Source organism: Anabas testudineus, chromosome 23, assembly GCF_900324465.2.
Source record: "Anabas testudineus chromosome 23, fAnaTes1.2, whole genome shotgun sequence".
Classification (NCBI taxonomy): domain Eukaryota; kingdom Metazoa; phylum Chordata; class Actinopteri; order Anabantiformes; family Anabantidae; genus Anabas; species Anabas testudineus.
In genome coordinates, this window is record NC_046631.1 from 9,860,126 (window position 1) to 9,929,278 (window position 69,153).

The 69,153-nt window shown below is 39.8% G+C and overlaps 3 protein-coding genes and 1 long non-coding RNA gene across 5 annotated transcripts; all 4 read left to right on the top strand.

Moving 5' to 3' along the window:
• Positions 1–15,199: 15,199 nt before the first annotated feature.
• On the top strand, positions 15,200–15,821 carry LOC113164861. Its single transcript, XR_003299041.1, has 3 exons — positions 15,200–15,292; positions 15,499–15,570; positions 15,733–15,821. It is a non-coding gene; the product is annotated as an uncharacterized LOC113164861 (long non-coding RNA).
• A 48-nt stretch (positions 15,822–15,869) lies between these two features.
• On the top strand, positions 15,870–18,887 carry LOC113162855 (extracellular matrix protein 2). The gene is made up of 2 exons (XM_026361091.1): positions 15,870–17,254; positions 17,353–18,887. The coding sequence occupies exons 1-2, from the start codon at positions 15,870–15,872 to the stop codon at positions 18,449–18,451; spliced, it is 2,484 nt and encodes an 827-aa protein (XP_026216876.1). The 3' UTR covers positions 18,452–18,887.
• An 18,695-nt stretch (positions 18,888–37,582) lies between these two features.
• dcn (decorin) lies at positions 37,583–54,597 on the top strand. 2 transcript variants are annotated; one of them, XM_026363991.1, is made up of 8 exons: positions 37,583–37,912; positions 44,509–44,705; positions 48,562–48,674; positions 49,698–49,911; positions 50,552–50,665; positions 51,033–51,126; positions 51,773–51,911; positions 53,093–53,293. In XM_026363991.1, the coding sequence occupies exons 2-8, from the start codon at positions 44,528–44,530 to the stop codon at positions 53,291–53,293; spliced, it is 1,053 nt and encodes a 350-aa protein (XP_026219776.1). In that variant the 5' UTR covers positions 37,583–37,912; positions 44,509–44,527. The 2 variants fall into 2 exon arrangements, with proteins under 2 accessions (XP_026219776.1, XP_026219777.1); XM_026363992.1 differs by lacking the exon at positions 37,583–37,912 and having other exon boundaries at positions 44,528–44,705; positions 53,093–54,597.
• Positions 54,598–61,983: 7,386 nt separating this feature from the next.
• lum (lumican) lies at positions 61,984–66,003 on the top strand. The gene is made up of 3 exons (XM_026361192.1): positions 61,984–62,084; positions 63,174–64,051; positions 64,456–66,003. Exons 2-3 carry the CDS (start codon positions 63,178–63,180, stop codon positions 64,608–64,610), a joined length of 1,029 nt encoding a protein of 342 aa, XP_026216977.1. The 5' UTR covers positions 61,984–62,084; positions 63,174–63,177; the 3' UTR covers positions 64,611–66,003.
• The last annotated feature ends 3,150 nt before the right edge of the window (positions 66,004–69,153 follow it).

Below are 69,153 nucleotides of genomic sequence, written 5' to 3' on the forward strand. Positions count from 1 at the left end.
CACACACTCATCTATGCATTATTTAAAGTGTTAAAAGCTCCCACTTGTTAAACAACAACAGCAATCAGTTCACAACGCTGCTCAGTTCATCACCTGAAGTGTTCACTGTCCTACGAAGGTACCAGCTTGTCATAGCTTTGAAATGAAATATGTGAATACTTCACCGATAATATATCAAACAACCTGCTGCAGCAGTAAGACTTCATGTCAAAGCCTCAGGCTCAGACAGACAGATAAGATAGACAGCTGCTGAGATTTGTGAGGCGTCCTCAAGCGTAGCTCTCCACATTGGGGGCTGTGTCTCTGGCTGAATTCACAGAAGATTGCCAGGTCCCTGTGGACAGCCACATCCATGTTCACATGTTGATGAGCCCACAGTTGCAAAGGTCACATTTCAAAATCAAAATGTCACTTGTCAGCATGCAAGAAGAAAAAAAACTTTGTCTGGATGCAATCCAGTTTTAAAGCTGTTTGGATTGGAAAACATACACACACACACACACACACACACACACACTGACATGGACATCTGGTGCTAAACTGTGCCTGTGGAACATAACCTACTGCAGGGCTGGTTGTATAATCTATGATTTTGGCACAGGTCCAGGAAGGCCGAGAGCTTCTTTGTGCCTGTGGTATGTATGTGAGAAAAGTTCGTCAGGTCAGTTATGAAATTTGGTTATTTAGGTTTTATTTTTGGATGTATTCAACTTTTAAATATAATTTAAGAAGTCTCTTCAAACAAAATTTCACTTGGATTTTATATTTCTAAACACTGAAAACATAGCTGGTGTTTTGTGTGCAATAAGGTGGCACTGATTACACAAACTAACACTAACTTGTCTATTGTGGTCTTATTTCTCGTAGATGTTCCACCATGCAGAAAACTCCCACAACTTTAGATGACCAATCAATTCTTGTACAATCTTTAAAAATATTTGATTAGTAATACTTCCTGTTTTTATAAATCTTTGTCTCTGCAAGAATAGGTTGAGCAAACTCTACACTGCATTTAAGAAACCTTTTAATAATGGAACTCACAGCTCCAGACAGTATTATCTATTATCTAGATTGCAGTTACGTTTGCTGTTTATACAGCCAACAAACATTAATGTCCCAGCATTTAGTCAGTGAAGCTTGCCAGTGTTCATCTATCACTTCAGCTCTTTGTTTGCTGCTCATCACAAGTTTTGTGATCACATGCAAGCACACGCACATACACACGCATGCAAACTGCCTGCATGTCTGTTTTTTATGTGTTCTATAGTTTTCTGTTATTGCAGTTCTGACACACATACACAGGTTTCATTTATGGGAACAGGATGTGTGTTTATTACATGTTTAATGTAGTGTCTATGAGGCCGTGCACACAGTGAAAGCCACAGTCACAGCACAAACTTGTTTTTCTCTTTGTTATCTCCCTGAAGTAGTGCAAGCATGCATGTCTGTGAACTCATAAGATCGACAACAAACATACCTGCAACTAGTGACAAAGTTTACTAAAGGAGGGTAAAGTATAACATGTGATAATTTGTGACCTTCCCATAAACCAGGCGTTAATAGAGAACTTTCCATTAGATACGACAAAGGTTACCAAAGTTTTTAGTAAAGTTAAAATTAAAAACAGTTATTTTTTACTAGAGCCTTAGAGATAGCTCATCATCTTAATCGCCTAATTTGCTGCATGATAGATAGAAATGCAATTTGTCACATCATCTTTAATGTTCACATGGGAATAGTGGAACAAGGAGGAAGTAGGAAAAGTCATCTATGTATATAAGATAATCAGACTGCAGTCACAATAGTACTGCCTGGTTTTCTTCACTAAGACAACAGGACTTTGTTTGACTGCTCTATAAACAGACATGGGTTTCTTTGCTGTTGTATTAGTCACAGTAAGACTATTATTAAACTGCACTTACTAGTAGCCACAAGTGCTGTCAAATCAACCAGGACTGAAATGTAACTTCAGATGACAAAAGTTTTTTGAATACAGCTACTGAATCATTCTTAATGTCTCTGATTACTTCCTACAAACTTTTCTTTCATTTACTCTTTTAAGTAAAACGTAAGTTGAGTTCCACCAAATTTGCATCCTTTACACTCCCACACACACACCCACCCTATCTCCCCTGAGACAGCAGTGAGTTGACTGTGGAAGGAGGCCTTGGTGATGTACTTTGCTCCTCCATGTTCTGTGATCCATGTCAGTCCTGTTCACACAACCACATACGCTGCTCACACCCCTCGTAACACCCACAGATTGTTTATTCCCCATTTCTGTATTTTGCATATGCAAATAGCACCTAAAAGTTCTTTTTGTATGAGAAATTACTAAGAAACCAGAGATAAAAGCTATTTTTTTTAGTCTGTATGAATAAAACAAGTAAAATATATATGGTAGTGTAGCATTCATCCCTTCTCCACGTTTGTAAGTTTGTGCTGGTTCGGCAGCACCTCAAACTTCAAAAGCCTACATATTATATTTAAATCAAGAGAAATTATTGGAAGACCAACAGACTTTAAGCAGTCATAGCAAAATATAAATGTTTGAACTGAAAAGTGAAAGAAAACAGTATATAGATGTGAAGACCTGTGTAGACACCTGCACCTCTTGCTAGCTGTACACTGTTGGTATGACATAACTGGTACTGTGAAAAATTACAGGGAGCTTAATGGTAAACACTAACTGGTTGTTTTCTCATAGTTCCTGGAAGCAGATAAATGAACTGGAACCAAGTTAGCTGATCTCTGTGAACACACCAGTAACTGTGTCCTGCTCTATTTGTCACAGGTCATACTGCTGATTATACCTCCGATCAACATTTTGGCAGGTTTAGCTGGGGTCTAACTGCCCCACTGGGTCTTTTCTAATTTGATCGGTATGCTCCTCAAATTATAGTAAATAAAAAAAAATAAAAACATTAGTGCTAATTTAAAATGTTATATACAATATGTTCGAGAGTATATTTTGTAAGAGGTCGGTTCCAAAAATGTCTTGTTTGTAAGCAGAGGAGAGAGGTAAACAGAAACATTCACCCTAATATCAAAGCACAGACCAATCCTCCACAGTGCTAATCCAAGGAGCAACTCTGAGTATTCACAAATTAAGGAAAACGAAACTGAAAGCAGTGTGCACGTTCCCAACAGTGCTTGTTAACTCTGCTTCAAAAGTCCAATACACAACCTTTAGATGAGCCTTGATCACAGACAGACACAAATCACACCAGCATTTTAACTCTGACAGTAATTGGATGAGATTTGCTGTAATACTATCTGGTAAACAAGAACCTCTCTGAGGGTAAGTAGGTTGGCACTAAACACTGAAAATAGTACGTACATAAATATGCAACCTCTCTCAAGAAACCATGAATGTTATATTTATTTTCATTAGGGTCAGCATTACCTCCCATCAGAGTGACCACTTATTCTACTGAAACTCAGATGTACAAGAGAGCATTAAAAGAATAAATCAATCAAATTTACTATATATCCTTGTTTCCACATACTCCTCCACTTTCCACGTGCCATTCCCCTGTCTAATTATAGAAAAATACAATGCTCCCTAACATCTAATGCTTGCAGAGGTCTGCATCCAGGCAACTGAGTCTTTTACCATATCACTATTTATTATACTTAATCACCATTTAAGTCAGATTCCTTTGCACTACACCATTCATCATTCGCTTCTACAGAAGGCTGCACTGCTGCAGATAATGGCAGGAAGGACATGAACTGTTGGAAAATGCAAGTAGGAAAAACAGCATTAAGAAAATTGCAAAAGAAAAGGATTGTTTTTGCATTTGCATTGTTAGGCACACTTTTGTTTATAGCTGAATGGTTGCACAACTTTACACTTGAGGTTTTTAGACACCTCATATACTAGAGCCTAACTACCTTTTCCATATGGCTAAAGTTATGGATTCCTGTGAGGACTCGCCAGGGTTGGCATTTTTTGTATGATTCAACAGTGGAGGTTTTCATAGTTGTGGCCAAGTCATTGGGTGGCACACAAAATCGTTCACCCACCATATATTTCTGCCATTTGTAACAAGCCCAACTCCTGCACAATCTACTGTAAAATCTATGAGTTATTGCATATTTAATTGTGGATAAACCTCTGCCTCCATACCCATTTTTGCATCAGGAGGTGCGGATTCCCTAACCCAACATGGAGACTGAGGTGACATTTGGCACATTATTGTTGTTCCTCATAGTTGCATAAATGTCTAGATTGGAGATTACTGTATGGTTTGTATGAAATTATGATTTATTAAAGCGAGCAAAGCTTCTCTGGGTGCGGGCGGTGTGCTTCACTCAGCAATGCTTTGTATTTCCTTCTTGACAAGTTAAATCTGCAGGAGAGCTCAGTCAGAAACCCCCTCTGCATCAAAAAGGTTTTTATCAGTCTTGTTGGTGCTCTGAAGTGTATCAACTTTGCAGCTTATATCCATGAATCTGAACCAGCTCAGATTTTCATTAATGCAGCTGCTATTTGTATTTTTTAAACAGCATTTTGTTCAAACAATGGCCAACACAAATGCATATAATAAAAATAAAAATAAAATAAACTATGAGTACTATGGTGCACAGCTCAGTATGAATGTTAGAGGTTTTGCTTGAAAACTGTAGTTGGATTCTCGACCATCAAAGCTAAGGGGAGAACAGCAATTTATTACTTGCATCCCCACTCATTAAAAAAAAAAAAAAAAAAACGTCCATCTACTTTTATTCTGTGCAGCAGCTCTTCTAAAAGCTGTCCGATGAGCAATGGAAAGGGGAATAAAACTGGTGGAAAATGAGAGCCTCATGTGATGAAAGACCACATGACTGTTCCAGCACATCTTTGCTGGACTGGGAGAAGGAATCAGACCAACGCAGAGATCACATGGCTTCGAAACTGATGCTGAACCATCTGCTAATAACATGGCTTTCATCTACGAGATCAGCCCATTGAGAGACTATTACCACGTAAACTGGAACTACAACTACTACACACCCACTGAAAACATTCACACACATACAATCTTGTTTTCAGGTGCATGAAACACTCACAAATTTCTTTTTCATCTTCATTTACTCACACCAGAACACACACACACACACACACACACACACACACACCTCCTGTGACACTGAATCAAAACCATCTGCTAGAGCTTTGAATCACAAGTCTGTTCAACACATCTGAAAAGAAATAGGTATCACGGTCACTATGGCAACAGGTTCCCATGCACCAAACAAAACAGATCTGCATTTAAGAGTTGTCACGTTGTTTCCACTTCTGCCAGATACGAAGAAATCAGCCTAAACGCTTTGTTTGTGTGGTGTGAAGCTGATCTTCTAAAACCCGCTCCACGCCAACTAATCTGAGGAAATGACGGGCGTAATCACAATTTTCAGGAAAACAGAAAAATGTCCAGTGAGGTTTAACTGTATGCTGGGAGTGTATTTCATTTAATATAGTCTAATTTCCATAATGCCGAGATGGTAGATGGAGCAGACATGATAATCCAGTACTGGACTCCTAACTATGGATTAGGCTGGGATTGTCTGGACAGCACAGTGGGAGCAGATTGAAGCTGTTCTCTTACATCACATAGTCTTAGAAAGAGCTAGGGCCATTATTTATTTGAGCTGTGATTGGTCAGTTTGGGTAGACTCCCTCTGGTGCAGCATTCCACAGTCAGGGTTATTTTGTGTTGACGCCCTGCAGATGAACCCCATGGATGATTTAAGACCAACAACTGAGTAACAATTAACATCCTATATCCGGGGTATTCAACTAACATTTAAAGAGGTCCGGTTACACAAATTCTTTGGAAGTAAAGGTCCAGAAGATTATAATGTCTATTTACTGCGATATATTATTAAGTCACCTGCACGTAATCAATACTTGATTACTGTCAAATCTAATTAATTCAGTACAATTCAAAAACCTTTTGACTAATTTATTGTTATGTAACATCAAAGATTCTGGTGGACTGGTCCTATTGGGTTCTGAGACTAGAAACTAGTCTGTCCATTCTGGATTAAAAACTATTTTCACTCTCCACTTTTCTATTTTTGGACATTTTTATATTTATCTCTTGCTTTTTTTAGTCTTACCGTCACTTTATCAACTTTCTCCTCTCTGTCGTCTGTATCTCTCCTCTCTGTCGTCTGTATCTCTCCTCTCTGTCGTCTGTATCTCTCCTCTCTGTCGTCTGTATCTCTCCCTCTCTGTCGTCTGTCTCTCTCTCCTCTCTGTCGTCTGTATCTCTCTCCTCTCTGTCGTCTGTATCTCTCTCCTCTCTGTCGTCTGTCTCTCTCCTCTCTGTCGTCTGTCTCTCTCCTCTCTGTCGTCTGTATCTCTCCTCTCTGTCGTCTGTCTCTCTCCTCTCTCTCGTCTGTATCTCTCCTCTCTGTCGTCTGTATCTCTCCTCTCTGTCGTCTGTATCTCTCCTCTCTGTCGTCTGTATCTCTCCTCTCTGTCGTCTGTATCTCTCCTCTCTGTCGTCTGTATCTCTCCTCTCTGTCGTCTGTATCTCTCCTCTCTGTCGTCTGTATCTCTCCTCTCTGTCGTCTGTATCCTCTCCTGTCGTCTGTATCTCTCCTCTCTGTCGTCTGTATCTCTCCTCTCTGTCGTCTGTATCTCTCCTCTCTTTCTCTCTGTATCTCTCCTCTCTGTCGTCTGTATCTCTCCCTCTCTGTCGTCTGTATCTCTCCTCTCTGTCGTCTGTATCTCTCCTCTCTCTCGTCTGTATCTCTCCTCTCTGTCGTCTGTCTCTCTCTCCTCTCTGTCGTCTGTCTCTCTCCCTCTCTCCTCTCTGTCGTCTGTATCTCTCTCCTCTCTGTCCTCTGTATCTCTCCTCTCTGTCGTCTGTATCTCTCCCTCTCTGTCGTCTGTCTCTCTCCTCTCTGTCGTCTGTATCTCTCCTCTCTGTCGTCTGTATCTCTCCTCTCTTTCTCTCTGTATCTCTCCTCTCTGTCGTCTGTATCTCTCCCTCTCTGTCGTCTGTATCTCTCTCCTCTTTCTCTCTGTATCTCTCCTCTCTGTCGTCTGTATCTCTCCTCTCTGTCGTCTGTATCTCTCCTCTCTGTCGTCTGTATCTCTCCTCTCTGTCGTCTGTATCTCTCTCCTCTCTGTCGTCTGTATCTCTCTCCTCTCTGTCGTCTGTATCTCTCTCCTCTCTGTCGTCTGTATCTCTCTCCTCTCTGTCGTCTGTATCTCTCTCCTCTCTCTCCTCTCTGTCGTCTGTATCTCTCCTCTCTGTCGTCTGTATCTCTCCTCTCTGTCGTCTGTATCTCTCTGTCGTCTGTATCTCTCTCCTCTCTGTCGTCTGTATCTCTCCTCTCTGTCGTCTGTCTCTCTCCTCTCTGTCGTCTGTATCTCTCCTCTCTTTCTCTCTGTATCTCTCCTCTCTGTCGTCTGTATCTCTCTCCTCTCTGTCGTCTGTATCTCTCTGTCGTCTGTATCTCTCTCCTCTCTGTCGTCTGTATCTCTCCTCTCTGTCGTCTGTATCTCTCCTCTCTGTCGTCTGTATCTCTCCTCTCTCTCCTCTCTATCTCTCCTCTCTCTCCTCTGTATCTCTCCTCTCTGTCGTCTGTATCTCTCCTCTCTGTCGTCTGTCTCTCTCCTCTCTGTCGTCTGTATCTCTCCTCTCTTTCTCTCTGTATCTCTCCTCTCTGTCGTCTGTATCTCTCTCCTCTCTGTCGTCTGTATCTCTCTGTCGTCTGTATCTCTCTCCTCTCTGTCGTCTGTATCTCTCCTCTCTGTCGTCTGTATCTCTCCTCTCTGTCCTCTGTCTCTCTCCTCTCTGTCGTCTGTCTCTCTCTCCTCTCTGTCCTCTGTCTCTCTCCTCTCTGTCCTCTGTCTCTCTCCTCTCTGTCGTCTGTCTCTCTCCTCTCTGTCGTCTGTATCTCTCCTCTCTGTCGTCTGTATCTCTCCTCTCTGTCGTCTGTATCTCTCCTCTCTGTCGTCTGTATCTCTCTGTCGTCTGTATCTCTCCTCTCTGTCGTCTGTATCTCTCCTCTCTTTCTCTGTTATCGCCGTCTTTGTTTATTAATTCTTTCTCTCATTTACTATCGAGTCGCTAATTTTACCACCTGTGGTTCACAGAATCGATTGGCTAAGTGAAGTCACGTGGGATGGCTTAACTCGCATTTAATTGGTCAATGCGTTCTCGCGTCCACTAATTAACTACCGTAAAGATCGAAATAGCCGGGCTGATTAAAATTAAGGTGTCCCGCTAGATTTGGAGTCAAAACGCTCGGTAGGGTCTGTACGGGACAGCTTCTGGGTCCGGATTTGGGTATTTGCCATTTCTCGGACAATAAGGCTGTTTGTGATTTATAGAATTCATTGTGAGCGCCTGACTGAAGCCACAGCAGAGCCAGAAACCACGTGATGGAAGAACATCATCAAAACAATAACACAGCAGAATCAAGACAGCAGTACTACTGTCCACTGTGAGCACAAGCAGCACTATTTGTTATAGCTCTTCAACAAGAGTGCTGATTATACAGTTACAGCAACAGGCTACAAAGCTGCCATTTCAAATTAAGATGGTATGAAGATGGATGAGGAATGAGTGTGTCCTCAGCCCCTTTAAGACAGGTGCTCCTTTCAATTAATCTGACAGCAACTGAGTGTGTCAGCCTCACGTCTGAAGGAGCACCCTGGTCACTTTTCCAAAAGAGGCGCAACAGCAATCTTTCTAGGTCAGACGTATGAAACACTTATGATTCATAAGTACTTTCAATCTACTTAATATAGTGTAAGCAGGAAAGGAATTTTCCTCTGTAGCCCTGCAGGCCTGAGGTTTCATTAGTTTGCAATCATAAGCTGACAAGTGGGTTAAATTTTCCTAATAAAGCTGCCATTCCTGTGTGCAAAACAGGGTAATATAACTCAGGAACTGTTTTCCATGTCGTGGCATGTCTGCCGTGCACAGATCAGATGACAGTAGCAGTAATCACTGCTAGAACTTGTAAATTATCTAAATTAATTTCCCAAAATGTTGATGCATAATTTAAAACAAGCGAACTTTGCAAAACAATTTATAATCTGAAATGCCGTTAGAAGTTAGTCTGTTGTTCATCATCTGTGGGAACTGTGTCAGCTGTACCTTCATGCTGTGGTGCTGCTGATGGTTATCACATCACTGACTCAGAATCCCCACCACTTTGTCATCTATATAATAATATATCGTTGTATATCTTACACTGTGACAAATGTGTTGACCCTGCTGATGTCAGTGAGCATGTGTGTTTCTTTTTTTTTTTTTTTTTTTTTGGGCAAGCAGCAAGCCTATGCAGCTTACAGCTTTTCTTCTTCACCACATCACACGGGCCACCTCGTTCCATCTTCGCGTCTGTCTCTTCGCAGGTCTTGTTTTCTGGAGAAACTGCGATTGAGATTTCGTAGGAAGTGTGACCTCCGGGGGAGAGAAGAGCCGTGTGTTGTGTCGAATGTGCTCAGAAAGATCTGCACGCTCTTTTGATTGTGTAATTACAGGATGCATCCGAGCATGGCGCCCACCCACTTGTCTGCAATACACACACATGCAGGCACCATAAACACTGTACACCCACAGAATATGCATAAAGGTGAGATACTGAAGTAAAACTTAGAAAACTTAGGCTGAAAGTTATGTTCGCACTCAAACACACTTGTTTGTTTATTACCCACAAACGTCTCCCCCAATTATTTTTCCCTCATCTGTCGACCTCACATCTAGCAACCATATGCGTCACAGCTACAGTAAAACAAACACCTATTATCCCTAAGAGATGCGACTCAAATCCTCTAGTAAGCCCACTCAAAGCCCTGGAAACGCAGGTTTTACAGTGGCATGTCTCAGCCTGCCAAACATAAAGCCGACAACATCAGTAGAAAAAAAAATAGCCACCACCATCACGTCACTCATATCAGGCTCGTTCCGAGTCGATGGTGGCTCTGAGAATACCAAGAAATGTTAATGTTGATACACATCTACAGTTCTGCATCTCTCATTTATTTCATTTTGTTTATTGTTAAACTATGAGAAAACTGCCATATAAAAGATGTTATCAGCAATACTGTGGATTACAATATAAAAAGCCTGGGAAGTTTCTATGCAGATTTGTTCCCTGTCTTAATTGTTCCATTGTTTTAAAAGAGGTCCACACTAATAGGACCAAACACTGGAATTTATCAAAAGCAGGATTTGAGAAACATTAAAATCTGCCTGGAAAGAGGTTAAAGCTTTTAAAAGTGCTTCCTCCTAAGTATGATTAGTCTCTGCGCTCGCATCGGAAACATGAGCTGAAATCTCTCTTCAACTCCTCGCATGTTTTTCACAGCAAACTTTCTCACAATGCTTTCTGTCCTCTCGCTCTCTGTTGTGTTTTGCTCCCCCATTCACTTCCTCATGGTGTGGCGTGTGCGATTGGTCGGAAGGAGGCGGAAAGTTGGCCAATTGGAGGGCAGTTGCCAGGCAGTCTGCGTCTTGTTTGGAGGCAGCTGGAGCCTTGCACAGCTGTTCCATTGAAAAGCAGCGGGACACAAAAACAAGGGCCCCTCGCCTTGTGCACACACACAGACACGCGCTCACACAAGGACACAATGTGGACTGATTTGGATTTATGGTTATGAAGAGTTATCTGGCCCAAGTTGCATCTACAATTGTATGTCATCTTAAAATTTGCATTAATTGTATGTTATTTATCTGTGACAGGAAGTATTGTTATCTCTCATGTTCAAACATATGCAGAAGATGCCTGATCGAAGTCTTTTGTTGGTCTTTACACCAACTGCTAATGGAAAAACTGGCCCAGGCTGTGTAGAGTCAGTATTTTTAGAGACTTTTTACAGAAAATAAAGCTCATGAGGGCAGTGAGGGTGAACCTAAACAGGCAAACTGTGGGGCAGAAAACCAAAATAATAAAGCTGAGGGTAACTGCAGAGTCAAGTTATGACTCACTTTACCTTGTATGTAGGTTTTTGGAAAGCAGTTGCCATAGTACATTAATGATCGGCATTGAACGACTTGTCATGAGCGATAAAAAGGAAAGAAACTCGGACCAGATCCAATGACCCACAACAACTAGCAAAACACTGTTGGACCATTTACTGCTGCGTCCTGCTGAAGCAATACACCCAAATATACATCCTGTACATTTTTCCCCTCCAACAAACATTACACTTGTTGCTTCTGCAGATGTTGCATATTCTTCTCAAGGCACATACATACATGTGTAGAGAGAAGAGACAGAGTTTAGCAGCACGGACCACTTGACTGGAATACATTGTGGAGACACACGCGTCATGTACCATATGGCAGCTTTTCATGACAGATATCAATAATCGGCTAAGCATAGCCTGTCATCCTTATGCCCCAAAAGGCGATTTCAGGAACATATGAGTCACTCTGGAGGAACAATGGAGTAATTTCCAGGACAAAAGGAGCCACTCCGATGCAACGCTGCAGTATTGCTCCTGCTTAATGTCAGAGCTGTCTGAAATTGTTGCTTTTTGTCCTCTTCTGAGGAAAAAACTAGCGGATCCACTGTCTTGTCCATGGGAAACATCAATTGTCAGGTTGTTTGCAAAAGCTTGTGCATATGAGACTGAGTGTGAGAGAGATCAATAAGCCTCCTGAGGTGCATTCTTCAAAAGGCTGGATCTATTGTAGAGATGAGACTTTTTGGACATGAGAAACAAAATAACACATTTTTCTAATGGAAAAATAAAAACTCATCTCATATCTTCGTCTGTTTTCCTGCTTTACTGACTCAGTCGGATTATAAACCATGTTTTAATGTGCTGTTTTCTTACAGTAAGAAGGGTCCTTGTTCAGCTGTCCCGACCTGACCTTGTTTTGATCAGCCTGTCCTGACCGTGGCTGTGATGTTTATGCTGACTGACCCAGTAGGTTAGATAAGCTTCATCAACACCAAAGAAACAAGTTGTATTCCAGCTTGTATCTTTGACTGTAAGAGAAGCTCACTCAGGCTTCAAAGCTGAGCCCAATGACGGGTTGAAACTGTTTTTCTGGTTGAAATTTCCATTTAAAAAAAAAAAAAAACACTTTCTTTCTAATCCCGCTTTAGCCATGTTGAACTTACTGACACAAGAAGTTCATGCTAAAACAAAAACACAAGTTTAATTTGGTGGAGCTATTCTAGGCAGGGTTAAGACAACAGTGTTAGACGGTTGTAGAGCCTCCCACTTCTGACTTGCATGCTCTGAAGGAAAAGCAAGAAAAATATTTGTATGGTTCTTTAAAAATGGACCAATGAAAAAATAAAGCACAGTCTATTTCTCATTATTTCATGCAAAACAAATAACTTAAAACTTGATTTACACTGTTTAGCTCATGTGGACCAGTGAACACAGTCTGGCATTTTCTAATAAACACTCTGGATGTTCATTAACCTGCAGAAATTCAATGACTGGACCAGTACAAGGACTCTCTTCTGCTGCCGAATACCTTTGGTAGTGGTACGGTCAATGTTTGTTAATTTTTACTTTATTCTCACGGAATTATTTACTTATCAAGCAAAAATAATGAAATGACATAAGAAAAAGAAAATGTGTGGCACAAAGTAAAATCTATGTGTTGTTCAATCAATTACATCTTCACCAGGCATAAAGCAGCAAACATTATATTTCTATGTCTCAGAACACAAAGATGAAGACCTGAAGGTTTGGCCGATACATCTAGCTCAGAAACCCGTGTGAATATATTTTGTGAAACAGGGTCTTTTACCATTGTGCGCTGTCGTTCAGTGAGTCACGCACACAAACATGGGTCTGAAGCTCTTAGTCAACAAATTGATCACAGTCTGTGACCTTTGCCCTTTGCTCTTGTTAACCCCGCTCTCCCGCCGCTGCTGCTGCTGCTACTGCCAGCAGAGAGGCTCCAAACAGATGGGAGAGTTTGGGGGAGGGTATGCTCTGCACAGTTGTGTTGTCACTCAAGACTTCTCCCTCTATCGCTTGTATTTCCATCTACCTCATTTTACTATGTTTGTCTCCGTCACTGTCCTTCATAGATTTATGCCCTCTAGTTACATAATGTTGAGGGTTAGTCTGTTTACTATAAACAAAAAATAAATAAAAAAACAGCAAGCTAATGTTGTCATTACTATAACCTGCTTCAATCCACATCATTTCACTCAAATCCAGCACCTTTCCTCACATTTTGTCATTCAGATTCACCAGTAGACACAAATCCACCCTGACCAGTGTTTTGGTGACAAACAAATGACAAATATCTTTTTTTAACATGTCTTCTTCACCACTGAGGTCATTATTAGTCCAGTGTGGCCAGTGCGACAAAACTTACAAATAAGTTGTTTTCCTCCGACCAAACCACAAAAAACAGAACCTGAATTTCCTTTTTAATGCAAGAATGATTGCAACCTAAGTCTTAGCTTTTAACCACATCTCTAAATGCAGTCAGGGACCTTATACTGATTCAAATCTGTGACCTAGTTGTAAAATATATTATTCTGCAATCATTTAAAGTGCTTTTCCTTATATCTGGGGCTTTGGCAGAGAAGAACAAATACACAGCGGTTGGGTTAACTGGTAAGGCTGCTGGGCAGCTGTCAGGGCATCTGGATGCACTGGGGAACAATCATTCAACTGTAGGAGTGATTTGGCTGTGAGGCAAAAGTCCAGACAGACAGATTTTATATCATGAGCTTTGTCTGTGAAAGGGATTTTTTGAAGCTGTGGATGATGAGATATCAAAGTCTGAAAGACAAAAAAAGTGGAATCGAAATGACTTGATAAGAGGAATAGGGAAGCAGTGTTGCCTCTCAACAGCAGAATTGTTTCATTATTTGCACTAAAAGCTGCCAAAATGACAACATACAGTAGGCCAACCTACACAGAAAGACGTTGAGGTGTTTTTACCCTAAACAGGTGCGGGTCTAGTAACAAACCACCCCCGGCTCTCGGGCTCTTCCATTATTGCAGCTTTTCACACCTCTTCTCGTATACATTACGTTTCCCTCGACAGGCAATAAGATGCCACAGCTCAAGGTGTAAGGGGACTCCTGCAGCTGCTCTTCAGGGGCTTTTATTTCGGTCAGTTTTCTTTAGCCATATTGAAATATTCATGTTGACTTTCTTTTCATGGTCCAAAAGAGCAAAAATCGATTTGGGCACAGAGATAAACAACGTATTCAAAACAATGATGCCATGCAATGTTATGCAATACAAGAATCACGGGGCAACTGGTGCAGTTACCTGTGGACATATGCTGCCTCTCTGTGCCTCTTAAAGGTATTACAATTTCTTTGTGAGCGTTACATTTTCAGAGTTCATGCCACTAGAGGTCAGCATTTAGGGGCGGTGCGTAGCAGTAGTAGTAGTAGTAGTAGTAGTAGTAGTAGTAGTAGTAGTAGTAGTAGTAGTAGTAGTAGTAGTAGTAGTGATTTTCCATTTTGACTACAGTCGCATATTCTGGCCCACAGTTCCAAGGTTGTGGTTTACTAAAACAAATATTTGTGCAGTCTGTTTGTCATTGTTTTCGTGCATACAAACTTGTATATATGTTTGTGTAAAGATAGAGACAAATGTCCACAATCAGACCTTGGGCTACTGGGAAAGGAATGTGTGGCCTTGTGTGTGAAGTAACATGGTGTAAAATGTGAAGAATACAAAACGCACCGAGACTCAGTGGGTTGTAAGAGAGCAGCTTATTGCTGGAACTAGAATCTACGTTTTCTTCCCACAAAAACAACTGTAAATAGTGAGGAAATCATCTGATGCAGAATCTCAACCTGATGTGTTTTGTCAGCCAGATAGCAATGACTGACTGCACGGTGGAAATCTATGAGAACCCAACTTTAACATTTCATTTCTATGAAGTCACGCATTAGCATCAGCAGTCCCCAGACTTCCTGAAGTACAGCAGAGTATTAGCATAAGGCTTAAAGGCCAAGCAGTTTCCAGAAGCTACTTGTCACCTCACTGGGACTCTAATGTCCCCCCTGAGTGCAGCAAACAGTAGCCACTGTAAAAACCAACCATCAACTCTGACCTTTCCTAAAGTTCCCGCTATTGATCCTTCAGATTCCTCTGACTTTGAGGGTAAGTGTGAGAATTCTTTTCCTGATAAAGGCATTTGAAGAGTCATTACTTGCACTCATCCAGAGTGTGTGAGAGAAACAGAGAGGGGCACTGAAATTTTTCAAACGTTGCCCGATTTCAGTTCAGAGGGAGTCACCTGGATAACAGTGACACATGCAAGACGTCAGTGTAAAAGAAGAAAGAAGAAGAAGTCAGTGTAAAAGAAAGCCACACTCATGTCAGGTAAGCAATACTCATAAATAAGGCTCATTGAACAAAGGTGTTTAGCTGTATTCTAAAATACATCTTTCAATTCACACAATGTCCTCATAGTTTGGAGGTTACACATATGTACTGTTGTGTATGTCAGCACAATTGCAAACAAAGTTATTTTAAAAATATGAAAACACTGACTTCTCTTCATCTGAAACTTTTTCTTTATCCTTTAGCTAAGATGGAAAGGCTTCCACTGTGGCTAATGTTTTTCACAGTTTCTGGATATTCATACATATTGCAGCCAAGTAAGTGCCACATTATACCATTACTTAACAATTCAAGCATATAGAGAAATGTACGCCCCTGTTTTTAACATGTTTCACATTTGTGAGCTAACAAAACGCTGCATATTTTGCAGCATTTATGACAAATCTATAACTCAAGTTTGCTGCTTGTTAATTCTTTAGGATTGAGCGTCATGCAGATAAATGGGATGGAGACAGACCGCCGCTCTGAGATAAGAAGTGAGCAGTTAAGAGATGTGTCTTTATCAACGGAGGATAGGATAAATGGAGACAGAAACATAGCTACAGTGGAGGAATGGATGAGTGAAAGAGTGTCTCCAGAGACAAACCCTGTGAGGAAGACTGTCAAAAATGAAAAGACTGTGGAGGGAGGAGACACAGTGGGAGAAGATAAGTTAACTCCAGAGACAAAACCGGCAAAGAAAAATACAATAGAGGAAAAGAATGAGGATGAAATCCACAAAACTAGAAATATAGAAGAAACCCCGGAGAGAGAAGAGGCACATGAAAAATTAAGTGAGGAAAGAGTGACTCCGGAGAAATTAACTGCAAGTATTGTAGGAGTAGAAACAATAAGAGAGGAACACGCTGTAGCTGGCACAGTGGGAGCTTTAGATACAGATACAAAGGCTGTAGGGGAGAGGAGAGATGATGGACCAAACTCAAAGACCCAGACAAATGATGAGAGCACAAAGCAAACAGCAGTGGAGGAGGAGAGAGAAAGCCAGCTGGTTGCTGGGATTAGTCTTTATAGAGAGTCAAGAGGAGATGGTGAGGATGAAAAGACGTCAACTGGAAGAAAGAAAATTGTTGAAAAGGAAGACATGAAAAATGAGGAATTTGTGGAAAGAGTAAATGAAGATCACATAGCAATTGGTACTCTCAAACCCCCTTTACGCAAAACCTCTTCGAAAGTTTGGAAGGAGTCGGACATTTCTGCCACAATTCAAATTATCCCCGTGTCTTCTTATCAACATAATGCACATCCACAACCTCCTACACCTCCCACCCCTCATGCTAAAGTTAGTCCTCAGTCATTCCCTCCTTTTGTCACCGTCAGTCCTACAGTCATGTATCCTGTCTCACTGATCGAAGACCACCTTATTGAGGTTTTACAGAGTCCTGGACTTCACATCAAACAGAATGAATTAGTGCTGAAGGTTAGCCCAGATTTAGAGGATGTAACGGTCAGAAATCTGCTGTTAAAACCTGCACAGAAGGAACTTCAGACCGCACACAAAGAACAAGAAATACACAGCATCAGTCAATCGAGTGAGAGGAAATTAACACCAAAGGTGCAAAAATCAACACCAAAACCCAAAGATGATAAATTTGTAGCCAAAGATTTCAAATCTAAGAAACCGAGTCCTACACCAACATCAAGTGAACACAAATTATCTGCTAAACTATTGAAGCTCAAACATAAACCAAACATGACACAACAAAGTGTTAATCACAAAACGGTTCAGTTGATGAAAAGTGGAAAACTGACCAAACCACCGCGAACAACTTCCAATACACAAAACAAAAGAAGTAAAAATAAGGTCGTTAAGTCCAAGGAAAAGAAAAGAAGAAAGGACGTTAAAACCCAAAAGCCATCAGAGAAGAACGAGGTCACCACAGCCAAGCACTTTCCTTACTTTATGGACAACTACTGTCCTCCTGAGTGTGCCTGTTATGGAAGGTAAGACTTTAAAGATATTGAATAATGTAAAGAAAAAACTAATATTTGACCAGAGTGTGTCCAGTGTGTTCTTGTTCTGATTACATATTGTTTTCCAGAGTGGTCCAGTGTTCAGACAAAGGGGTGGATAAGGTTCCTTATGGCATCCCCTATAACGCCCGCTACATCCTCCTCATGAATAACCACATCAACAGCATCCAGCTAGACCTGCTCAGTCAATATGTCTCCATGGAGTTCCTTGTGTTGAGCAACAATCGACTCACAAATGGTGCCATAGAAGGAGCCTTTGAGGGGGTGCTGGCTCTGAAACGACTCTATCTGGATAGGAACCTCCTGGAAAGTGTTCCAACTGACCTTCCAGTTTCTCTAGAGGAGGTACGTCTGGACAATAATCAGCTGAGTGTGATTTCAGAGGCAGCCTGGGTTCAGTGCCCCCGTCTCTTGGTTCTGAGTCTGAGCAACAACAGTCTGGGGAATGGGTCAGAGTCTCTTCCTAATGCAGTCTTCGCTCCTCTGTGCCAACTGCGCACTCTCAACTTGGCTCACAACCAGTTAACATCGGTTCCTTCAGGCTTACCATTGTCCATTAAGGAGCTGTACCTCAAAGGAAATCTCATTGAGCAGTTCCGTGGAGGAGTGTTCAATGGGATATCAGATCTGGTGGTGCTAGATCTGAGTGCAAACAGACTGGCAGATAAAGGACTTTTTAGAGATTCTCTGATCAATGCAACTCACTTGGAAAGCATCAACTTTGAGGGGAACAGACTAAAGCAAGTGCCGCGTCATCTTCCCCTCTCTCTGAAAACATTAAATCTGGATGGTAACCTTATAACTTCCATAAAGAAAGCAGCTTTCCGTGCTTTGAAAAACCTGGAACATCTGGGTTTGGCAAGGAATAAGATCTTCAAAGTTGCACCGGGAGCATTCAGGACATTGTCCGTCTTGCACCAGTTAGATTTGAGCCACAACACTTTGCACCAGGTCCCCAGACAGCTGCCTCCAAGGTTGCACTCAGTAGCACTCAACCACAATAAGATTCAATCAGTGCCTCGTGATGCTTTCTGCTGGGGTAATGAAAGCCTGAGTCTCAGTGGGCTCGTACGAGTGCAGCTGGAACACAACCTAATTGATATGGGGAGGTTGGATGTGCATGCCTTCAGATGCTTACGGGGATTCCAGGTGGTGCACTTCTACTGAGCTCCTCAGCTAAGGAAATGATTTGTGCACCCATGTTTGAAAGAGAACATTTTGAATGATTGCCATGCCAGGGACCGACCAGTGGTGAAACCAACTTACTAAACTAGTAAATAATATTTATTGCTTGTGAAATTCAGTGTGTTGCATTTAACCTAACCAAGCCTACTCTTTGACTGCTTTTATGAAATTAACCATTTTCCCATCAACTGTTTTTATCCAACATGTCTCAAAAGTCTGCAGATTACATGGAACAGTAAAACCAACCAAGCTGTCTACAATACAAAATGATGTGCCTAACTAATTATGGGCCTTCCTGGGAGTTCTGCCATGACTATTTTCCCAAGCAGGACTATTTATTTAAAATAAAGACATTTGGTTTCCATTCATTAAAGTAAAAAAAGGCACTTTGTACAACTTGCCACTTGCATGAGATGAGTAATCACAGACACATTTATGATCTTTATTTTTTATGTTTAATATATCCCTGGTGGTACAGTGGAGTAGACAGCTGCAGAAATGCTTTTATGTTTAATTTGACTGAAATCAAATTTAAAGTACTTCTAATAAGCAGATGTGGACAATGTGAGAGGGGGACACAAAGGCTGGGACAAAGTGTTTGCACCTTTCTATAAATCAGGAAACCAGTTTAAAATGCATTTTGCCCAATTGCCCAGCTGCAAATATAATTAGTATCAAGCTTCAGTAAATAATGTAAATATTTTAAAATTGACGTGACCTCAATAAAGGGTCCTATAATTTGTGTCTACTCTCTCCAATTGTACTGTTGAGGATTCTGGGAAGAAATAAAGACTAAGTTTCATCTTTCCCCTTAAGTTTGTTTTTGTTGTCAACAGAACAATAATCAACACCAAGTCAAGTCTAAGCGCACGTAGTGTTTCCTAAAAACAAAATGAGTTTGTGAAACACAGGGTTAAAAGATGGCTCCTTCATAAAGAGCTGTTCATTTTTGTTTTCCGTGCTTCTGCATTTCCACCACATTCTCTCATGATGAGGAAAAAAAAAACCTGGCAACCTGTAGCCTGTGGCGACAGGTGAGTCCAATCAGGGTGTAATCAACAAACACAGAACTAGAACACATAGAGCCTTCATTATACGTTTGCACTGTAGGGATTGTTAAAAGAAATAAACAGAACACAGAATAAAAATCATAGCACAGGATGCAATTTACAGGAAGATCAGCACAGTTTACAGAAACATATAAAATCACCTCCCAGTCATAAAGGAAACTTTCAGGCTGAGTAAAAATAAAATTACGTATAATTTTACATAAAACGTTAAATTTCTCTATGTAAATATTCAATACAGAGAATCACAGAGTGCTGTCAAAATAACATACGTTAAAATGGATGCAAACAAATGGTTATAAGAGACTTTTGTTTGCTGAGTTCCCTCTCTACAGACTTCATTTCTATGGTAATTTCCCTGAGAGCTCACTGATTGGAATCACCTGTCCTCTAGTTTATATTTATCAGTGAGAAAACGCAGTTTCTTCTGAAGACAACAACATATGTGTTAAAATTGTTCAGATTTTGTGAAGCTTGAGGGTTACAGGGTTGCCTCTACCACTTTTGCGCTACACCTCACCAAAGTACATGCGTTTCTTTTATTTATTCAGTGACACAAAGGGAGAAAACAAGATACCAGACACAGTGAGCTGCTACTGGTGTGTTTGCTAATACAGTACATACCTGTGGTGGCTCCAGGTTTTTTTTTTTTTTGCATTTAACCAATTTTCCACAAGATGGCAGTAATGTATAGGAAAATGTTGCCATCAGGGCTGCGTCTCTTTCTATGTGTAAAATGAGATGCGAAAAAATATTAGCAGTTCAAAGTTGGCTCATTTCCCATTACCAAAGAAGAAACTGTAGACATTAAAATGCATATATTAAAGAGTTTGTCCTGTGGTGGGAATGGTATATTTAAGGGTCATTAGAAAGATTTTTACCAAGAGGCAAGAATGTTTAGGGACTTATTTAGTTAGAAAGTGAGAGAATTAAACTTTACCACAAGCCTACGGGGGAAAACCCCCATAAGGATGATAAATGAAGTGAACTTTTCCTATATGAGAAACTCAGAAAGAAGCATTAGCCTACATGGAGCTGTTCAACACTTTCCCCTCTTTTTCCTATCTGCCTCCTCTAATAAGTGCAAGAGGGTGGGGGTTTAGAAAAAGAGTGTAGGGGAGGAGGGAGAGCATGAAGGTTGAATCCAGGCTCCACTGGCTCAGTGCTTGTCTGCGTGTCCAGAAGGGAAGAGCTTCAGCTGGGAAAGGGAGCTCACCAGCACCTCCCTACAGTCCAGCAGGACCCTGACCCTGTATCAAAACTCCACGTCTACCTGAATCCACTGGAAACACTCCTCCTCTATTGTTGTCTCCTCTTTTCTTCTTTGTTCATCTCCTTAATTCTCTTTTGATTTATTTTCCCTTAATAAACATGCACATTTTGTTTCTGTCACTCCATAATCTTTAGATTGGAGTTTATATGTCCTTGCATGCATGTGGACAGCTGCAGTAAATGTGCTTACAGTACCTGTGTGCACTTTTTTTTTTTTTTCCACAGTCGCCTGCTTTATGTGAGTGGGAGTTGCATACGTAATGATCATGTGAGCTGCTCCCATGAGCGTCTGAACCCTTGTGTTCATTTAAGTAGTTTGGCAGATGGTTGAATTTATTTGTGTACCTTTTGGCTCTTGTGCTGGATGCAGTCTGATATTTAAGCTTATCCCAACAGGAGGTTTGCAGGATTAGTAGTAGTACGAGTGCTGGCTTACTGTCATGTTCTCATGCTCTCTCAGGACAACCTGTTGTTCTTTTACTGTCAGTTAACTGTTTCAGTTCTTAAGTGTGTGAAATTGCTTTTTTGTTCTAGTTAAGTCTCTTTATTCTCTAAAGGTTTTCACTTAGACATGACGTGTAAGACTGTGCAAACCATTTTTCCTCGTCTTGGAAAGAGATGGCACAACTCTCCAGTGTGCATAAACTGGTCCTTCAACATCTTTTCATCAAGATCTATGACGTTGTTTAATTTTATCTGACACCGACTCTTTGACAAAGTGTCTTGCTGTATTTTTGTCTCCCATAGGTGTAAATACTGGGGCTTTTGTTCCACTGCAGACCACATTCAATAAGCTCTAACAGGAATCTGGCAACACAAAGAGAGAACGGGAAGATGAAAAAGAACAGAGGGATTACACCCTGCATGTGAGCCAACCAGACAAACGGTTGTGGTACCGGTCACATGTCATTCCAATTCTCATATTTATAAATCTCAGTGGTCTCCTTTCCCAGATGTACCACGGGCCGGAAAATATCTGGAAATTTGTCCATTTCAATGAATTTGTTGGCCCATATTGACAGCTTATAAACATAAGTGCTGCAGTTTTAACTCGTATGTTAAAAGTTTCATGAGATCCAGGAAGAATTTTATAGAAAACATACAAATGGGAAGTGGATATGTTTCAGTGATTGAAACCAAATAGTTTGTGGCTGTTCTTTTTTCACATATAGTAATTGAATGCAGTTGCAGGAAGCACACATGCAGATGTATATTTGCTATGTAAAGGGATGCTTGCCCATCTGTGTCTTTTTTTTTTTTTCTCTATCTCTCACTCTCACTCACACAAACACTCACACACACATTCATCTGTCTAATACTGTACTGTACTGTACTGTGAAAACCTCCCATCGACTTCTTTTAGCCCAGCCCAAACCCTAAACCAAGCTATCTCTGCCAACTTAACCTTCAACCTTAAATCAAAGCAAGCCTAATCTTAACTATAACCTTAACCCAAACTCTGCAGTTAAAATGACCATCGTGACCTCACTCTCCTCTGAGACTTAAACTTAATCTCACAAGGATATAAAAGTCCTTGTGAAGGGTTAAAATGGCTGCCTCGGTCAGAGCAGACTGCTATTGCACGTGTGAAAGGGAGGTGGCGCTTGAGTTAGCTGGGAGATGGGGGTGAGACAGAAGGGAAGGAGGAAAAGAGGGAGGGGAGAATGAAAGAGAGGAGGGGATAGAGAGAGAAACCATGGGAGCCAGAGGGACCTCTAGACACACACACATACACGTAGCCCATCATGTGCTCCTGACCTGGACCTGCTCTGACAACACACAGTGACAGCTGAGAGATTTTGCTAGGACTCTCTAGGATATGCACATATGCAAAACATCATGCTGTGCACAGTGAAATTATATGTAATTGTAATCCACTCATGCAGGTTTAATAAAGACATCTTTACAGTCTTTCCTCTTCTGTTCACGTATGCACTTTGTTATTCTGGGACTCCACAAGGGGGCCTGTGAGTGTTCCTCTTTTACAAAATGACACGGAGAGCTTTAGAGCACATCTTTCTGTAAAGCAGAGCTTCAGAGTCTCCTATATACACTTGAGATAAAATCAATTAAACATAACTGATCCCAGTGAAAAGTGGTGGAGGTGGGGATACTCCCGTCAAAATGTTCCTTATGGCTGTGTGGCTTTCCTATTCATTCCTTGAGGACATATTATATAAGCTGTAAACCTCTGCAGAAACCATGTGTCATTTGCACATTCAAACAAAATCACGAAGTTAGACATGATGAAATCTAATGGCTTGTAAATTCTCTTTCAGCTCATTTGTATTTAGGGAGTAAATGCACAAGCGTCTGAGCTGCCAAGTCAGGAACACTGCTTGGATTTTTTCACATGTTCCATCTCAGACTTGGCTAAATGCAGGTTGGCAATTTACATTTAAAAAAACCCACCAAGTATTAAATCTAATGGTTGTTTACCATTAAGTCAATACCTGTTTAGCTTTCAACAGATTTTCTTGCCTTTAGCCATTTGTTAAAGACGGTTTGTTTGCACATGGACTCCTGCAAATAGTAATACTGTGTGTGTGCACAGAGCCAACCTGGGGTCTCTGTTATTTATTCAGAGGGAAGACAACTTGCATCCTTTCTTCTTCTGTTGCCTCCAGACAGTCTATGTTATCTTTCTAATAGATATTGTGCAGTCCTCTTAATAACTGTCATCCAACTGGCCAGTTGTTCTGCTTTTTACAAATACTGCAAGTGGTAGCTGATAATCGTGTGAGAGCAGTCAAACATTCAGTATATCAGACTCCGAGTCTGGTTTTAGGACTGTCTTTGCTGTTACGTTAGCAAATTCCCAGCTTTACCCTGGCAGTGCAGTTAAACCGGAGCCCCATAAGCCTTCAGGTGTCTCCCAAAACATGAATGAAAACGATTTTAAAACCACAAACTGCGTTAAATGGCATTCCACTTGGTTTTAGTAACACATTTTATAGGGTTCATTAATCGACCCACTTTTAAGTAACTACAATGAGGGAAGAGCATTTGATCTTAATAATCTAATGAAATATCACTATTAATACTCCTGGTATCTCATTAAGTCAATCTACATCATTCATTTTTCACTCTGCACTCCATTGTCAATTAAAGTGTACTTTTGCTCACCAGGTCTTCAACCATATGTCTGCCTCAGGCACAGGATACTAAAAAACAATAAACCACGTCACCACAGGAGGCACTTCCCTTGTTTCTTCACCTTCCTGTGTTAGATATTAACCTTAATCAAGGTCTAGACAGGTTAAAATGAGGCAAACCAGGTCACTAATAACAAAAACACTCTCCGAAAGGCCCAAAAATAGTGGAATAAAAAGACTGTAAAAGGGTTACACATAAAATAATTAGGGATATTTTAATTGTGCATGTCTCCTGAGGATGACAACTAGGACACAGTTTTCCGCACAGAGCAGCAGACATTACCTAAGCAATTATTCCCCACTCCCATTTTTACTGATGTCTGCTTTGAGCAGAAATTGCAGCAGACAAAGCTAGTTGAGTCATTAAGGAGGATGTAAGGAAAGAACGACTAAGTAAACTCTCTGAGACCACTTGTTAACATTTCTCTGGCCTTAAGCTGCTGGTGCTGCTGAAGCACCACATTACATGACCCAAACACATTACGGTTTCATACAGTTGTCAACAAATCACCTGACACCACAAATCACTGTCTGTCATCAGCTCACACTGACATAAGAGCTGGCTCCACTTCCTGTTTTGTCTCTAATTTGACAGCCATAAAGTAAATTAGTAGCATTGGCAGCAAGCTGACAAATAAGACACGACTTATTTGTCTGATCACAGTGGGTATTACACAGCTTTAATGTGAGCAGACTGAAGAAGGCTGTGGAATGAGGCTTCAGAAAACTGGATGCTTGGGTGAAAAGAAGACAAGTCCAAACATACACGATATCCAATAAAGCGTAGTAGTGTGAATGAATGTTTCACCCAGGAGTTTGTTCACATTTAATCAGCAGCTCTGGTTGGACTGACAGATTTTCAATGAGGAATAATTAAGTTGGCATCTTTCAACAATTTCAAAGTTCATTTAAGATGAAAAACATTAAAGTAGTTACAGTCTGCAAAGTTATTACTATTTACTTTTAGGGTGGATACAAATGTTTATTCCAAATTTCATAACAATCCATTTAATATTTTCTTTCACCTAATAAACCTATTAATAAATGTCAGCCCTATAATTACTCTAAAAACATCAGAATTACTAAATTCAGCAGCCGTTTGTCTCGGGAGATGGTGTCTGGCTGTGCAAACATTTCTGGCAACTAATCCAACAGTTGTTTTTAACTCTGTTTAACTCTGTTTTATGTCTGATATTGTTGCACACACTCACCCAAGGTCACTGATCTGCTTTTCAAAGATTCCCTTCTCCTGCTGCATCAGCAGAGAGTGAAGCAACACTTGGCAAAGGAAATAACAGACTTAACTCTTCTTCAGCGTGAAATGTTTCCAAAAAGGAGTTCAGAGACCGAAAACAGATTAAATTTGTTAAGACAGAACACACTAGGGAGTGATGTCCCACACTAAAACAAAGTCATTACAGCACCTGAAATTGTACCAAACAAGTCACTAATGTGGTTTTAACAACAGTTATAGTAAAGTCATCCACTGCACAAAGAAATCCACTGTAATTTATGAATCAACAGTTCCCAAATGAAGAGTCCACAGAGCACAACAGCCAACTTACCACAAAAACTTTGAAGCATCCAGTTAGTTTGCATTTTCAAGAAGGATTTATGGACAGGCCAGCTGTCCGTGTCAGTTCTTGTGTAACGGTGACCTCTTACCCAACACTTTACTACGGTTTTACAACAGTTTGCACATTTTGACTGTTATTGAAATCCAATATTTTATCCATGTTTTGTGCAGAAATGCTATAGCCAAGTTTAACATCTGCCCATTTACTCCTCCAGGAGTATGAAAGTGTCTCAAAGAAAAATTGTTAAAGAAGGATTGTGGGAAAACACCCCTGTGGGTGACCTGGATGTTTTACGTCTAACACCAGTAAATCATTTTCTTGACTGTGACTGTGACTCAGGTCTAAACATTTACAAATTGCAGAGTGTGCTTTTTTTAATGGAGCATTTGTAGAGGGATGCCTACAATAAATTATAGACTTTAGAAACTTGAATAAATTCTTTGTTTATTTAACTTTGGCTGTACAAAAAGTACCACCTGATCCCCTATACATTTCAAATAAAAACCGTCATATCACAATATTGGTATCAAAAGCACAATTTCATTTGTGCAGTGTTGCTAATGTAAATTCACTGCTGTAAATCTATATTCTCAAAGCTCAAAGTTGGGATACTCCAGCAACATTTCTTTCTCAGATCTGATAAAAATCGTCCAGACTCATTATACAACTGTTTTCACAGCAGGGGAGTTTGTAACATGACGACTTGACTGATGTCTGACTGTTTTTCTCCAGTGTCAACAACACATAATCTGTGTTTCACAGTGCTGGTTTTACAAATTGGCAGCAAATATTGTAGGATAAAGGGGTGGTGTCTCTGTATGGACGCTGATAGTCTTAATCATTTAGTTTCTAAGGCTTAAGAGTACTGTGTGTTTACATCTGTGATTACTCTGAATGCTCTCATCCATGTTGCATCCGAGTCTGTTTTTGGTCCAACTTCTTGTACAATTCCCTAAAATTTTAACCAAAGCCTGATGTTCTGACTGGGGTCATCTACCATCTATTACCAAAAACTGATATGATCAAGACCTGTTTCTAAAGCCATCATTTAAGCCAGAGTGACTGTGTAATGGTGGGACACACAAGAAAAACATCTTTAAAAATATGTTTTACAGCCAGATTGGTTCTAAACATCTACACCTTTTGTTGTGGCTGTCAGGGTTACAAAAACAGACATTTCTAAGGTGGAAACATTGTGACCTGTTTTGTGTGGTCATCCTTCCTGTCTGTTGTAGACTTCAGACACTGCAAAGCCACACTAACTTGGATATGAAAATGTGAAGTATGTGGAAAGAATGGGGGCAGACTCTAGAGTAAACTTACAGTGATCCAAGAGCAACTGAATGATCCTCTGGCCTGCTGGTCTTTAAAGAGCTAAAATATCCAGATTCAACCAGTCAGACAGAGGTTCTGGTCCTGAAACACTCGATCCAGTAAGTAAAGCCTTAGACTCACTGATTGGCTTCCAACCCCTTGATTCCCTGCCATACGCTGGCTGCTACGGCACCAGTGAGTTGGCGATTTAATTTCATCTTATACTGGAATACACATGGACTTTTAAAAGTTCTGGAGTGTTCACAGCCTTTTGGAAGGCGTCATGAGAACGCTGGAAAAAAGTTTGACCGCATCTCATCCGTTCCATGCGAAGCTGGTCTGCCATGAACCTCAGATCAATTATGAAGCGTCTGGAATAGAACAGATGTGGCCTACACCTAATTGGCTCTACCAACACCCTCTCCATCTGCTTATTCTGTTCCTCTCTTCTTCTGTGTTGTCCTGCTACTTCTTTCCTCTAAAAGCAACTTTACTTTCTCCACCACATCAAAACTCTGTAACTTATTCACTCATATTTTAAGGATGCCCACTTGAAATGATCACGGAAATTAAAATTGCAATGAGGAATTCTCACCTGTGGGGAGGTGCTTTCAAACCTTTAATGTGGCACATACTCACAGAACAGCACTTGCAGGAGTGCAGACATATTACCTTGTTTTCTAACGAGGCTCCCCCTTCGAACCAATCGGAGAAGGCTAAACCCAGAGCATTACATACTAACGCAAAAGCTAGTTTGAGCCCCAAATGTTGCATATTGTAGCAAACTATAATTTCATTCTGTTGATTGTGCTGCAAAGAAAACACCAGTGAATATTAATGCTATTCACAGAAATAAAAAATAACATTCCTCTTCGTGTGTTTTTCTGAAATTTCTTTATGCAAGTCACATACTGTTCTGTAACACCGGCAGGTTCCTACCACATACTCTGAAGAAATAAACTTAAAAGCTAAAAGGGGAAGTTGGACAACTACTTTGCTGGCATGCAAAATGATGGATGCGGGTGGAACAGACGAACCCTTCTCAGAATACAGACTGTGCCATCTGTCTGCCTTAGTGTCTGTATGACTGGAAACAGCCCTCCAAAGTATACAATGGAAGTGTTTTGTCTGGTGAAGGGTTACTTTCTGTTAAGTTGGGATCAACACTGGCACCTTAGACTCATCTGACCTAAATTCCCGGTGAGGAAAGATAGTTGACCTTCTATTCACCAAAAGCTGCTTCTGCCAGTGCAGGGTGTGGACACTGTCCTGCCTTATGAGGAGCTATGTAGCCCAGATACCACATTGAATTGTTTTGGACATGCTTGAACGAGAGGAAAGAAATGGTTCATATAAAGTTTCAAAAGTTTAAAATTTTTCCATTACATAAAGTTTGAGATTCTGCCAATTAAAATCAATTGTTCCAAGCACTCAAAAGTGCAATTTAGCTGAAGACACCAGTGTTTTGTTTCTTGCTTCATGAGCAGGAGTCACTTATTAAGGTCCATGAATAGATTAAGACAGTTTCCATGTTGTTGTATAATGGTTCAAGATGTTTGTTAAGAACTTTCCAGTGGATCTGCTGAAAATTCTGTCAAATGATGCAAATGCTTTTCCAAGTCAGCGATAAAATCAATAGAGCCTGCAGTGGTCTGCTCGCAGAAGCCAGGCAGGAAGACTCAGTCGTGGCGCACACTGAAACCACATTCAAGGATCCCGCTGAAACTGGAAAGTTAAGGCCAAATAAACTGAAGGCATCCATAAAACTCCAGACTGCATCCCTGATTTGGAATTTACCTAGAAATTCTGGCTGGTGTTGATCAGATTTGTGAAATCCTCTGTAGATACTTCTAGGATAGAAGAGGAGGAGTAAGTAGTGAGTGGAAAAACAATTCAGGTTCAGGCTCAGGTTTATTGTTTCCACACATTTGACATACATCCACAGAAATGAGATGTTGTTCCTCATGGACCTCAGTGAAACACAGAACAGACCTCAAACAGCAGCAACAAACTGTATGTCAATGAGGTCTTAGGATTTATGTTTTAACTTTTTAATTTGAATACAGCAGCCGGCTGAAGACTCAAATCAACACCTAGCTTTGTTCTACTCAACAAAAGCTTCAACCTTTTCTTTTGTACGCAAACCACAGTGTGTATTAGTATATTACAGCTTTATGTGTTGCAATGAAAATGCTGAAACTACATTTCTAACATCTTCAGCATGTAGTGACAGACATGGAAATTATGAAAGTGGAAAATCTTCTCTACCAGCCTCCTGCTGCCTTTGGTAGGCTCTCCTTTCCAAATGGATAATAAATAAATAGCAATTACGTATTTCGGTGTTCAAATGCAGGAACATTTTGCTCTTGTTTTGCTGGCTTGTTTATAATCCATGTCCGCTGTCCAGTCATGTACTGTAGTTTACGTAATGCTCCATTTGTGCTGTGCCGAAAAATATTGGAGACATTTTATGAAACAACTGGCTGGTCCCTCACATGAACATCTGCACTCGCACTGGACTGGAACAGTGCATTTAATATTATTCTGTTATTGTGTGTGTGTGTGTGTGTGTGTGTGTGTGTGTGTGTGTGTGTGTGTGTGTGTGTGTGTGTGTGTGTGTGTGTGTGTGTGTGTGTGTGTGTGTGTCACATATGCAGGTGTGAGGTCAGCATCTGTTTATCTAGTCATCTGGCAGTTGTGCGTCCTCCAGAGTGACAGGGCTTTGTTTCTGCGGCCCAAATGAACTCTACCTCATTACATTTTACAGTAATTTCATAATTTGTGTATTTAGCTGAGAAGCTGTTTAAAAGCACCTAGAGTGACTTCATTCACTCTCCTGCCACTGTCTTCTACATACTCTCAATTTCTTCCCCTAATATCATAAGCACATTAACACTCCTTCCGTCCATAAACACACACTCACAGTGGCAGACACAAACCGGTCCTTGTTAGGGATGACTGTCTGCCATGGTGAGTTGACAGCTCTCGACACTTTATGCCTCTCTCCGTCACACACTTTCTGCTTCAGGCAGGCTGAATGGCACCAAGCTCACCTGGTGAAGACATCACCTCTTTTACAGCCAGTTTGAATGTTTCTACCAAAAACTATACATACATATATTTTTTTAGTAGCCTTGAAAATGATCTTTCAGGTTTCAGGGCATGACAGTTAATACAAATTGGAATTTTCCTCTTTTTTTTTTTTTTTTTGCATGACCTGCACAAAACACACATAAATCAATCTGAAAACAGTTTTTCATTCTTTTGATATGTAACCCTGACCCAAGCCAAGCTTTGCATAGTAAATGCAGTACAAACACTGAATAGACATTCCTTTAAACCACATCAGTTTTTTTTTATTTTTTTTATTTATTTATTTTTTTGCACAACCAATGCATGGTGGTTGTTTAATATGAAGTCAAATGTGAAGGTGGCAGATTAACCTGGTCTTGTGCTGAAGGACTGGACACTCCCTTTAATATGACATGAATAGAAATCACAACATATAGGTATTGACTGGAAACAGTATTTTTAATGGAAAAAATATTTGTATTTATTTGTATTTTATATAATATATATGTATATGTTTCATGTCATGTTTAATGTTACAAAGCCTGTGTGAAAAAGTCAAATAATCACAAGAATGCCATTTAAAATAAAGCCTTTGAGTAGCAATGAATGCAATCTCTTCTTATTTTTATCTTAAATGGTCATGGATGGATTCATTTTGTCAGGATCTTTCAACTGACATATTACATGTTGTTATCTACATGTACCTTTGATTTCTAGCTTATGCTGATAAGCTAAACTGCGTTGGCATCTTTATTTGATATGTGATGTGAGTGTTACTGACAGATTTCATCCTGCTTTGGTGGATGTCCCACCCTCGCAAATTGCTGCCTCTGTTTACTGCACGTCCCGTCATGATGGATTAATGCAACTTCCCAATGAAGTTGCACCATTTGAGTAAGGATGATTAAAAATCACATCCACTTTGAAAAATACATGTTTAAACATGCAGAGATTAAATTAATGAATTGTGAACTGCATGTTAAATGCTGCACTATTTTGTACCTAATCAACTCCCAAAGCAGCTTGACGTTGACATACAAGTGAGTAGCATTTGGCACGTATTGAGGATAATCAGCAACTGCAAATGCACCACAGTCTTAACACTACACTGAGTTTTATTTCCATGACGTCTAATTATAAGACTTATAAGAATTATAAGAAGGGAAAATGTAGATGTGTAGATCTCAAAGCTCTTTTCATTGAAAAGCCTGGCAGCTTTCACACCGTTTTAACCCAAGTGGCTCAGGGAGGGTCGCACTCTCTGTGTTGGCAGACTCGCGCTACTTGGCTGTTCACCTCATCCCAGTAAATCAGAAACAGTCCGAAATGGAAGAAAAGAAATATGCCCACCGAACATATCCAGACCCATGCAAAACACCAACTGAACACTTGTATTTACAGAGTACTTATGGTCCAGGACATCACTAAGTGCGGCTGAAATCTGGACTGCAGATTTGTGGATGTGAGTAATGACAAAATAATGTTGCGCCGCCATGAAAGGATTATTTGACAGCAGCAGAGATTGCACACCATATGATTATGTGTTTGTGCTTATATGACATAAAATGGTTTTGGTTACGGGTTTGGTTTAGGTTACAATTAAAGTTAGGTAACTTGAACCACAGTGGTTAAAATAAAAGTTAATGACATTAGTAAAAAAGAAAAACAATTGACCAGTTGGACTGCCACACCAGCACTTTCACAGTTTCATTTTCTGGCCTTTTTCTACGTTATGCATGCTTCATATAATCCAGTTGTGGTATGAGAATGTTATAAAACCTATTCCTTCTTTGTGCAACAGTGGCCTCAAACTGTCAAGTGTGGGTTTCTTATTGTTAATTTGTGGTATTTAATTTCCTCAATCTAACACCTGCAGATATGTGTATTTACTTCTAATAAGCTTAATAAGCTTCTAAAACCACACTGAAATTGAATTATATTTTTAGCAGTCACAGCCCTTTAATTAGGTTGTCAGTGTATTAAAAACTGCAGGATCTACAGTATTATAGTAATTATAGCAGTAGGACTGCAAATTGAGCTTCTGCCTAATTTACATTTGACATTTTCCAACATATCCTGCAGATCTGACATGAGTTCAGAAGCAGTCAGCCTCCAATATACAGTAATGTCTAAGCTGCCACGTGTATTCATTTATGTTCTTCACAGATATTCAGGAAATTCTGACTCTTATTTTCAGTAATTACAAACAGGCGATACTACATTTTGGAAGCAGTTTTCAAAGAAAATAACTGGGTGAAACATTTCTCTTTGTCGAAATGAAAAATAGCTTTAACTACTGTGAGTTTACTGAACCGTAGGAAGAAGTGGATTGCATTGTTCTAGGTCTTTTACAGGCAGACTGACTGTAAAAATGTCTGTTTTAAATTAACGTCTGTAATAATTTGACTAATTTTGATGTAGAGCTTATGCAGAAATCAAGAGTTTGCACAAAAATTAAATCCAACATGACATCAAACAAAAGCAAACATATATTAGACTTGGAATCAGTCATTTGTGGACCTCACCCACTTCCTTCACCTACTACCGATTAATTCACGTTCATATCAAATTAACAAGATCCGATTTGGTTGATTACTGGACTGCAGATGAAGAATGCATTCCATTCTGGTAGTGTTGAGAAGAGAGGGTGTGCAAATTGTAGTTTCAGCCCAGCCTTGCAGCATATTCAGACAGCACATACTATACACCCACTTACTCCCAGCGGCTCAAAATGCTTGAAAGTTTTAACAGTTGGCTAAAAAGATCTGTGAATAACCCAAAAAGGAAAAAAGTGGAGTTTGTTGAAAATCAGAAAATACAACAAAGATGCTGAGATGGTTAAAATGTATTTGTTTGCAAATACATTTTCTTTGTGGGCCCTTTTAAAAGCTTCAGCCAATATTTTATTCCATAATGCAGCATAATGCTAATCCTCCATTTTAAAACCATGCAATCAGTGCTCTAATACCATAATATTCAACTGCCAGGACGTTTTGTTTGACTATGTATTTGTAATGAGATTAATTGGACGATTTTGTAATGTGAAGGCTGCATTGCACAGACAGTACTACCCGATGGTTGCACATTATTTGTTCACAATTTCTCCTTGATTTCACAGACTGGGTTTATAAATGCTTGATCTATCTAACCTAAATCTTTCCCCTCTCTCTCTTTTCATTTTTTTTTTTTTTTCCAGCCATGCAATCACAATTAATCAATGTTTTAATGTTATGCTGCTCACCAGCCAGGCAGCTGTGTTTGCTTATTTCACCATATCCCGCTCCATTATTACAGGGTGCGATGTAAACTTGGCCTTTTTTTGAAGTATTTCCTCTTCTACTTTGCTTTGTGCTGTGCAGGAGCCTGTTACCATGGAGACAAAAAGTCTTGCCGTCCCTGAATGGCCACGTTTATACCAAAACACCACTTGTTTCTATTGCTTGTGTGACTTTTTTCTCCCCCTAAAGTCACATGGGGCAGAGGAGGAATAGTGAATGCTGGAGGTGCCCCCTGAAAAGGCTTTTGTGTGGATGTACATTATAGTGACAACAAAAGGTGATGAACATTTCTTTAGATTTACAAAGATGCTATTTGGCAAAGTTGTCTCCCACATACACAGTTGCACTTAATTCCTGACTGGAATGTGGAACAAACAGTCAGACCAGCATTATAGCAACATGTGCTTCAAATAATTTTTTAAATCCCATCTCATATTTGTGCAGTTAGTTTTCATCCTCATGATAAAGAACTGAAAATGTGAACAGCATGTCCTTCAAAACGTCCACTCGCCAGTAAAATCCTTTCACCAGGCCACTAATGACGGCATTACTGGTTTTTATTTTGCAGTAATGGTCTATCACACTGGCAGCACGGTACTCTTCTTACCTCAAACATGAAGGATGCCCATTAAAGCTGGCAGTTAACTGACCAAGCTAATGTGTGTGTTTGCGTGTGTGGGCCTCTAAACAGAAAGGGTGTAAACAGTGAACAAAACTGACGGGAATCCTCCAGAGCAATTATCATATGAATAAGCATCAACACACAGCCTCACTTTGATTGGTCCAAATAAGGTCATTTCCCACAGTGCCACTGGCCTAGAACCCAATTGTTGGTCTGTCACAGCCATCGTTGGTGCCTCTCTGCATTTGTGTGTTTGTGCACTTGTGTCTGAGCACGCATGTGTGTAAAGGGTCTGTTTTGTCCATCACGGCTGAGATACTCCAGTCAGAGATGGGAAAGGCAGACATTCTCCACCTCGCTGCTGGTAGATTACTTTGAGAGTGTGGGATGGGATTTGTGTGTACAGTCCTGCAGTCACAGGCTTCCATTGGTTTGTCAGTAAGAATAACAACCAAATGACAGACAAGGACTGCTCTTTGTTAAGAAGCATTACGAATGTACGTGTTTATTTTACCTGGAAAAAATTCTTATTGAGCCATTTCTCTGAAAAATGCTGCTCCCCTATGTGCCACCTGGCCCTACAGCTTCACACACAGCAATTCCCTCACACCCCCCTCCATTGGTAAATCAAGCCACATCAAGGCTCCACTTGCACCAACTTTCTAAATGAAACAGCAGAAACGGCTTGTTATAGCGGAGCAGAGTTAGCTGTCTACCTAACCACAAAAGACATGCTAGGTCATTCTCAGCATAATATGGGGAGGATTTTTTTCCAGGAGTTGGTGACTCTGCATGTTGGTCTACTGTCTTGTTACAGAATGCTAGATTTATTTAATTTTATAATGCGACTGCTACAAGGAGCTGATATAAACTTAAAAAACACAAACTCACTAAGTTTTCCCTCAGATTAAGTTGGTGATAAAGTCTTTATCACACACAATCTCAATTTCTACCCATTCATTTGTATTGTGCACACTCACAGTGTTAACGTCACTTTTCACAAATGTGCAGTAAAACATATTTAAGTAAACTCATTTTTAAATATTAAAATAATATTTCAAACAGTGTTCTCTATTGTGACATGAACACAAGCTAGTGTCGTCCTTTTACTCCCACCAAAATTACAACTGTAACATCCAGTTCACCAAAATTCTCCTGTTGATTTCTTGCAAATCCTCTGTGATTTGCGGTGAAATGAAAAGATACAGAGGTCACACCTTGACAGGAATCATTTGACCTCTCCTTGAAACCCATACTACACCTGAAATCCCACTTTTAAAAGAGTGCATTTCTTTGACACCACTCCATCTCTTTGATTCATTTCTTTTGTTTTGACATCCTTAAGCTTCTTTTTGTCTCGTGATCCCATCATGAGCTTTACTGTCCTTTGAATTATCTGTCTCCAGACACCTGTCGTCTTCTTTTGTCGCTGCTGATTGTAACACCTGACAACAAAGGTGGAGGAGTAGCTTTAATAACTTGTTTGTAATACGACACTCTTGATCCACCACAGACATGTTGTCTGACTGATTGTGGCCCAAAGGTATTTCTCTCAAAGTTTCCTATTAACCACAAGGTCACAGGTTAGATCTCCACAAGATGTCCACGTCTCCACAACAGCCACGTGTCATGGTAAAAACTAGCTCCACACTCACTTTTAAAGGCCTGCTTTCCATCATCTACCAAAGACCGAAAGATGCAGATGGGTTTTTGTCCTCTCTAGATCCCATTGTTGGAAAATGTGCCAGGTATGAGCTCAGCATTTGTGTTGGACACCTGGCTTTATGCAGTAATCATGCAGTAATCCACTTGGCCTCTGACCTCTTTCCATGCTCTTTTCCTCTTTGCCTCCTTTGCCTCTTTGGTTTCAATATGAGCTTCTCTTCTCTCCTTCCTTCCAAAAATCCATCTTATTTGGACCAAGATGGACACTTTCAACACATTTGGGGCCTCTTCATATGTGGTCTTTTGAGAGTGGAAAAGTCCGACAGGATGAAACCTGCATTGATATCTGATCCTTTTTAGTCTTCAAGAAAGGGGGAAAAAACTGAGGAAGACAGCAGATGAGGGTCCTTCTTTCATGTTAAGTCATTCAGTTGGTTTAGGCATTGATAGGCAGTCCCTTCATATATTAATAAAGGTGTAAGAAGAGATGTGCTGAGACATTTTTTAATAAACAATGTCAATACAGATTCAGTCACTATGAATGTCACGAGTATGATTAACTTCCCTGTTCTACTGCTGTTCTGTGACGAGGATATCCTTGCTAAAATATCACTACTGGTATAGTGTTGCGACAATACGCATATATATTTTTTTTTATCTGCTTTGAAAATATATTTCAACAACTTATGATCACTTTAATGTGTCATTTCAACTGCACTGAACAACTTCAAGTTATGATACAAGTCGTGAGCAGTTGTGGAAATTTCAAATTCAATAAAGGGCATTAAAACATAACCAAGTCTGTATTTACACATTGGGGTTCATATGTGTCATGATTGAACCAAAAAAACATCTAGTGAACTTTGAATGACAAAGTAAATTACACAGAAGCAGCCAGAGGCTGAGAGACTTAAATTTGCGACCTGAACACATGGTCACTAATGCAGACATTGGGTAATACAGAGGCTAAACTTGTGACAGCATGATCCACTATCTCTAAACATGTCGCCACCCTGACGCCTTCCAGTCATGATTGTAAGACGAGGTCTGGTTCACTGGGGGTTCAAAAACAAACCTCACATCAAAGTTTTGATTTATCCACTTGAGTATCAGCATCTACTCAGTGGGTTTGCACAAATGTTGTTCAGGTATTTATGGTTTCCAGATGATGTAACCTAATGATTTAGTACCACCAATATTTTGACTCATACTTTATCATCAAGTTCCTGCAAACCTAATGATGGTTAGATTAAGTCTGAGTTTTGTTTAGTACTAACGAGCAAATATTAAATAAATTTGCTAACATGCTAAACTAAAATAAACAGTGTCTGAACATGGAATTGTCATATTTACCATTGTTGTGAGCATGCTGACACTGGCATTTTACTCTAAGCAGCCTGGGGACAGCCTCACATCACCATTTAATTATTAAACATAACCACAACCTTTCCCTAACCTTGACCAGCTGCTATGCACACAGATCTTATGAAGTGAGAGTTTTAACATCAACAGTATTATATTTAAAGATAAATACTGTATCATTGAGCACATTGTGGGGTTTGGAAGAATCATTTTACTTTGACTATTTTCTGACAAGAGTTTCATAAAGATGATGAAAACTAAGAATGAGAGGCGTACTACACATAATTCAATGTGCCTTGAGATGTACTTTCCTGGCGCTTGGCCCTTGCAGCCATTAAGACAACCTAAACAAACCTAATCAAGATTGAGGCAATAGGGTTAAAACAGATTGCTTTACAGGGAGAGGGCTTAGTGTGTGTGTGTGTGTGTGTTTGTGTGTGTGTTTGTTTTTCTGGGGATAGTCAGTATAAAGTCTGAAAGAGAATGAATGAGCAAAGAGTGTGAAAGAAGGAGAAAGAGTTTGTGTGCTGACTTCTCAGCTAAGCTCCACACAGGACCTATCATTACCAGATGGTGGCTGCCAGCCGAATCACTGCTCATTGCCTGAAACTCTCAACTCCTTTTCTTCTTCTTTTTCCTTCTTCTTCTTTTCTCTCTCCCTGCTCCCTTTTCCCTGCCTCCCTCTTCTTGCACTTTCTCTCTCTCCCTTTTTTTTTTTCCTCCCTTCTCGATTTCCAGCTGTTTTTGGAGCACACAGCGAGAACGGGGGAAGTTCTCCACCAATTGTTTCGGTCCTGAGAGGAGCTTGGCGGTTGGACCCCTCCCTCCTTCTGTCTCTCTCCCCTCTCTCTCTTTTGTCTCTCTTCCTCTCTCGCCCTCTCTCTCTCCTCCCCTTGTTGAGCACACCTGCTTGATCTTGGCTGCACGCGTTCCGAGTCCAATTACCCCATAGGCCCTTGCAGCCACTTCACCGTCTCATCCCCCCACTCGGCTGGATTTTGGGAGTCAAGATCATCTTGCCCTCTTCTACTCTCTTTTCCTTCCTTTTACTGAGAACAGGTAGGTTGATTCTTTAACTTCGGGAGAGGGGGAAAGTAAGAGTGTTAAAGGGTGAGGTAAAGTTAGAATAAAGAGTTAAGAGTTACATTTAAGTGTAGATGCACTTTTAGAGGTAGAGTATAGTCTTTAAGATGGCTCGGTTTGTGCTGTATTGTGACTTTTTGCATGCATGCAAACAACAGTTAGGTTGTTGGTTGGTGATGCTATTTTATGAAATCACTGCTGGTGTTTTCGCAATTACAAATGTGCTTATAGCCATCTTGCTGGTAAAATTGATTTGACTCACTTCTTCTACTGCTGCTTCTACATCTCTCTGTGCATCCATCGTGTTGTGTATATTCCAGATATGTTGGCAGGTCTTGTTCCCACAGCCCTCTTGGCTTTCTGATGAGAAACCTTAATCATTTCCAGTCCAGCTCAGTGAAAACAGCAGCGACTAGGGAAGGGGGTGTGGTGGTGCTGTTGATGCTGGTACCTGTCTCCTCTGCCAAAACTTATTTCTCTGGCCTGTCATTAATCTCCAGAGAATCCTCCACTGAGTGCCCTGTGATGTTTTGAGCTTGCAGTTTTTTAAATTGGTTGCTTTGTGTAGTAATTCAACAAGTGAAATGTTTGGACACTTGTTAAATGTTTGGACATAACCCATATGGAACTGCATTCTGCAAGTTTGATGCACGGGTGTGTTGGTTTAATACGTGTCAAGTAACTCAGATTAGTTCTGCTTGCTCAAAGGCAAGGGATTGTGCAAGGAGGAAGAAATTAAAATAAGCTGCTTTCTTTCTTCTCTTTGTCATCATTTGCTGTTGTCAATGAAAAATCTAACAATTTGTTTGTCTCTCTTTGGTTAGCTTTCTGTCATCCCTTTTCTCTTTTCTTCTCTCCTTGTTTGGTGCAGATGAGGGGGAAAAAGCTGAAACAACAATGTGATTTCCTTGTGTTCATTCTGCCCATTACTTCTTATCACAACTTGGACTGAAAACTTTGTTTTAGGTGCATCTCACACTTTCCATCTTTGCAGATCGTTTGAGACTACAGCCAGACAGTTTAACCTAATCTCTTATCTGTCTGCTCTGCAGCCCTGTTTCTTCTCAGAATCAAACTTCTCTGCCCACAGTGGCATTTGCTGCTATGTTTTCACAGGCACAGAACAGGACCCAAATTGCTAGAGGCAACTTAAAGTGAGAGACTGTGAAGAGGAGATGAAAAAAAAGGCTGTACCTGGCAAGCACATAGTTCCATTAATCCTGTAATGGTACAGCTTCCTCTATCAAAGAGAGGTCTGAAGACTTCCCGACAAGCCACCACACAGCTCTCAGCTAACTCATTACATCCTTTTTGCCAGCAGGGAAAAAACCTAATAAGGTTCAGCTGCACTGAATAGCATTAAGTGGACTGAAGTAGACTGAACAAGGGAAAAACTGAGACAAACAAAGTAAAATTAAAAAGTGTGAATAGAGGCTAAAAGAGGAATCAGCACTGTACTAAAAAACATTCACTAGTACAAAAAGCAACTCACTAGTTCATATTTTTGACTTGAGCTGAGCAGATGTTTAACATTTGAACCAAAAATGCGTGGTTTGAGAGATAAGGCCCAGATTTGCACTCAGGGGTTGTTTTTTCCCATCTGGACTTCAGCTCTGAGGGTTAAAAAGAGCAAAATAACAATGGAAATGAATGAATATCTGCCTTTGTTTATTAGAATACCAGAAAGTTCCACATGTCCCTCTTTTGGGCAAAAGTTTGAAGGGTCACTCAGTGAAAGAAAATGCCATAAGCTATGGGAGAGAAGCCGGGGAAGGAAGGAAAGAGCTTAAAATGGGAGGAGGATATGGAAAGAGAAGAAAGGGAGAGGTTGGGCAGTTTGTCCACGTCTGTGCAGCGCAGACTGTTGATAATGGGACTGAGGTTGACGGCAGGCCAACAGCTCTTCTCATGGAACAGCTGAAATGTGGTTTAACCACTCGCTGGCTTTCTCATGCTATGGCTCCAAACAACAGGCATGCTTAAGAAATCCGAAAATGATCTTTCAATAATAGCTGACACTTTTCTATTTTTGTTGGATAAAGTAATGATATCGATTGTAGCACTAAAGTGAAGGGTCTTGGACATTGCTGAACCCAAAATTCTCCCATGCAAACATATATGAGAGCAGACATGGCTACTTTCTAGAAGAGACTTATTTGGCCTAACTGCTATTACAAAAATGTTTTGGCTCTGAAATTGTTTGTTGGCTGTGTTGTTGCATATTTTCAGATGCTGTTCTCACTCACAAAATCCCCCGATACATCAGACATTTGTTGAAAGTAATGACCACTGACTCCACAGACCACCGCCAACGGACAAACTCATAAAACACCAATTTTTTTTTTTTTTTTTCATTTTTTTATTTTAATGTTAACGTTGTGATTTATTTTTTTATCGTGCATTGTGATTTGCATCTGAGTAGATGTTGTATGTTTATGCAACCACGTGGGAGGGGAGTTCACATTCATTTGCTGATGGGTTAAAAGGGCCACACGTGTTTTAAATGTCCTGTGGCCTTGTAAATACCTTCCAGTGATTCATTGCTGACAGACGCTCTGCAGGGGCAGACACAGGCCTGTGGAGAGTTAGAGGGGAGTTAGCGGACAAGGGTGGAGGTTGGGAGGGTAGTTGGTGACTTTATGTTTTTTCCTTCATTACAACATGGCTTGATTGCAAATCTCACCACAATGCTTTGCTGTGTTTGGTTCATGCTGCATTCATTTGAATGAAAGATTTGCTGACTTGTGTTGATAGTGTAGTTCTTCAATGGGTGTGTCACTGGACGGGAAAGCGACAAAGCAAAGGAGAGAAAATTACTTTACTCCCTGATGTGAGCACTGCTTCCTGTCTGGGAATCATTAGTAATGTGGGGCCAGACTTGAGGAGAAACTGGAGGGAGGGAGGAGAAAGATGAAACAAAAGAGGGAGACAGGAGAAATGACAAGGATGCTGCCGCCACAGGAAATGTCAACGTCTGTCCCCTTTTTTCTTGGTCAGACAATATAGATGAATGACGGGTTTCAGAAACACAGGATGAACATTAGGTGTGTGCAACATATCCTTGTCTGGGATATGGTAGATAAATGTTGTAAATCTTTTGAAAATGCAGACTAAATTCTCTCACAGCTGTTTGGGTTCTTTGCTTCATCTTCTCTGTGTCTACTATAGTTCTGTGTACAGTGCTTCAACAGGCTTTCAAACTTTGTGGAAGGGCTTGAGGCATTATTGTTTTTGTTGTATTAAATTGCACAAAGATATTTTTCAGGGTCGTGCCCCAACGGTTGACATTTAGATTAAATGAGATATATTACAAACAGGACTTTTGAACTTTTATGAACCTAATTAACTTACAAGCACTCAGTCTTTCAGAAAAAGAAATTTAAAATCCTAAAAGGCATCATCATCCTGTTGTTCACACTGTGTGATGTTCAGCCTCTTCTCACCCCAGCATGACCTCTTTTTCTGTCCTTGTGTGTCTGAGTTTGCATTTATCTTATTTTATTTTATGTAAAAAAGACACACTTCCTCTCATTGCTCTTTAAATTTCCATCTGTAGGTAACTAGAATGTGTAGTTAGTGGCAACAATTAGTGCCAGTCCATTTCCTGTGAATAAAGCCTGTTTCATTTTCATCCTGTAAATGGCCACATTGATGTGACACATTGTGATATGAACTAGGGGAGGAATAACCACAAGAAATCAATATTACCTACCTGGGAAATCTAAATACTAAGACCATGTGTTGATTTGAGCCCTGGTATTCCTCATCTTCTGCACATATTTGAAAATGTGAAATTGGTGAGGTGTTCTGTAGAATTTGTATGGTCCTGTCATGTTCGAGCATGCTGTGCTTACAGCCCTCTAGGTTTAGTATGCACACACACTCATACACACACGTGTGGTGTTTGAGGAACCTCTGTGTTGTTCAGTAGATTCTCCAGATGTATAAACAGATTGTCCTCCAGCCTAAAAGACATACTGGTTGCTTGCTCACACTCTCTCACACAACATATATAAGTGTTCCTTGAATTAGGTGTAATCCAATAGGGACATCGCCTTATTCCTACCTACAGTGAGTGTGAACACATCTTAACAGTCTGGTAATAAAAGAACCAACGCCTCGGGCACCGCAGGCTGTCTCATGCATCTTCAGGGGCTCTCCCCAGCTGTGAAAGATGAGTAAACTTAACATATATTCGGTTCCTGGTTCTGTGTTTTGAATGTACAGTGGGCAGACAGATGTTGGATGACCATGTATCCATTACTTCACTAATCTCATGTTGATACAAAGCCATACATTCAAATGTACAGCCATTCATTTCCAAATTCAAAATCCTTGCACCAGTATTAACAGCACTTACAGTTGATTCTGCAGCTGTGGTTACAAACTGTAAGTCTGTGTCCCAGACAATAATCCTTGAAAATCTCTTATTCCAATTTCCTGGTTTTATTTCAAAATCTTGTTATTCTCTCATCAACAACTTCTGGGCCTGATTATGACTCAGAAAGTAGCAGTAATTCTTGTCTTTGCCACAATGCTGCAGCCATTAAATGTTCAGAGTTTAGTTGGGATTGCTCTTTTTTTCTTGTCTGTCTCACATTAAAAGCTGGCAAAACATTTATGGACAAAGGTTGATGGATTGATGGCAGGACACATGTTGGTCTGTCTGAAATCTGGCACCAGAGCACATGTGGATGTATATGTTTGGGTCAGACGAGGGGTCAGCGCACAGAGCTGGGTTCAACAATGAGCTCTGACAATGTGCCAGATGTGAGGAGTTCATCTCCTCAGTACCACAATGACAAGTTTGATAAACTCACTTACTTTCTGCTGTTGGCAGTGAATTTATCAGACTACAAGACATGTCCAACCCACCTGGCATGTAAACAGGATGAGATGATCAAAGTTGTATCCAGCCACTATTTGACCTATAAGTGTTTTGTTTTTTTTAATCTCTAAATCCCAAAACACAGTAGAACATTTCTGCCAAGTCTGCAGACAAGGTTTTCATTGGACTGAGCTTTCAGCCGTGCTTAGATAAGAGAACATGACACAGCCAAGATTACTTGGTGTGTCAAAGATGGGAACAACGTGTCCTCTGGATTTATATCCCATCTAATGCAAGTTCCTTCTGAATAAAAGTGATCTGAATGTGGTCATACTGTATGCAAGCACTGTAACCGCTGGACTGAAGCTGTACAGTGTGTTACAGCAGTGGCCGTTTTGTGGACAGAGACTATAATCACTGCTTGTGATGAGAGTCTCTCTCATCTGTGATCTGCATGACCTGACGTAACCCTGACCTGAATTTTCACGGCAACGTCTTCTTCTCATTTGCTTTTGCTTCAGTTCAACACGTAGCCACTTAAACTTTGGATAGATGTACATTTTCCAATAAGTGCGTTTGCATTATTATTTTACTCCAGCCTTAAAACATGCAAATACACAAAGTGAACAGAGGTGCAACATGTACCTTTATGCACAGAGACCTTACAATCCAGCCCAGGATCACTCACAGCTCTGGCCATTTGAGGGTTTTGGGTCAGTTTCATGATCCTGGTCATGATGTTCAGGTCAAGGTCTACTGCAGACCAATTGCTCCCAAATCATTTGTTAGCAACTGTGGCTCAAATCAGCCCTTCAATTACTGTGGCACCAAGACGGAACAAGCAACTTCTGGCTCTACGCTTGACAGGCAGATTGCTGGGTCTTCGAGACGTGTGTGTGTGTGTGTGTGTGTGTGTGTGTGCCCTTCTGTGTAAAAGGTCGCAGAGTTTTGTGAAGTCCTCGCTGTATCTGAGTTTGAGAGGGTGTTTGTGTGAACTGGGTTGTGGTTGTGTTTAGAAATAGACGACTAAGGAAGCAGGATTCTCCCAGTGACTGCAGATACTTGCTTCTTTATTGCATTTTTGACACACAGACACCATCAACCACTCCTTCTTCAAACAATTTATTGCTGTGATTTATTACTTTTGAATAGAAAATGTAGTACAACTGTACAAAGTGGAAGCCATGCAATGTCTCATAATGTGTCCCTTGTCTATTACTGTAAAAGCTAATACAGATGTTTCTTATGCAGCGCCCAATGTTTCTTTGTCTCACATTGCATTATGGTATTTGGATCATTTTGAAAGGATGAACCTACAGCAACACAGTACTGTAGAATATATTAGAAGATATTTTTAGTAGTGAGTACCACCCCTGCTGGAATAGTAATCTGTTTTGATCAGGACTATGCAGTCCTAAAGTAATTTTGTGTAATTTTCTCATGTGACCTTGCTCCTAACTCTCCTGTCATCTTTCATCTTCTGCTCAAAACTGACAGGTTACATAACATAAATACCTCATTTGACAAACCTCAATATACTGTTACACCCAAGTGTTTAACCTTCTGGCCCCTGGACCCCTACCTCTCACCTTTGCCCTTTGCCTCTCTGCCTTCAATCAGTGTTTTTGTTTTCCACACAGTATCCTTCTCTCTGTTACACAGTCACTGTGGCTCCTCTTCTTACCAAAACTATTTTCAGAGTTTATCCACCTAAACCTTTGAACTGTGTCATCTCATCCTCCAGACTCCCTGCAAGCAGCACCATGAGAACGGTCTGTCTCTCTTTGCTCCTGGTCACTGCCTGCTGGGCTCTGCCCTTCCGCCAGTCTGGCTTCCTAGACTTCATGATGGAGGATGAGGAGGGATCAGGTGTGCCTGAAGGACCCAAGTGCCCATTCAGATGTCAGTGCCACCTGCGTGTGATTCAGTGCTCTGACCTTGGTAAGAACACACATGTCCCACTGGTTCAAATAGTTGTTTATGACCTCATTCGTTTTTTCATATGCATCAATTTCAGGGTTGTGTTGTAAGTTAGAGCCCCAAGTACTTCTGTCAGTTTATGAATGAAAGGAAGGATAGTTTTACTACGATTATTTTACCTGAATATGTGACAGCTGGAACTTTGTTTGAACAAGTTATCATTTTACTTATAAAGTGAACAGGACGTAGTGAATATGCCAATCACAATTACCCAGATCCTAAAATATCTGCCTGCTTCTTCCAACTACTGCAGAAGTCGAATATATTCAGTTTCATAGTTGTGTAAAATGGATACAAGCGATGATGCCACCTGTTTGAGAAGCTGGAAAGACTGATGATTTCAATTCAAGTGTATGTTTTAATTCTAATTTTTAATGCAAAGTAGAAGTTAGCTGAAAAGTGACACTGACAAAAATCTGACATGTCTTGTCACCATCACTCTTATTTTTATTTCAGAACTTATCATTTTGACATGACGTAACATTTATGTGATGCAGTAGATTCGGATTACCACTTAAATCTACAGCCTGTGTTTTAGTCCTAATGCATATCTCAATGTGTGTTTAATTTCAAGAAATACAACTTGATCATTTGCTACGTTCAGCCCAGAATCCTTGAATTGAAGTTTGACACCAGACTAAAAGTAAAAAGCCTCTTGCTCACATCCATTTTCTTTGTTCATTCCTCCATTTGGCTTTCGGGTCCAGATTCCAAACGAGTGAGCTCACAGTAATGATGGATCAGATGCTGAGGTCAGATGGGTGTCTGCAGTAGTTTTACTGTACTTTAACTGCACTGAGTGACATTTTAAGAGCAGAAAACATCACTGCGTTTTAACCTCAGCTGTCTCCACCGTCCACCCATAAGTCAGAGTCCCTGCAGAGACATGCCATGAGTTTTATGTCACTTCCTATAACAAATTACATTATTTGCTCTTTCTGGGCAACAACACTGAAGATTACAGATTAACCTAAAATGTTCTGAATAAAATTCACCCCACATGTTCCAAAACGTGTTTCTCTGTGGAAAGATTACTCAACCAGACTACAATTATTTAGTTGGTTTAGCTTCAACACAATCACAGCATTTTACTCAGAGTTCATAAGCTCCACACACCAAAGATGAGAACTGTTACTCTCTTCTCATGCATAGCATATACAACCATTTGAGTCATCTCACAAAGTCACAGAAAACTCCCTGACCTCATTTCTTCTTGTATATTATATAAAAGTGCTTTGCTGTGCAGTTGGATATGGGTTTTTTTTTTGTTTTGTTTCGGTATTTTGGCCTCCTTTTTATTTGGAAAGGGAGGGACGCAAAGTTCAGAGAGACAGATGAAGGAGAGAGGGCGCGATACAGAAGGAGAAACATAGAGGATAACTGAAAGATGAACAGCCACTTTAATTTAGTAAGTTTAGGGTTTGGTTTGAGAGATGTTACAGATTTAATTCATCATGGAAAGTGCAAATACCAGCCAGAGAATGCACAGACAAGCATGTCCAGATAGACAGGAGGTGATAGAGGTGATGTTCAGAAAGAAATGGGTTCCCTTACACAAGTCCTCTAGCTGGAGCTCCATTCAGCAACAGCACTTTCCCCCAGGGACACATCTCCGTGGCTGGATTCTCAACTCCTGCATCAGCACTTTGTTGGCCCTGTGCCTCCATCTGTTCCCCAGGCCCGCTGGCATGCACGCAAACACACACTCGGGAATAAACACATACTGTACATTTGGACACAAACATGGTTGGGCAAGAGAGAAGGAGTCTGCTCACCACTCCAAAGCACTCTTTAGCTTTTGTAGATGTGGATTTTTCTCAGTGATCAGTTGGCAGGACTACATCCAGCTGAAAACGCACTAGTCTAGGGTTCAAATAAGTTGTGATTTGCCAGTTCTGTTAGAAACACAATCACTAATTTAGAGTTTTACTCTAATGATCTAACTGCAAAATGCTGAATGCATCTTTCAAATAAAAAAAATGATTCATCCCCATGTGACTTTTGATTGTGCACAGCACCACACAAGTAAAGTAAATTACATAAACACTGTAATCAGAATATTTGAAGGTGCTGAAAATGAATGCAGTCAAGTCCAAAGCAATCATATGCTTGATATTCCAGTCACTTTACTCAGAGTGAAACAGAGTGATTAATAGTAAGTGTAGTAGTGGGGGCGAGTCTCAAAGTCCCATTGCTCATGTTCACTTCCTGTCAAGTGGCTGAAAAGTGAGGTCCAGAACAAAACTTGACACTAGTCAGTTCATATTTTAACTTTTTTTTTTTTTTTTACATCTTTACCTTCAAACTGATGCTACACACAGTCACAGACTCTTTTAAAACTGTATACAATGGCTAGATATCAAAGATTACAGGTTTGGTTTTGCATTTTCCACAATGTTGGAGTAGTTTGGAACAGAACAACAAACACTGAAACTGCACATGCTGAGAAAGTCCTACTTGCACAGAGGAACAATAAAAAAGAATGTGTTCAAGTATAGAGGTCAACAGCGTGGTGCTGTAATGATGGTGAAGACTACAAACAGCTGTGATGGTTTGTGGGTCATCCGCTGCCGAGTTGGAAAAGCTGACAGAAAAGCAAACATATCTGAAAGTAATGTTTGGATGAGCTAAAGAAAAGTCGTCACAAGCTTTTAGGACAAAATGTGTGGAGATGTACCGTTTGTGTGTGGACAGGAGATACAGAGTGTAAGCTTCTTTGTTAAACAGTTTATTCAACGTCTCTTCTTCTGAAAGGTAAACTGCCCATTATGAATCCTGGTGTATTTTTTGGTTTCCACAGATGCATAGAAGCATACACAGCTACGGCCAGCTGTCTTTGCTCAATTTCTAAAAAACAGATCGCTCAACCAAACAGATTTTTAGTACAGATGCCATTTTCTGTGTCTCATCATCCATGACGTGCCATGCTAAAGTCTAAGCAAAACCTTTTAGCATGAGATCAGAGTCCAGGTATGCAGTCAGTTACTTACTCCAAAGGAAATTTGTTTTAAGGTCCATTTCCACCATGTGTGCCTCAGAGCACATCAAATAGTTATTTGGTCTCTTTGGAATGTCACCATAAAACCCACAATGCATCCACAAGTCCCTATCATTGAGACTTTATGTAGCATGTTACGTTCATAAACCAGAATTTGTTATTTTAAGAGTGTTGCTACTGTAAACTCTCTACAAGTTTGCTGCTCCTCCACATTGGATTTTTCGTCTCTGTGCGTGTGTGAGGTCCATAACAGGCCTTACGAGCGCAAAGCTCCTGGAAAATCCCCTCTAAATAGTTCTTCACAGCATTAAACATTCATGACAGAAAAAAATCTAGTTAGTTACTTTAGAGGAAGAGTTTATACCCTAAACCTCAGATCATGATAGCGTTAGCTGTCAGATTAATACGATTCAGCCAATCATTTCTGCACAGGAATGTGTGAACTCATTATTTTCTGATTAGTCCTAAAGCTCCCTAAACTGTCCCAATCATGCACAGATGTCCAAAGAACAATGTCCATTTTTATCACAACCCCTAAATGTGCACTACAGGACGAGTCCTATGTAATTTAAACTCTCCATCTTTTAGAAACTGACCCAAACCATACATAGACCACATGAATACATCATCATTTGTATCCATTTCCTCTTGAGGTAAGAGCGTGGTTAACTTAACATCACCTGAAGCAGAGCTGCCACCACCTCACCTCAAACTTGGTTTCTCATCATCTGTCATTCTGACAGATTTGTTGCATGTGCCATGTAATGCTAATGCACATTCTGTACATCTAATCAACAATGTTTCATGTATTATCACTAGGTCTTAAGACAGTTCCTGCGGATATCCCAGATGATACCACACTGCTGGACCTGCAGAACAACAAGATCACAGAGATCAAGGAGAATGACTTTAAGAACCTCAAAGGACTGCATGTAAGACTTATTTCCATCTGTAGAGCTTCAAGTCTGTGCATTAGTCTTCATGTTAAATGATCTGTATTGTTATGTAACCATCACATAAATCCACTAACTGCAACATGAAACCTTCATGATCCACATGAGGAAACATCTTGTAATAAACTCATTTGTTAAAATGCTTTCGATGCATCAGGAGACAAAGTGTTCCAGGAAGCCTGCTGGGACGAAGTCATCCCTGTTTATATGACTACAAATTACAACCAGCTTTTGTAATTGTGTTGCCAAAATACTGTCAAACAATTCACAGGTCACAAAGTAAAGTAGTTATAAAACCTCTCTTCCTACTTCTCTATCTCTATGTAGCTACACATAACACTCTTTTGCTCGCACCCTTACCATTCAGAAACGGTGAATCCCAGCCACCAGGTGCATGGAAACTATTCACCCGTAGGCCTCTTCAGCCTCTTCAGCCTCACAGCCTCACACCTTCAAACCATAGCTTTTTGCAATAAATACCTCTGTCTGACGACCAGAGCTGTTTCCCCTGTAATGTAGCTGGCCTCTCAAGGGGACTGGACTGCATACCTCATCTCGACTCGCGTCTGCTTACACAGGAGTGGAACAGCAGGAATGAAATTCCTTTGAAAATGTATTTGCAATAACTCCAGACTGTACTTGAACTTGGCCCTCCATTTTGACAGCACGGGTACCAGGTTGGAGTAACAAACAGCTGCTGAGCAGAAAATATCATTTTTTTGTTGCTATTGTTTAACTTCATCTGGAAAGCAGATTTATTTTTTTGCAGTGAATGTTTGAAAGAGGAAAGAGAATTACTGAAGGTCACTGAGTTCCAGTTTCATAGTAATATAACTGTAAATGGTGATATGAACATCTAAACAAGCAAAAATGGATTTGAAAAAATAATAGTTGTGTTTGTGTTGTATACTGTGACGACTACAAGCTCTACTACACCATGCAACAAAAAAGAAATTCATATTTAACACTAGCATCTCATCTCCTTATTATCGGTCAATGTAGGCCCTGATCCTGGTGAACAACAAAATCACTGTCATCCACGCCAAAGCTCTCACCCCTCTGACCAAGCTGCAGCGCCTCTACCTGTCTAAGAACATGCTAAAGGAAATGCCCGCCAATATGCCCAAGAGCCTGCAGGAGCTGCGCATCCACGAGAACGAGATCACCAAGATCAAAAAGGCCTCCTTCCAGGGCATGGCTCATGTCATCGTCATGGGTATGAAATCAACCTCTTTTTATGAATGGGAATAATTCTTCTCTATAGAAATATTCAATGTAAACAGGTTGATGCCTCTGAAGATGGAACCAGCTTCTAAGAAATAAGAATTAACTGCAAAAGAAAACAAGTATTGAACAATGTTCGTTCACAACAACTCCAAGTCGCAAAGCAGTACAAAGAGAACATCATATCTGTCATGTGCAATGTTTGTTATCTGTATAATTTACTTACATGGAACATGGAGCTGGTGCTCATTGCTGGCAGGGACTTGAGGGAAAATGTGATTCATGGTCGAGCCTGGATTTACACTGCAGATTTTAATGCCTGAGTTGCGCAACTTCCTGTTCCACAAATTAGAAAATGTTTTTGTGTAATTTGTTAACTAAGGCTGACCATGGATTCAATAATGTAAAATGCAATGATATGAAAATTGTGATCCCACTATGACAAATTTGGGAAGAGCTGCATTGCAAGTGCAAGCAATTCTCCTGCCCAAGACTTTGTTTACTCATGACTCAGCTGCATGTTCCCGTAACACATCAACAGAGGAATTCACGTCATAGTCATAATCCATTACTGTTGTTCTCTTTCTTTTTGTGTTCTCAATTGTTCCTTCTTTCTTTTTTTTTTTTTTCAGAGCTCGGCTCTAATCCTTTCAAGAGTGCAGGAATCGAGGCCGGTGCTTTTGCTGATCTGAAAAGGGTCTCTTACATACGTATTGCAGACACTAACATCACAGAGATCCCCAAAGGTACAGCACTGATCCATGTCTGCAAATAATGTCTAAATTAGGGGATTTGGCTTAATCTGAGTTTTACCCACTCAGGCAAAATAACCACCACGCATGGATTTAGATCTATGATGAAACAATGGGCACAAAGTGAGAAACACATATATGCAGTAATTACTGCATAGTAATTATGCTGTCTCAGGGTGGGACTATGTCAAATAGTGAGAAGTCTTTAACTTGAAACTAGCCTCTCCCAGATAATTAAACTGGAATTTATGGTTGCAAATTGCTACAACTATCAACCTCTGTGATTTCATAATATCTTTTAAGTTGTGAAGGTTAATGTCGTCCCTTTGTTCTTGATGATTGTACTCTTGTGGGTTGCCAGGTCTGCCCAGCTCTCTTTCTGAGCTTCATCTGGATGCAAACAAGATCACCAAGGTGACGGCGGACAGCCTCAAAGGCCTGAAGAACCTGGCTAAGTAATAAGAATTAACACATTAACATTAAAGTGCAGTCACTCTCATATGGCCTCATTATAACCTTGATCACATGAACTGTAAAACTCTCCTTTGGAAACATGAGAACGTTCAAGTCTTATTTGTTACCTCCCAGTTTCATAGCAGCTCATGTTTTTAGTTTCTTGCTTGGCGTGTACAAGCTTTACCTGGAACACTAGCTACCATTCAACTGATTTAATGGATAACAAACCCTCAGCCCTAAACAGTATTTTTTGGATATTGAAAATAAGTGGTTAGCTCATAAAATTGGACACACTGTGTTTATAAGATAACTGCTCGGGTTTTGATGGTGGCGTGCCAACCGGGACAAAGAATGCATTGATGCAGCATGAAAATACGTTGGAGGAGATAATCGTAGAAGTTTTTTATTTTCCATTTGTTCACAGGCAGGTAATTGAGTGTGATTAACAATTGCTTCAATGACAAGTGTAGATGTTTTTCCCTGTCCTTACTTTACTAAATTATCTTTGTGTTTACTTTGGCAGCAGGAGACAAACGCTGACATCACTATCTTGGATTCTCCATCTGTCCATTCTGTGCTCTTGTGTTCCTTGTCTTTACTCATTACACGTCTCATCTACTTATTCTTTTTTTTTTTTTTCTTCAGACTGGGTCTCAGCTACAATGAGATCGGCTCTGTGGAAAACGGCACACTGTCTAACGTCCCCCACCTGCGAGAGCTCCACCTTGACAACAATGCTCTGACCAGCGTTCCTCCTGGCCTGCCTGACCATAAGTACATCCAGGTACATACTGGTTTGGTTAACACTGTAATTACTTGTATATCTTGGTGTTGCTAATCCAGCTTTGAATACACAAAATGATCACAGAATGATTGTTGTTTTATCCGTTTGGTTCCAGCAAATTAACTCAACTTGAGCAGAATAGATGTGTCACTCACTTTCTAACTGTGTGATCCCACACAGATCATTTTCTCTGATCTGAACCATACGATCCCAGTTTACTCTGTCACATTTTTGCATTTGATTTGTTTATGTCGACACTGTACGATTACAAACCATCCAAAGCTTCCATAACAGAAGTCACATGGATTGTGTTACTTTGTTTACTGAGCAGCATGTTGGTACCCTGTCATATTATAATGTCACAGACAGAATGTAAACAGACCTGAACACAGAGCATTTAACTTTAGTTGGGCTTCAGTTTATTTCATTTGTCTGAGCAACTGCAGCATCAATCACATCCTAGTAAAACTCTTTTTGGGGTTATAAATATAGCCATAAAAAAATTACCGACTGAGTCAGGAGGCATCCCAACAAGCTACTGTGCACAACATCAGAGCTACGTAGATTACAGCGTCTACAGAAAGCAGGTGCTCAAACTACAGTTTTCAAAGGGACTTAATGAGGTGTTTAGCTTTTCATGTTTTTGTGAACGTTTTGTATTTTTAGCTCTTTTTGTTCTTTGCCTTCTCTCTTTCCCATGTTCCATTGTATATGAAGGGCCGTTGTAATTCATTATGACTCTTCTGCATGTATAGTTTGGTGTTTTTGGATCTGGTGGCATTGGAATCTGTAATTAGCATTATATTGTCTGTCCCTGTGAGTTTGTGGCACATCTCTCCTTTTTGTTCTTATTTCCAGGAGCTTTCTCATCCCCCTACATGCTGCACGATGAGAGCTACTGTACTTAAATATAGTGCTTTGTTGTTTTTAGCTCTTTTATACTTTTTTGCATGCACATAAAGCTTTACTTGATCTCAAGCAGCAACTTTTTGTTATATACATGTAGGAATTTCATTCATCACGTTTTTGTTAAACCTCTCAGAGAGAGAGAAAAAACTATTTGCGTTTCTTCAGCTGCTGGTGCTCATTTGGTTATGTATTATTATCTTAAAAACTAAATTACTGCCATCCACGTCCTAGTCAGTGACCAGAAGTTGTCATTATATAAATCTCTCCTCTAGGTGGTCTACCTCCATGCCAACAAGATTGCAGCTGTGGGAACAGAGGACTTCTGTCCTCCTGGCTTCAACACCAAGAAGGCCATGTACTCTGGCATCAGCCTGTTCAGCAACCCCGTGCCTTATTGGGAAGTTCAGCCAGTCACCTTCCGCTGCGTCTTCGACCGCTCCGCCATCCAGCTCGGCAACTACAGGAAGAAGTAGAGCATCCTGCACACCTCTGCGAGGAAGTGTGTTTTGTAAATGAGTATGTGAAAGTTTTGTAAGTGTGCGCGTGACCCCACCACCAGCACCACTGATCCCATACCAACACTGCGTCCCTACAAATGATGATGTCATTAATCCACACACTCATTTCAAAACGTTCGTGGACAAGGACCTCAAACACTCTCAATTTTGTTATTTAGCTTCAAGGTCGGTGCACCAGTCCTTCACACAGCTTACAGAAAACACCTGCGTATTCTGGTGATGCTCTCTCACACACAGCACATCATTCACGGAACCAGTTAAGCGAGCATTAACATTGCAAATATGTTCTCACATTCATGCTGAAAAAGAATTATTGTTCATGTTATGTGCAATTCATTCAGTGGACACATTTAAATTCAGAGGTGAACCCTAACCAAAAAAAAAAAAAAAAAAAGAGTTGAAATCTCACTCAGTGGAAGATGTTATATCCCAGTTTTTTGACTGTTACCCATTTTAAGAATTATAGAAAAGCTGGCTGTAGAGCAGGCAGCAAGGGGTTAACTTGTGTTTTACACTACCTTTGACAACTGGCATACTAGAATGTACTAGATATTACCTGTGTACTAGGAATAGCATTCAGAGTGTAACATGATTGTGCTGCACTCCATGAAAGAACTCCAAGTTTCTATTTGTATTGTACTCAATTCAAGTAGAGATGAAAGCAACCGTGACGTCTATCACATTGTGCTATTTTTTTTTTTTTTTTTTTTTTTTTTTTGTGCTTACTTCAGCATTAGTTTAGTTGTGGGTGTTTTTATACACTTTTTCTTCATTGCATTCCATCCAGTGTTCATCTCCCAGTGTATGATGTTCCATTAAAAAAGAAAAAACAAGGTGAAAATAGCTTCTAAAAATGTAGAATAAACCATATATGTTTTAAAGAAGTCATTCCCAAAGATTTATATGCATGCTCCTTTCTCCTTTCCACTTGAACATGGTGCTTTCTGGAATCTCTTGTTAATGCGTGTATGTATTTCTCTCCATGCTTCCCTTCCCTTTGTTGCTTTCTTTTTTTTCAAGAGTAAAGAGAAATTGGAGGGTGTATGTGGACTAGCATGCCCACAGCACCCATGTTGGTGTGTTGTATGTATAGACTCTGTATATAAATGCTGTATAAAAACTTCTAACCGCTTATAAACGCAAGCACTTGCCATAGCTCAGACTTAATATATCAGCAAAGAAGGTGTTACTCTTTTTTCCGGAGCAGGGGCTCCAGCTAAGGTGTCCTGAACAAAATAAAAATACTAATGGAAAAAGTAGCAGTTTTTGATGGATGTAATAACCAAGAAGTGACGAACGTGGATATTTGTGCTCCTGTTTTTACTGCAATAACTGCAGCACAAATGCAAACGAGGCAGAAGCTCCCTGGAGAACAAGGTCGGGATGATTCAGGTAAAATGTACCAAGAAACTGTCACCAATACTCGCACACAAGAAACATGCATGTGTTTTCTATGTGGTGCAATAAATTAAACCTTGGACTGTGTACCTTGTTTCATCTGAGAAGGTACAAGAAACATAAACTCAACTAAACTGTGTTAATGGTGAAAATATTATCTCATTTAAAGATAATCATAGGTGAAGAACATTTGCTCTTTAAGGGATATGTGTGCATGTTAATGCTTTGTTATGGTAAGAATTTCTCAAATGAAAGAATGCATCCAAATCTCTATTTGTAATATTTTATAAGGGACCTGAACAGCTGACAACTGCATTTTACATTATTTAAAATGCACAATAATGTGCTAACAATCACCATATTTCAGGCTTGTAAGCTCTTGTCAAAGTCGTCAATGATTTTCACTCACAATATGCTTCATCTGGTTCATTTCTCTTCTTTTTATAACAGTAAATTAGATGCATATTACAGCATTTACATATTGCAACACACCATCGAGATTGTGCTTCTGTTCTGTGCAAAGTATTAGTCTAAGAGCCAGAGACACTCCCAGGATGAACTGGCCAAGAGGCAGGGCTGACGCTAGACAGATTGCTAGTCTATCATGGGAGATATTATATATATTTACGATATATAAATATATGTATCTGCTGTATATATACAAATAGACAGACAGTCTAGAGTTTAGAGAGAGTCTCCAGCCCACCATGTCTGCGGTTTGTAGGAGGAAACTGGAATTCCCTGAGGAAATTACACTGACACAGAGAACATGTGAACACCACACAGGGGAACAGGTTGTGAATAATCACTGAGCCATCATACAACCACATACAGGTCCCACGGTGGGCAAAAACAGTAGGTGGAACGATGGATTCATTCACTTTTAGCTGTCTCTGCAGTCTCTAATTCATATTGATGAGTTGAGTTTTGTGGACTGAGGTAAATAAATATTTACACAAGGACCATTTCTACCCACAGAGCACCTAGTGATTTGTAGCCTTTAGGTCATTTAAGAGGCCGTAATGAGAATATTTAGGTTAATTAAAAATATATAGAGTTCTCTGCAGACATAACTTATCTATTTTTACTTTTTACCTCATTATTTACTTTTTTCCTTCTTGACAAACAATTTATTTTTCTATTTCTTAATTACCACTAATAGTCATGCACGTTGACTGAATGATTCTATTCATTATGCAAGCAAAAGCAAAACAGGGACGACAAAATAGTGTAGGTAAAAACAGATTTCCATAACAGTATTCATTATTAAGTTCACTCTGCTCTTAATTACAAATAAAGCAACTGTTAACGCAAAAAAATAAGTTATGTAAAAACAAGAACGCGTAGGAGTTATGATTGCCTCAAAGTATCTTCCCCCTCTGATTGGACTTAGGGCTTTTTCTCTCTCTCTCTCTAGACAAGGACAGACTGAAAAGAATTAGTGTTTGAGCTCTGGCACCTATCCCAGCACCTCAGAGTAAGTTTGACACAGCAATCTGAATGTACTTCGATTTGGTGCCCCCATGTGGTTTTTATCATAACAGCATTTTCTATTTTCTGCCTGTGTCACGCTGTGAAACACACACACACACACACACACACACACACACGTATAAGCACAGTGCAACCTGATCTCCCATAGAGACGTCTACAGGATCTTGTAGACCGGCACTTACAGCTATTGGTGCATGTGGGTTGACGTTTGTGTCTTAAATAAAGTGTGAAATTTAAAAGCAACAGTTTACAGAAAGTCAGCTGTGTAAAAACGTTTTCATCACCTTTAATGAAGGTACATGTATACACTCGCTGCTTGGTGGGTCTGCTGAGTGCCAGTCTGGTGACGTTTAAGTAACTGGTGTAACCTGAGCTGCTTTACACTGTCAAGCAAAAATCCTGCAGAAAAGGAGATGACAGATTTGTGCAGATGGTTATTTCAACCTGCAAACACTAACATTAATCAAACATATGAACCATATCAAAGCCACATCTTGTTAAACCTGTTAATAATTTGCATGAGGCATTTTATATTAAAACACTTACAGCCTACAGTAGTTAGCACTGCATTAGGAATTATAAGAAAATATTAAGTTACGAGAAAAGTTTAGACAGACACAGAGGAACAGAGGTCTGTTGTGTTAAGCAGATCTTTCCATGCAGGACATGTGAGCCCATGAAAGATAGAGTGAGAGAATCACTTGGCCTGCCTGGAGATGAGTCTATGTGCTTACCACATGGCCACATGGTAGGAACAGAAGGTGGTGTCTGGGTGCTGTCTGAGATTTTATTAGAAGTCTCTGTGTGTCTGTGCCAAGAAGTCCAAGAATATCCCTGTTTGCTAATATACTTGCTTGGATCTCCATGTGTGTACCTCTCTAAGAGCATGTGCATGTAGATCTCAGCTGGATCTTTGCTGCTGTGCTCGTGTTTAGATAGAGTATCTGTGAGTTTGCTTGTGTGGCACATTTCCCTTATGACTAAGTACTCAGGACTTAATGTCTTCTAATTGCACTTTGCTTTCAATGTGTTAGTGTAAATTCTTATCTCAGTCAACCAGATAAGGTTATCTGGAATTTGAGTCATGGTGACTGAATTCTTTCTTGTCAGGTCAAAACACTACTCATCCACTAGCTTCTTTAGTCTGATGAAAGTTGGTAGGAGGCTTCAGGTTGTTTTCACTTCACTCCAGGCCTGAATAGGCTCATTAGGTTTACAAAGGAAGAGGGGGTAGATGTAATATTTACACACATCTAACAGACTTGGTCTGCATATATTCTATTGCTCCTTCTGCGTTTGTGTCTGTTTTCTTTCTTACTACATGTCTTCTTCCTGACTTTACTGCTTTGTACCTCACCTTCAGGTCACTTTAGATAGAAGCATCTGCTAAATCACTAAATGTAAATGTGTGTGACAGTGATGAGGGACAAGCAGTCAAGGAAGCTCTCCACTTCCACACATGCCACCTTGTTTTGTATGCCCATTTTTAAAATGTATTAAAGTTATTTAACAGAACCTGATGAGGAGACATCTCTAATCAAATGTTTACAATTGAAGCATATAATGCATTTACCTACCAAAGACCTGAATGTCTTTGGTAGGTAAATAATAAACATATACATTGAATATAAGTAAAAATATAAAAGGGATACAACACAAAAAATGTACGATTTCATTACTGTTCATTTCCAGTATAGCATTATTCACTAGAAGTAAATTCACTATCACTCATAAGTCATTTGGCAGAGAAACACAGATAAGAAATCTTTAGAGAAACAGTGTTGAAAGTAAACATCTGCTATCTGGATATGAGAGCATATGGCACATATCACCAAAACTGACAAGAATAAGCAGAGTGACTAAGCACAAATGTCTGCTTTACAGCCTCCGCTCTACAAACAGTCTGGAAAAGCTTAAGTCTGGGTTCACACAAAAACCCATAACAGAGGCGAAAACACTCCGGCCTCAAAGAAATAAATATTTTGGGCCATTTTCTGATGCAGGGAACAAATGTGAAGAAGAGTGACTGCAGTGGCAACTAGTTCTGGCTGGTTTGGTTGTTGAAATGAAGCATGTTTTTTGTAAAGGGTTATCTGAGGTGGATGACACACAGGGTCACACATAAGCTCAATTGTTGAGTTGGCACAAAAACCATAATGCATGAATATTCTAACATGAGACTAAAGGGCTGAGGAGTCAGAATAAAAAAGAAGCTTTATAAGCTCCATGTGCTGCATGGCCCTACATAACACCAGGTATGGTTCATTAAGTTCAATGACAGACTAATCACACATTTAACTTGGTCCTCAGCCAACCAAAGGGTTGGAATCACAGGTTGGATATTCGGGAGTGCAGTCTTCTTTCTACTGAACACTGAGGACATAAATTCAACAAAAATGCATCCTTTGCAGCTCTTTGTATTCCTAGTTCACCGTGCACAAGTCGTTTGTTTAATGGAAAGTTTGTAAAATCCTCATCAGCTACTGAAATGAACTAGAGCATTATGTTTGATAGTAAAGAATCTAGTATCGCTAGTGCAGACTGCCTACAGTCCCTATGGTTTTATTAGTCACCATTAACAACTAGAAATCTTTACTTTAGGGAGCTGAAAGCTGCAGAGTCTGGTGTTGATTCTCAAAGAAACACATATTGTTCATGTAAAAATAACAGCATCAAGCTGGTTTACTGACTAGTGGCAAGTTTCAAATCAGGGCTGTGGCTCAGTAACTGGAACAAATCATCAGCAGTGTCACAGAATTCAAAGATCACTACCATAAGAAAGGACTATGGTAACATTTTTTGTTATCCCACACTTTGTTTAGTTTATTTTTTCAAAAGAAACCAGAACCCATTTAAAGGAGGTTATAATATTGGTAAAATATGAGCTACTTGACTGTGGAGGTTTTGAATGGTTTGTTTACTTCACATGCAACAGTTTGTTTTCATCTTCCTACTGTTTTAAACAACATTGCAGATGTTAGAAAATGGTCTACATTAAAGGGACATTCTCATTTTAATCAACCTTGTTTGCAAAGTTTGTTTAATCAAACTAACATTTTACTTAACAGATATTTGATGAGCATGGACAGAGGCCCTGCAGAACATAGACTTACAACAGCATCAATTGAAACAAACTACTTTTACTTTGTTCAAATGTATTCAGCTCGAAATGAAAGACCATTATGACCATCATAATGAAATGTATTCCTCATAATGCTGCACATTTGGAACATCAGATGCTGCAAGAGATTGACAAACAGTTTAATTTTATAGAGTTAATGTTAAAGTGACGTACAAGACAGCACAATTTCAGTAGAAAATGTGTTCCTTAAAATCTCTGTGGGTGCCATTATGACACTGCATGTGCCTGGTGGAGACCCACATGCTGAAATAGCCAATGAGCTGGTAAATTGTATTGTTATCAGAGTCAAATGATTGCAAGCTACATAAGTACAAGATGAAAATATCTAGATCCAAGCAAACCATTTTGAAAAGCCCGTTGCATTACTCATACAGTGGCAAGAAAAACTTTGAACCTTTTGGAATTTGGTTTTCTGCATTATTTGTCATAAAATGTGATCTGATTGTCATCTAAGTGACAACAATAGAAAAACACAGTCAGCTTAAAATAATAGTACACAAACATTATATGTTTGTATTATATGTTCCAAGAGCTAATTGGAGCCAGGAGTTAGTCAACTTTGAGTCCAATCAGTGTGATGATATTGAATGTGTTGCTGAAAGCTGTCGTGCCCCTTAAAAACATGCACCAGTTTTGGGTTTACTGGTCTCAAAAAGCACTACCTGAACCATGCCTCGCAGAAAAGAGCTCTCAGAAGACCTACGATCAAGAATTGTTGACTTGCATGAAGCTGGAAAGGGTTCCAAAAGTATCACCAAAAGCCTTGATGTTCATGTGTCCACGCTAGGACAGACTGTCTGCAAATAGAGAAAGTTCAGCACTGTTGCTACTCTCCCTAGGTGTGGTCGTCCTGTAAAGATGACTGCAAGAGCACAGAGCAGAATGCTGAATGAGATAAAGAAGAATCCTAGAGTGTCAGCTAAAGACTTACAGAAATCTCTGGTTTATCAAGACATTTTACAGGAACACGTAAGACCATCTGTCCACCTACTGAAGCTCCACAGAGGATGGGTGATACAACAGGACAATGACCCAAAGCAAGTAATTCAACAAAGAATTCAACAGAACAAAATACACCTTCTGGAGTGGCCCAGTCCGAGTCCTGACCTCAACTCGATTGAAATGCTGTGGCATTCACACCAGACATCCCAAGAATATTGCTACACTGAAACAGTTTTGTAAAGAGGAGTGGTCCAAAATTACTCCAGATGGTTGTGCAGGTCTAATCTGCAACTTCAGGAAACGTTTGGTTGAGGTTATTGCTGCCAAAGGAGGGTCAACCAGTTATTAAGTCCAAAGGTTCACATACTTTTTCCACCCTGCACTGTGAATGTTTACGTGTTATGTTCAATAAAAACATGAAAACATATAATGTTTGTGTACTATTATTTACAGCAGACTGTGTTTTTCTATTGTTGTGACTTAGATGAAGATCAGAGCACATTTTATGACCAATTAATGCAGAAAATCATGAAATTCCAAAAGGTTCAAAGTTTTTCTTGCCACCGTATGTTCGCAAAACCAGTTGTCTGGTGTGGGAGTAAAGAAAAAGATGCAAAATGAGCACACGTGTTTTTCTTATACATCATGGGGAGATGAGATATCTTGAATTAGAATGTCAGGAATGAAAACTTTCTACACATGACAAATGCATCCAAGATGGTCTCTTAAGGAATGGCATGTGTAAGTAGAGTAACAGACCACACCGTGAACAACTGAATCCAGGCGTCAGTGCCCAGCATGCTCAGACAGCATGATGGACGCACATCAACAAATGGGAGAAACATTTGGGCGTTTCCCTCACCACCCCCTTCCTCCACTTCACCTTTTAGATAAGTAAAAAGCCACTCTCATGTCCATTTTATCAGTCCAAGTCACTATTGGTATGCTGAGAAAAGGATGATTAAAGGGCTTCACAGAACACAGAGAACAAAAACGTTGAAGGGCAAGAATGAGAAGTAGAATAATTTATAGTAAAACATATGGAATCAATTGGACCTACTTTAACCTGCCTTTCTCCTCTCATAGTGTTGGTCAAAAACAGGAGAGGAAATGTTTGTGTCAAGCGTTGTGTAACTCCTTCTGGCCGTCTTATAACCTTTTTGTCAGATTTTCCAAAGCCCTTTTCACAGCTCAGTAGGTACAGCTGAATGTATTCTTCTTCATAACCGGCGTCTGGGTTAAATGACTGCCAGAAATCATTTTCACATTTTTCCACAGATACATAGCTTTTCCTACTCTTAACATTTTTCCATGCACAGTCTACCCATTTCCAATTTGTTTTTGCTTGCAAACACCTTGGAGTTGTTATATGGAGGGCAATGAACAGGTTGAAAAAGAGGTGGATAGTTTATAAAGGTGATAAATGTTGGAGTAGGTCATACTAACACCATTGTGTATTTGTTTACCCTGTGCCCTGTTGCACCTGCTCTTAGTTGGTTAACCACAATTTTTGGATGAGGCTCCTATAATCACTCACAGTGATGACTTTATATGATGATAAGATGACCTGACTCCAGAGAGAGCCTCCTCTCCTCCCCCCTCCTCCTCCTCCTTTTTTCCCTCTGTCTCTCCATCTACCCCACTCTCACTCTCCTCCCCCTCTCTCCTTCTTACCTTCTGTGTTTTTCTCCAGAGACTTCCAGTTTTTGAACACCACACTGTTCTTACCTTCTGGCCCTCCACCCAACACGCACAGAGAGAGAAGCACAGGTAAGCCTGCATATGGAAGCATGGATTTGTGATTTCCTGTCTGATTATTTTTCTTTATTTCTGTTTTCCGGATGGGATTATCAGCTGTCACTGCTAGGCTTCTGGGCATGGGCTAGTGCTGCAGCAGAGAAAGCAAGAATAGCAGAGCATGGAAGCAAAAAAATAAGTTTAGTAATTTGCATATAGGATTAAGAAGAGAAACACCACTGTATTTATCTAGATCTTACATGTTTTTATGGATCCACATATAATACTAAATCTATCTACTGCATGGATTTGCTGACTTTACACTATGGAAAATATTCTGTTGCTCTTGGATCCATTGTCTGTCTGCATTTTTCATGGGTCTGGAAGTACTCATTCTGGCATTTGCATCGTCTGCAGGGTGATTTTATACAGTAAGGTTCCTCAACTAGTTTTAGGTTTTCGTTTAGCTTCTTGTCCTTACATGTTTTTTTCTGTGTTAAAACCTAACAAAGGACAAAAGTAACTTTTCTAGTGTCTTATGTAAAATATATCTCTTAAAGAGTTATACTGTGCACATTGATGTATGCATAGTTTTCATGTTTCCCTGGAACATCTGCAGTGCATTATTACTCCTATTGCTGATTTATGTAAACATCTATCGAGTTGCTAGATGAAGTGATAATCAGGACATGCATTTTGGTTCAAGATGCAGCCGTGAGGCAGGTTGAGACTTTCAAATGAATCAGAGAATCAAGAACACTGCGGTCTCCAACCAGTTGACATGAACTCCTGACCAGTTATATAATACTCTGGGGAGTGGGTGTGGCGGTAGGCTATAGTATGTATTACAGGACAAGACTGATCTTTTTAGCAGTTCGGATGTTTTATTATCTTTTATTTTCTTTATATTAATACAAAAAATTGAATTGTGAATCATAACTTGAGTTTACTTGTCAAAATGCCTATTTTACTAGCATGTCTCTAACAGCAGCATAACTGGAACAAGTTCATTTGTGTTTTAAGTTTAAAATTATAAGTTTACAATTTGGTACTCTTTCACCATTCTTACCAGTTTATTGTATTTCCTTCCTTCCTGTTCCCTTCTCTCTGTGGGATCTCCAGAAGTATGTCTCTTCTCCGTGTACCCCTGTTGGCTGTACTGGTCAGTACGGCCCTGTGCCAGTATTATGACTATGACTACCAGCCTGTTGGTGCACATGGACCCTCAGGACCCAACTGCAATCAAGAATGCGATTGCCCAATCAATTTCCCCAGTGCCATGTATTGCGATAGCCGCAATCTGCACTTTGTTCCTGTAGTCCCAACAGGGATCAAGTACCTGTATCTTCAGAACAACCATATTGAAGAAATCAAGGCAGGAGTGTTTGATAACGTTACAGCTGAACTTCGCTGGATTGTACTTGACAACAACCAAATCACCAATGCTAAAGTAGCAAAGGGCACAATTGACAAACTCACTGCTCTGGAGAAGCTTTTCTTCAGCCACAACAACCTCACAGAGCCAATCATCCCTCCCTCAAAGTCTCTTGAGGAGCTGAAGATAACGCACAACAAGTTGACCAAGTTCCCCGCTGGACTCTTGACCGACAAAGAAAATTTGACCTCTATCAACATTCAGAATAATCAGCTAACCTCCGATGCCATTACAGGAGCATTTAAAGGGCTGAAGAAGCTGCTGTCCCTGGATGTGAGCCACAACAAGCTGAAGAAGCTTCCAGCTGGAGTTCCCAGTTCACTGGAAATCCTCTATGCTGACTACAACGACATTGACAGTATTGGTGGTGGATACCTGAACAAACTTCCTTCCTTGCAGTACCTAAGGGTGTCCCACAATAAGCTGGTGGACTCTGGGATCCCTGCTGGGGCACTCAATGTGTCATCACTGGTGGAGTTGGACCTGTCTTTCAACAAGCTGCAGTCCATCCCTGAGATCAGCGAACACCTGGAGCAACTCTACCTCCAGGCCAATGAGATCAACAGTGAGTGACATCTTTCAATAATTACCTTACCAGTTTACTCATTTATTTGTTTTTCTAAAGTTGGTCCATGGAGTATATGTGTAAACATGAGGTATATAAACATGTTGAATGCATTTCCTTTATCATAAAATTTTTTTCAAAGCAAATGTTTGTTTGTTTGCAGCCACAGTATATCGTCAGCAGGCTAGTGTAAAACCACATAAATTATTACTGCAACCATCATTGCATTTATGAATGCTCAAAACAAAACAGGCTTCCACTTATTGCTCTTTAGCACTACTAGTGGTCAAAAACCACATATAGGCCCTTTAACCTGCAGCACAGGGGAGTGAAAAGTCAACTAAGCTTTATGTATTTTATTTTTCTTCTAACTCACGAAACTCTCCATTTTTGATTCTCTATAGAGATTGACATGGCAAGTTTCTGCAAGTTCATTGGGCCCCTCAACTATTCCCGTCTGAAGCACCTGCGTCTGGATGCCAACAACGTCACACACATCAACATGCCCCATGACTCCGCTAACTGCCTGCGCCAAGCTTCGGATATCATGTTTGAATAAGAGCCTCCCTCAAACATGTGACCCTCCCATGACCCTCCTCTCTACTTTTATGACACAGCTCAGCCCAAAGTCTTGTGGATTTAAATGCTATAAAGTCCAGCTTTTGAAAATACTGGCATGTCCTTGCACTGACAATGACAAGTATTATGCAAATCTGGGATGTTTTAATGGCATCTTGATCAATTAAACATATTTCTTAAGCAAATAACAAATGTAAAGCTGGGCAAATTTAAAATACAATAGATGGCTTGACAAGCTTTGAATATTTTTAACATCAAGTAACATGCAGTGAAATTGTTAAATCCAAGTGACAAAGAATTAAATGTTGAATTAAAAATGTATTCTTATACTTTGATTAAGAACACACACTTAAAACATTCCCAAAATGTATTAGATAATATTGAATATAGGCACAATGGAGTAAACAAAGATTAAAGTTCTCCAATGTCTCATCATTCAATAATAGTGTCATTTTGTTGTCTGTCTCGTATGTTCCAGTGTTTAGCATGTATAGTATAATGTGGGTTCAATAATTAATCCATTGCTGTGCAAAGGACCGGCAATTAAGGACTGCATATTCTGTGTGTAATGGCTTTTTGAGGAATTATTATCAAATTGTAAAATAGCAGCTGTAGTGCAGTCAAACATTCAGTATCTTAGATGATTTGTTGAGGAAAATAAAAGTGTTATTTCCTCATGTCTGTCATTTACTCTACTTATTACTTTAAACATGCCATTGATGCACATGGCACGATGTCCTACAGACTGTGACGTCTATGATGACCAACCAGTAGGGACATCAGCAATATCCAGTATCTTTAGGGAAAGAACATCCCAGTTTATTACAGGTATAACTTTAATCCTAACTTAAACATGTTTCAGCAGCTGTTGGGTGTTTAGAACGACACTATCCTCAAAAGGAAATATCATGCCGAAGTTCTCTCTCCTTTTCAGGAAATCAGGATTGTTTATTCCTATTACTTTATTCCCAGCTGTCCGCTGTCATGCACATTACTGATTTGTATACAACATTTGCATTACTTGCATGCATTCAATGGTACCATTCTTTGATAATAAACTACAGCTTTTTGCAGTGAAGGGGCTCTCATTGTTACGTTGTTGTTGTTGTTTACCATATTTGATGCTTTTCACCAATACTTAAATAAGTCAACTTGGCATTAGTGTTATGTGGACTGAAGTCATGTTATTAGAATATCACGATTTGTTTAGGTTTAAATTATCATTTTATCATGATTTCTTTTGTGGCCTTTTATTCAGTAACTGATCTTGGATTTACTGTGTGGAAAAAAAAAACACAGTTGAATAAACTATGTTTCCAGTGTATTTGTATTACATTAATTTCTAAGCCTAATAAACAAACTGATCAGTCCAATTTATGTTTGCTAGTGAAACTCTGTGCACAAAAATGGAATTTCATTTCTTTATTTAGGATCTATAATAAGCCACTTAGCCAGATGTATTAAAGCCATTGTTGTATAAAACATTACATGTTAAAATTACAAGTTTTAAAGTAGATTAAGTACAATGTAAGCAATCGAACTTTGCTCTTTTCTTCTATATCTATATTGAAATCTCTCAATCATCAAACCTACAATGCTAAAAATTGTACTGCTCTAAAATGGTACAACACACATACTGTAGGTGACACTATAAGACACTGACATCAGAAGCTCCTCTCATGAAGTCATGTAGGTTTTAGGATTACATAAAACCAAATGAAAGGAGCCAATAATCAAAACAACACATAATCTACATTAGTCTTTCCTGATGTGTTGTATCAGATGTCACCTGAGAGTTACAGCTGGTCATAATTGGTTGCAGAGGATTATTTAGTCTGTGAGGTGTGCTGGCTGTTCTGGCCTAGATATTTGAGATGAATTTATATCATTTGCAATTATTTATATAAAGACATTTTGAGGAGTCTTTAATTTACCCCAAAGGTTGTTAGTGTGTTTTTCGGTCTACTGTTTAGATTCAAGCCCAGCTGTTGTCAAAGTGCACTCCGGTGTGATCTTCATCTGCATTTTGGATTTCCCAAGTTTGACTTTGTGCTTCGCGGGCCACTTTCTTACAGAAGCCTATGATTTATGTTTGGTACCTTAAAATTGGAGTCAAACAAAAACTGCTGGTCCTGGAGGGATGCAAGGTTGGTAGGGTTTCATATGTGTTGTGTAGTCTACTCCTTCAACTCTCTTACATAGAAACCACTAGTTATATTCTGTTAAGACAGCATAGGTTCAGCAAAAGGATTTAAGTAATAAAAACTATTGCTTAACTTGATTTCCTCTACAGTTTTGTACTTCAACAGGTCACTTTGGACATCAAGCAGAATAAGGCTTTTTGTTAAGGTTTGTTTGGCCCCTTCTCGAGGATGAGTTGGTCTCGTGGGGATTGGTTCAGTCTGAGAAATGAAAACCAGAAAACCAGCACATTCCTTTGGGTTTCTGCTCCACTTTCAAAAGCGTACCATCCATCCATGACTTTTCAGTAAATCTTACTGAAGACTTGATGTGGAGTGTTTGGAATAGTTTTTAGCTTAAATGTTTTTATTTATAACAGAACACAGAATTCACATTTGTGGAGAAGATTTTTTTGTAATTTGTTGTGTCAGCAATTGGAATCATCCATCCAGCTGTTATCCTAACTGCTTGTCCTCTTAAGGGCCTGCTGGGGCCTATCCCAGCTATCATTGGGCTAGAGGCAGAGTACACCCTGGTCAGGCCGTCAGTCTATCAAAGAACTGCAATCAGTATTATTGTAATTTTTATTAACATTAACTTTTACTGAATGTTTACTGTATATTGTGTTATACATACATACATACAAACATACATAATCGTGTCATTTAATGACCACTAAACTTTACCAAATTATGCCTCCAGAAAAACACTGTCTGTCTTCAAAAAATCTGCTTTTCATTATCGGATCATATGTTCCAGACAGTGACAGGAGAGCCACAGCAGACAATTCTTAGAATTCACAAGTTGTGCTCCATTTGGATTCATATGATTTGAAATATTGTTTTTTAGATTTTCTTCTCTCCACTGTGTATATTGAAATACACTAAAGCAACTTGTCTCTGTCATCACTACTACAAATTACACAAAAGCTATGTTGTCATTCAACTCAAAATGTTTCTTGTCTACTGAAAACACTGACTGAAATATTAAAACTGCATCACAGCAACTAGTGGTTTAGGTGATAGATTATTTTAGGGTTCAACTTGTCGCTCATTTGTACAGTAACAATAGTATATTTACTGAGCTATGCACTAACTGTAATTGTAATCCTGACTAGTGTGTACCATACATCACATGCTTGAGAGTTCCTCATTAGCCCAGACACAGTTAAATGACAGCAGGTTAGTCGATTAGATACGTGGCATTTGTAGTTATTATATGTTCCAGATGTGCTTTTTGACTCCTGCTAGGGTGCCGTTTGTAATAAGATCCAGCTGTAAAGTCTGCACTTAAAATTTCACCCAATTCTGTAAATGCTAGTTAGTCGTCATCTGTTTGTGATTAGGTACTGGGAGGTAATTTTAAAAACCAACCATTTGCCTAAGTCATCCAATACTAGAATCATTTTTGTTAAGTATTATTGCTCAAGAAATCTTGATACAGGTTTCTGTATAAAGGTCAGGAGGAAAAACTACTAGCTTTCTTTTAACTGTAATTGCATTGCAGCATGTTACGTGTTTGTTTTAACAACTTTTTCACACTCTACATGTTCTTATATGGACATTTGTACCAATTCCTAATGTAGCATAATTTACCTCCTAGGTTACCATTATTTAAATCCTGTGCAGAGTTCCTGCCACCTGTGTCTAGACAATAAAGTCTTTTATAAAGTCTTAAGCCTCACATCCTCCTGCTTGTTACGGCAAGTGAAAGTATAATCAGCTGTTGCAGCCGGGCAGGCCAAATCCAAAGATCGTCCTTCAGCCTAGTCTGTCTCCAGCTGTGCTCTGAGGTTTTATTCATATTCTGTGTCCATCCATCATCACCTAAACCTGGTTTTTTACTTTTTCTGTACATTTTACAGAGGATTTTTTCTCCTAATTGTTCTTGTAAATTCTCATTCCCTCTTTCACTTAGAGGCCTGTTTAACTACCCTTTTCTCACCCTTGGACATGGGCTCCAGATGTCCTGTTTGTGGCCTTAACACAAACATGCACACAGCTTAGTTGAGTGGCAGACTGAGGAAATGAGTAGCAGGAAAGTGAAGAATTCTTCTAAATTTATGTCTCTGGTGTAGTGAAAGTAATTGTACGTTTGCTCTAATTCTGGGATTTTTTTTTTATTTATTCTTTTTTTGTAGTTTTCACTGGCTTCATTCACTTGTATTTATTTTACACTTATTTTATAGGAAACTACAGTACCATGAGACTCAGTATAAGACAGTAGTCCCCACAACATCACTACTTAAATAATCTACTGTGTTGCAGAATTATTTCATGCATCAACCTTGGTAATAACCCTTTTACTTGACCATATTTGTCCAAATACCGTGACAAAAGAGC

Coding starts and splice junctions, on each gene's coding strand:
- LOC113162855 (XM_026361091.1), top strand. CDS start 15,870: ATGAGTGAAAGAGTGTCTCCAGAGACAAACCCTGTGAGGAAGACTGTC. Junction 17,255..17,352: donor GAGTGTGCCTGTTATGGAAG/GTAAGACTTTAA, acceptor ATTGTTTTCCAG/AGTGGTCCAGTGTTCAGACA.
- dcn (XM_026363991.1), top strand. CDS start 44,528: ATGAGAACGGTCTGTCTCTCTTTGCTCCTGGTCACTGCCTGCTGGGCT. Junction 44,706..48,561: donor GATTCAGTGCTCTGACCTTG/GTAAGAACACAC, acceptor TATTATCACTAG/GTCTTAAGACAGTTCCTGCG. Junction 48,675..49,697: donor AGAACCTCAAAGGACTGCAT/GTAAGACTTATT, acceptor CGGTCAATGTAG/GCCCTGATCCTGGTGAACAA.
- lum (XM_026361192.1), top strand. CDS start 63,178: ATGTCTCTTCTCCGTGTACCCCTGTTGGCTGTACTGGTCAGTACGGCC. Junction 64,052..64,455: donor CCAGGCCAATGAGATCAACA/GTGAGTGACATC, acceptor GATTCTCTATAG/AGATTGACATGGCAAGTTTC.